Raw genomic sequence first — 72089 nt, forward strand, 5'->3', positions numbered from 1 at the left:
TGAGCCTGTGGAGAGTACAGCATGGTGTGTGCCTGTGGTGGAGCAAACTATAAAATTCAGGAAATAAAGAGTGAGAGAGAGCATGAGTAATTATCCCAATATATTTCAAGGATAGTCTTCAAATAAATTAACTTCCTTCCCTTAGATACTTTCTCCTAAATTTCCTGCCATGTCTTAATGTCATATGCTGGTAACTGAGCCATTTAGCACAGGGCCTTTGTGTTCCATCTAAGACCCAAACTGTAGTGTCCTGAGGTTATAAAAATGTGTGAAAACAAGACAACTTTTGATGAACAGACAAGATTAACAATAATGGGTCATATATACCCAAAACAAAGAAGAAGTCACAATTCCTCATAGAACCACTGGAGTATTTTATTCACACATAGAGTGAGCAATTAAAAGTTGTGTGGGACAGATATCATGATACCAGTATGGAGGGTGACCACTGTTTCTCACAGGAGGATGCAATTAGCTTATTTGAATACTGCTGCATGCTGGCAAGAAACTACATATTGCTGTTCATAGACCATGAGGCACACTGCCAAGTTCCCTCAGTAAGGGAGGCTGTCTAACAATTAGAGAAGGGACTTTCATTTAAGCCTTTGGATACTTTCTTTGTTTTACTAGATTCCAATTGAGTACTTAATCTTAAATCTTAACTTTAGGCCTTACACTGTAAGTGGTTGAATACATATTCTATAATTCAGGGTGCATTTATATTTCCCAATGAAATGGTGAAGTGAAGAGAAGAAGAATTACAGGATATGTGTTTTTGTTACTGCTCTATTGTTATCAAGATATACCATGACCAACTTTTAAAAGACAGCATTTAATTAGGGGCATGTTTATAATTTTAGAAGGTCAGTCCATGACCATCATGGCAGTGAACATTTTGGCAGCCAGGCAGGTATGGTGTTGAAGCAGTGGCTGAGAACTTACTTCCTGATCTGCAGGAAGTAAGCAATGAGAGGAGACTGTATGTCAAAGCCTACCCAAGTGACACACCTCCTTCAACAGCCCACAAGTCCAAATCTTTGCCAAATAGTTCCACTAGCTGGGAACCAATCATTCAAACACACAAACACATGAGCCCATGGGGTCCATTCTCATTCAAACCTCTACATATGTGTACAGAACTATATAGGGCTTTCCCCTCAATGTTGGCTTCATGGATAATAAGTGGAGATGTAAGTACCAGTTACTGATGACCACCTGTCAGAAATAGTGTAACATCTTAGACAGTAACAATAATGTTCAATTGATTTTTGACAAAAGAGACAAGACAACTCAATGGGGCAAAGAATAGTCATTGAAGTTATAATAATTTCCTATACAGAGTCATGTCCACAAGTAAAATAATGGAATTGGCTTTCACTTTTTTAAAGTTAGTCACTTCTCCCCATAATTTTTCTTCTGTATTTTCTGCCCACTCCTCCCTTTAATCCTTTCTATCCTACTTTTCACTTTCACTCTTTACATCACTGTATTCTATTTTCCCTATCTTTTTTTTTTAAAGGGTAAAGGAATTTATTAGGAAAGAAAACTCACTAAACAGGATAGGAGAATCATCACAGGGTCCTAGAAGGCTGAGGTACTGTCCTCCATTGCTCCAGCATCCTGAGTCAGTCTGCACCATCCAAGCCCATGAGGGAGAGCAGAGACTGGTGTATATGCATCTCAGGTCTTAATGGTAGCCCCCAAGCCATGCCCCAGGGGCACATACTTCAAGGTTATAGGTAGAACAGTTGTCCACTACATCTCCCCCTTTTGTGTAAATAAGAAAGTTCTAACCCAATCCAAAACTATATACAATAGGAACGATTATCAAGTATTGTGCAGGAGAGAGGAAAGGTAATAACATAAACAAAATACAAATACAACCAACAAGAACAACAAAAAAGCAAGAAACACACACTAAATGTTTGGAAATGTTCAGACCATAGGTATAGGACATATAGGATAGCTGTCCTATCCTGAAGATTCTAACCTTAGTATCTAAAATATTCTTAGTTAAGATATGAGAGAATAATAACTGTAACCATCTAGTCTTCAACCCCATCAAAGACCTGAGAAGGAAAACGATATTACCTAAGAAAACAGGAAGTGCAAGCAAGGAACATCCAAAACATTTTGAGAATTGACAGAGATAGCTGGCAGCCTGGACAGTCACCTAATGATTCTCAGCAGTGTTGGGGCATCCATTTTTGGCTACAGGCCTAGAATATCTGACAGATGATTTTCAGAAGTGAGAATTTTGAAAGACCATCTTACCCTGTCTTGGCAAGGTTTAGTAGTTGCTTTTCCCTTAGTCCTGCTCGGCCAGAAAGGACAGCATTCATATTCACTTTCTTGAAAGATCCCCTCATATCTATACTCCTTTATTTATTTTCTAACCTCTATGTATAATCCAAATGAAACACATATATTTAAGTTTAAAAGCTAAAACACACAAATGAGAAAAAAAAGTCATGTTTGAGTCTTGGTTACCTTACTCAAAATGTGTAGTTAGAGTTTTCCTGCCTGGTCCAGTCAGGACAAATCTCTCTTACCCGCCAGTCCCACGGTTGCTCAGACCCAACCAAGAAAGCACACAGAAACTTACATTGTTTACAAACTGTATGGCTGTGGCAGGCTTCTTGTTATCTGCTTCTTCTATCTTAAATTAACCCATTTCTGTTAGTCTATACTTTGCCACATGGCTTGTGGCTTACTAGTGTCTTTACACGTTGCTTTTCATGGCGGCGGCTGGCGGTGTCTCTCCAGCCTTCTACTTCCCAGGATTCTCTTCTCTCTTGTCCCGCGTATACTTCCTGCCTGGCCACTGGCCAATCAGAACTTTATTTACACAGAGCGAAGATATCCACAGCAAAAATGCCAGTTTCTAGCTCCATCCATGTATGGCAAATTTAATAATGATATTTGTCTTAAGAGCTGAACAATCATCCACTGTGTAAATATTTTCATTATCCATTTGTCAGTTCATGACATCTAGCCTGTTTTCATTCTCTTTTGTGAGTAGAACAGCAATGAACATGGAAGAGCAAGAAACAGAGACTTTGGGTACATGCCCAAGAGTAATGTAGTGGAATTGTGTGGTAGATATATTTCTAGCTCTTGTTGTAACCTCTACACTGATTTCCATAGTTGTTGCACCAGATTGCCCACCCACTAACAGTGAATAAGTGTTTTTCTTTCCCCACATTTTGTCAACATCTTCTGTCATGTGTTTTATTTCAAAGTAGTTGTAATTTGCATTTCCCCAGTGGCTAAGAATGCTGAACCTTTTACAAAGTGTTTCTTAGCTGCTTTTTTTTTTTCATTTTCTGAGAACTTTCTGTTTATATTCGGGCCCAATTTTTAATTTGGTAGTTTATTTTCTAGATGCTTAGCTTTTGGAGTTCTTTGTATATAGTGGATGTTAACATTCTGTCACATACATAGTTGGTAAAAGCTTTTCCCCATTCTGTAGGCTACTTCTTCACTCAAATGATGGTGTCCTTTATGTACAAAAGCCTTTTAGTTTCAGGAGATCCTATTAGTTAATTGCATTTAATGTCTGTCCCACTGAGTTCTTGTTCAGAAAGGCCTTTCCTGTGTCAAGGAGTTGAAATGTATTCCCTACGCTCTCCTCTATCAGATAAGGGTTTTAGGTCTTATGTTGAGGTCCTTGATTTATATGGAGTTGACTTTTGCGACAGATGGGAGATAAGGATCTAGTTTCATTCTTCTACATGTAGACATTGAGTTCATCCTTGTTGAAGATGCTATCTTTTCTTTGTGAATTGTTGGTCTCTTTGTAAAAAAATAATATTGCTATAGAAGTGTGGGCTTATATATGGGTTCTCATCTTTAGTCTACTGAGCAATGTGTCTTATTTTTTAGTAGTACCATGCTGTTTTTATTACTATAGCTTTACAGATGGAATGTTTTAATTCAAATGAAACAGCCTTAAGACAAAGATAAACATGCTGTACCTACATGTTAAAAATACTTTACCTAAGAGTACTTAAAAATATATATCTGGGTACTAGAGAGATAAATTTGGCTACCAGCATCTATGTCAGGCAGCTTACAATTGCCTCTAACTTCAATTTCAAGGCTTCTAATTCCTTTGGCCTCCTGGATCACATGTACATACTCACAGATAGACACAAGTAGACATAGATACATATCATCTATTTATCTATTTATCTAATCTATCTCAACACACACACACACACACACACACACACACACACACACACACACACGGACATGGAAGAGCAAGTATCTTTATAGTAAGATACTAAGAATTTGGGTATATGCTCAAGAGTAATGTAGTATTTTGTGGTAGATATATTTTGTGTGTGTGTGTGTTTTGTTTTTTTTCTATTCTCTGTTGTCCTCCATTATCTTCTTCCTGATAGCTGCCAAGATGTATATCTTGTCTGTGCCAGATGGTTCTCTCTCTCTCTCTCATTTATTTTATTGAAAATATTTCATTCTCCCTTCAATACATACAACCACAGTATTACCTCTCTTCACTCTTCTCTGCCTGTTTCTCTTCAAGTAAGAGTAGATAGGCACCCAACAGACAACAACCAAACAAGATACAATAAGACAAGGCAAAGCCCTTATATTGAGTCTGGACAAGGCAACCAAATAGGACGAAAAGAACCCAAGAGCAGGCAAGAGAGTCAGAGACACACCTACTCCCACTGTTATGAGTCCCATAAAAACACCAAGTTAAGAGCCATGACATAAATACAGAGGACCTGGTGCAGACCTTTGCAGGCCTCATGTTCGCTGCTTTGGTCTCTATGAGCCCATGTGAGACCTGCTAAGTTGATTTGTTGGGCCATGTTCTTTTTGTGTCCTTCATTCCCTCTGACACCTAAAACTTATAAAATTGTCATTGAGTTTTCTTTCTTAGTAGTTTTTTTTTTTACTACTTCCTGTTGAGGGGGGCGCTGTATCTTATGGGAAGACAAAGAAAACTTTAGGATGATGGAGTAGTCTATGAGGGTAAACCTCTGAGCCAGTTGCCTTGAAACCATTCTGGATGTCGGATCATCTGGGCCATGGTGTCATCAGAGACCTTTCAGGTGGTCTTGGCTGATCAAACCTGATGTATCTTAATCTGGAACAAATCCATAGCCTTTGACTTTCTGTGGAAACAAAAGCAGAGACTCTTTTTCAAAGCAACATATCCTTATATCCAAATTTTGAAGTCAAGGTACCTTTAAAATTTACATATTTGTTTAACTTAATAGCTTTTACGATCAAATCTTTTTCTGCAGTTAAAAATCCCAAAGACAAGACAAACCAGATTCTCTGTGTAATATCCATCTTTGTAAGACTGAAACACCACTGTGGCTGCTGGCTCCGCCCACCTCAGCTTCCCATCATGGCGGTGGTACAGTTTACAGCCAGCTCTGGGTCTGGAGCCATGTGTACCATCAACTATCAGAAGCAGTTCTATCACTCTGTATAAATAAAATGCTGATTGGCCAGTAGCCAGGCAGGAAGTATAAGCAGGACAAGCAGAAAGGAGAATTGTGGGAGGTAGAAGGCTGGGGAGGACAGACACCACCAGCCACCGCCATGGCAAGAAGGATGTAAGGTAATGGTAAGCCACGAGTCACATGGCAAAGTATAGATTTATAGAAATGGGTTAATTTAAGATAAAAGAAGTAGATAACACGAAGCCTGCCACGGCCATACAGTTTGTAAACAATATAAGTCTTTGTGTGCTTTCTTGGCTGGGTCTGAGTGACTGTGGGACTGGTGGGTGAGAGAGATTTGTCCTGACTGGGCCAGCAAGAAAACTCTAACTACAGACCCGGTGCAGAGCTTTGCAGGCCTCATGTTCGCTGCTTTGGTCTCTATGAGCCCATGTGAGACCTGCTAAGTTGATTTGGTGGGCCATGTTCTTTTTGTGTCCTTCATTCCCTCTGACACCTAAAACTTATAAAATTGCCATTGAGTATCTGAAAGGAAAAAAAAATAGTTATATTTTCAGTTTGACAGATTAAATCCATAGTCATGTCTGGAGCAATCTGAAATGATGCTGCCACATGGTCTAGTTAAATCATTAATGAAGATTTTTAAAAATGAAATATACAATTTATTTTTCACATTTATTCCAATATATTTCAGCTTCTTGGATTTGTAGCAGCCTACTTACCAATTTTGAATAGTTCTTGACTATCACTTTTAAAAATATTTATTCTGCCTTTTTTTTTCTTTTCTACTTGCAGATTTCAATTTTTAACATGTGAAATAATCAGTGTTTTCTTTCTTACTTGCCTTCCCAAAAGGTCTTAGATTTTCTGTTTTGCTGATTCTCTTTGTGTTTCAGTTTGGACAAAAATCTAGTGATCTACTTCAAGTTCATTCTAGCTGCATTTAATTGAGTGCTGAGCCTACCAAAAGCACAGAGTCCATTTTAGCACAGTTTTTTATCTAACATTTCTGTAAGATACTTTCTTATAATGTTTACCTTTTACACGCCATCTCTATTACTCTGTGTTGTCTATATTTTCACATGATCCTTTAATATACTACTCATAATTATGTGAAATTCTGCATATAAACCTTGTTATATTAGTCATGTCTTTTTTTTCTGTGGCAGTTGGGACTGAACCCAGATGAGGGCTTTATCACTGAGCTACATTCTTTGCCCCTCAGCGTCATGTCGTGATTGTGATTTTAGGCCCTTTCCTCTTGTGCCTTTGTAAAGTTTTCAATTGTTAGTTGAAAGACAGACATCCATTAAAGCACAAGAGATTGAGGTGAATAACGCATATTCTTAGAAATAAGGTTAGGCTTTTCTGTAGGTGAGTCAGCATACTCTGGAATGCGTTAGGTTTACATTTCCTGCAATGGACCACAGACTTCACACTCTTTTGGTATCACCTCTAGTTGAGTGCTTGCTTGGAGAAAGCTTCTGTTAGCATTTCTAATCCACTATCAGTTTTAGTCTTCCTTAGTGAGTCTGTGCTTCAAGGAGACTTTCTTTCTACATATTCTATGACAGAATAAGAGGCCCTTGCTATGACTTGGCATTCTCTGGTCTGCTGTTGGTGCTGGTGGTCTATATCACTTATTACCCTGGATCATTTTCAATCTAAGATAGGTAATTTGTCTTGAAATCTACGTGTTGGGTGCCTTTGCAATGAATTTGCCCCTCCCCAGTGATAGGCAGGGGTTATTTAAAAATACATAGCTGTGAATGTCTCCTTCCTCTTTCCAGGATCAGAACATTATGATTATAGTGATGGCCTTTTCCTCCCCTATGGAGCTAACGAGTCTTCTCCTGTTCCCTGAGGGCAGTGGGCTTTTGTGCCCTTGCCATGGTGTTTTTGCTCCACAGGAAAGTAAGTGAATAGAATTGGGTTAGGGATTACAGCTTTTATAACAGTGACTGGTCAGTTTTCTGGCATGCACCAGCATCTATGCTTTTTCTGGGATCTTGCCCTGTCCTAACCTTTCAGAACCACAGTCAAGCACACAGCAGCCACCTTGAGTGATTAACGATTTCCTTTGTCACTTTCACTCTGAGTCATTCTGTATTTTCATGCTGGACAGCACTTGGCTTTTAATAACTTGTTAACAACACAGTAGCATTTTTCTTACTTGTCTGTTACTTAAGTAAGTGATAAATTACATCTCTGCCTGTCCTTGGAAATATCTGTCTACCTAAATTTAAGTTAGTTGACTGCCCTACAACTTCATTTCTTTTATCAGTTCAAAAATGATAAATTATTCCAATAGCTGAAATTGTGTGTGTTAAGTTTGGAAATATTTGTTTTATCCTTATGTCTTCTTTTTCCATTAATAATGTGTTCTGTGATAATTTCACACATGTATACAGTGCCTTTTGATTACTCTCTCTGCCCACCCCATGACTTTTCTTATATCCATGTTCCCCATACCAGTGGCCTTTGGGGACAAATCTCTTTATCCTATTCATGACTTTATTTTTTTAATGGCATAGAGTTTAATAATACCATCTGTGTGACCATCAACTTGGAATTATGTATTAAAGACTGGTGGACTTACTGACAGTTATACAACTTGATTCTATGTCTCCTTGCCTCCATTAGTGGCCAATAGTTCAGCAGTAAGTGGTAGTACTGGTAAGTCCAATCTCTCTTCATGACTCACATGTTGGGTAGACTCTACTCAAATAAGCCTAGTGCCAGTCAATGCAACTTTGATGAATTCTTATTTCCGTGACCATGCATAGAAGATACTATTTCTCAACCCTTTTTCCTATCTCCTGGCTAATATATTTTTTCAACCCTCTTCCTCATGTCTTCTTAGTCTCAATGGGATGGTGTAAATGTGTTCTTTAGAGCTGAGACCCAAATGTGTTCTTTCTTCTTGACATAGTGTGCCATTCTGGCCTCTTCATTCACTTCCACTTACTACACACAAAGGTTTCTCTGAGGAAGGCCGGGAATGGCCCCTTTCTGCAGATATAAGCATAGGTATTTAGAAGGCAGCCTAATGCTCTATCAATTTAGTTGAATATCAGTAGTTTGTTCCCCTCCAGAGCATTAAACATCATAATCAAAGGTATTTGACTATATTTATAGATGTAGTTGTGGATTCCTTCCTTGTAAAATGGACCTCTAGTCCAATCAAGGAGCAATTGGTCACTTCCTTAACAATTGTACCATTATCACACTAGTGGGGATATCTTGTGTGGCGGACTCATTTTGAGGGGGCAAAGTACATTAAAATAAAAATGAAAATGTGATTAAGGAGGCCAAATATTCCATGCTGTTTTTCAGTATGGTAGTGACTTAAGATTTAATGTCTAAAACTTGATTTACAGAGTTCTTTCTTTATGATGGCATGCTCTGAATATCTTAATTCTAAAGTTACTATTTATTACTTTTGTAGAGAAAGAAAATATCTATCAGGACCATATCTCAATACTTTCAAAAAAAATTTCAACATGTAACATAAAATGTGCTGTATCTGTCTTGTGTTAAATTTCACTGCTATCTTTATAATCTGTTCTCATCACATTTTATGTAACTAATATCTAAGGTATACATATATTAAATATATCTCTTCTATTTTGAATTTTTCATGTATGTACAATTAACACATTACTCTGCCTTAATGATAGTCAAAAGAATATCATAATATTTTGATATCATATATAAATGAAAGCTTTACCTAATCTCTTACATTTTGCATATACATTGGTACCACATATTCATATACTATTTATAACTCAAAACATTTTCATTCTTAGGTTATTTAAATATTATGTATGTATATGACTGATCATTACATCCAAATTGGTAAGAAACATTATCATTTTCATTTTATAGCTATATTATCACAACACTAGAAAATTATTTATCTAATCTAGGTCCAAAAATTATATATGATCCTAAATAAAATAATTTGGTTCAACAATAAAGAGATGTTGGTAACTGAGGTTAAGAAGTAAAGTGGTATACGTTTTTCCCCCTAGATTCAGAGTATCAGGGTATGAGATTTGATCTAACATTTTAGTGATGGTAGGTTGGATAACAGAAAGAAAACCATACTATTGAGTCCAATAAACATAACTTTAAATTCTGCTTGACTAGGAGATAATTGTGGCTTTAGATAGTTATAGTAATACTTTAAGCTTTCATATCATTTTCTGAGAAACATACATTAATCAAAACTAACTTCTAGGATTGTCATGGTAATTAAATAAAAACATATACAAAACCAGGTGGTGGTGGTACATACCTTTGATCCCAGCACTTGGGAGGCAGAGGCAGGCGGAACTCTGTGAGTTCAGGTCAAGCCTGGTCTACAGAGTGAGTTCCAGGACAGGCTCCAAAGCTACACAGAGAAAAACCATGTCTCAAAAAACCAAAAAAACAAAAGAAAGAAAGAAAGAAAGAAAGAAAGAAAGAAAGAAAAATAAACAAACCGAATCAAACTAACACACATATGTGTATATATATCTTAGCTAGACACTAGACACTACATACACTAATGTAGTCAGAAGATTTTCTGTGTCCTGCAGGCCTGGCCGTATCCCCCGAGTAAACACACAGAAGCTGATATTAATTACAAACTTTATGGCCATGTCTCCGCCTCATTACTGACTAGCTCTTACACTTAAATTAACCCATAATTCTTATTTATGTTTAGCCATGTGGCTTGGTGCCTTTTCTCAGTTCTGCCTTCACATCTTGCTTCCTCTGTGTCTGGCTGGCAACTTCTGACTCAGTCTTCCTCTTCCCAGCATTCTCCTTGACTGCTTGCCCTTCCCATACTTCCTGTCTGGCTACTGGCCAAACAGCATTTTATTTATCAACCAATCAGAGCAACACATATTCACAGCATACAGAACATTTCACAGCACACTAAGACTAACTGATTTGAAGTTTAGATATGAATTATATTATGGAAGATCATGGTGAGAAGTACAGCCTCATTTATGGCCAACAATGAGGCAGGCACAATGATGAGAACTACGTGTGCACAATATTTTCCTATCCTTACAGTAATCCTCGAAAGGAAGCATCACAATTCTTACTCCGTAATTTCCTGAATAAAGAAGCAGGTGAATTAATGGGAAACTGAACCTACATTTTAAAGTCTCTTTCCTAAATTTGAATAGTTCAAGAGAGCAGAACTGATATTAAAACTAATACCTTAGAATAACACAGTGTTATTTCTACATCTATATTGTGCCAGCCTGTACCTGCCAAGAAGAGGGAGACATCTTTAAAACAGATGGTATCAGTTATTCTATGATACGTACAGTACATGAAGTATGAAAAGTGGACCTGATAAAATATTATCAAGTATATCATCCCTTACTTTCTCTGTATACCTTGCTGGAGTGTCCACTTTCTTCTGTCTGTTTCATTGTAAATGTCTTGTGTAGATTTCTGTAACTGTAAAAACTAAGCCTTAAAATGGGAAAGGTGTGATTTGGCCTATAGATTTCAAGGTTTCAGTCTATAGTTGCTTAGTTCTGTCACTTTACACCTGTGCTAATCATAAATACTCATGGCAGGAGGACATAGCAAACAATACCTTTCTCCTCATTACAAAGTGAGGAGGAGGAGGATGAGGATGAGGAGGAGGATGAGGAGGAGGAGGAGGAAAAGGAGGAGAGCTCTCTGGGATCCCAGTATCCTCTTCAGTCACCTGACTTCCTTCCAATAAGCTGTATATCTAGAAAAATCCATTACCCTCTAGTCACCACACAGGTTGGTGATTGAACTTTCACATAGCAATCTTTGGGGAATTGAAAATCCAAGTCATGGTAGGGCCTGAATCAAAGAACCTCTCTACTTCTTATTCACCTGGTTAATTTTCTATAGTATATTTTATGTCACTATAAATTTTCTGTACTTTGCACTTTGTTTACTTGTCTCCCTTGGGGACTGTGATCCTACCATCATTTGAAAGAAAGATAATTTGTCCTAATATTGAGAATGAAGCCAGTTAGACACCAAATAATAATAAAGGTATGATTTCCTTCATGGTGAACGGATGTGCCTTTCACATGTTCTCTGCTTACTCAAGTAAATTTTAGACATATAGTTTGCTTTGGCCTCATGATTAATTGCCATAGAATTATTAGATATAAATACATGTTTGTTTCTACAATTCCTAGGACAGATCTATCTTCTTTACTATAAAAACACGTATTCTATATTGGATTTATGAATGCTTACATTTATTTATCTTGGAAGTTGCTTATTTATATTTGTTTAATTTATTTTGTTTGACTAGGCCTCCTGACTATAAAGTACACTGCAGATAGACAAACGTTTTACATATATCTCAAGGTAACCTGTCACAGAGAAATTGCTTGGTTAATATTTTGATTTAATTCAAAGCTTGTAACCAATAAATCCTCTGTTACTGTATGTTTATGTTTCTAAGCTGTTATCTTTGGTTTATTGAAATGTTTCCCTATATCTTGACAGTAAATTTCATTGTCATTGTCATTTGTGTGTGTGTGGCAGTCTCTTTGTTACTATAGCAACTGATTGCCCCACTGTAATTGTGTAGATTACAGAAGATACTTGGATGCAATATAGTTCTGTTTGCATTTCTTCTAATATTTATTCTTTCTGTTTAAGGAGAATTGAAGTTTTCTAAAGGTTTACATAGTATGGTATTCACAAAATTTATGAGTTACTTTTCTACCTCAGAAAAATGAGTCATTATCTAATGATTTAAAGCATCTCTTAGTTTTCAAGGTTCTGATTATTTTACACAGTCTAAAACTGAGTATGAATTCTGGAGTAAGTTCATCTTTTTATTGCCCTAGTGTTAACCAAAATGAAAATTAGCCCAAAGTCTAAAAGAAGTGCTAAAGGCTTTCAGGACGCTCCCATGTTCAATTGTAAGAGTGGAGAGTGAGGCAATTCACTGGGAACATTAAATGACATGGTTGTAGGCAGCCTGGTTCCTTATGTCAAATACAAGTTCCATTTAACATGGAGGGTTATCTTGGTAGCCTTTTAAGATTTCCTGCGTCTTGATTTTGCTTTCTGCATCTATTTTCTTTTCCCTTTTTACCATCTCATTCCTCTTGTCTTTAAATCAAAAGGAGTATAAAAGAAAAGATTTGAAAATTAACCTTCCACAACTGATTATCAAGTTCCTTAACTGGTAGGCATAATTAATACAGTTGCATTATGCTGGATTATTCTGCCTATAAGAGCTATAGAGGTACTCTGTTTCAAAGATCTGGGCTCTCCTATTAAGGCTCTCTAATACATTTTTCTTGGTCTGTAGCTCCTACTGCGTACCAGTCATAGTTTGGGTGATCAAGTTTGTGGGCAGAGATGAAAGCTATGGCTCTAGAAATATTTACGAAAGAATAATTTAGGAAAAACTTCAATTAAATTTTAAAATTTGATTGCAACTCCTAAAATGTTCCTTTCAGACACACAGTGAACTAATGAGTGCTTGCTCTGTAAAAAAAAAAAAAAAAAAAAAAAAAAAAAGGAAGGTACTTATCTGTAAATTGTAGATAAATTAAATGACTATTCACATAGGTGAGATACATACTCTCTGAATCTCTGTATTTGATTCTTTATTTCTGGTTGAATGAAGGAACTTTCTGTTTAAGGCATGAACTATGAAGTAACTGACACTGTAAAGAAAAATGAGTAATTTGCAGACTCTTTGTAGCTATTGTGATTGAAACAGCAATTGGGAAATTTATGGAGAATCTTCACCCTGATACCACAGATACAGAGAATGTATTGGCATAGTCACAATAAATATAATACACTGTTCCACTTTCCCTCCTGGTATAAACATCTCTTGTTTGAATAATTGCATTACTCTGGTCCCATTGCCTAGGTTAAAATCCTCAGGAGGGTCATTGCTTTTGCCTCGTGTCTATTTTTTGACAGAGCTCATTCATCGCTTCCTCTTATTATTTCAGTTCCCACAAGACATCCATAATGAACTTCTGTTCTCTATACCAAATCAAGCTATTGTAGCTTAGATTCTGTATCAGGCTGCTAGAGAACCTGAGTCCCCTCCTCTGTTGCTACGTGCTCATCATATGTCTTTTCAGAGCTGGCTCTTCCATATGTCCAAGTTCCAGGCTGCAATGGGAAAAAAAAGGCCATATAGAATATTGCATCTGTTGACATATTTCAGGTAATTGGCCCTGAACCTGACTGAATACAGGAACTGACCTGTAGAAGATACATATGTGCTGCCATCTTTATTCTTTCTGTAGCGTTGTATTAAGCCCTACCCAGTGTCAAGGGTATACAAGATATTAGCGTTCTAACAATCAACAAAATAGACATGTTTTTTTTCTCTCATGACATTGACGTTCCAGTGTCAGAAAAACTGACAATATACAAATATAGCAAGTAAAGTTGGAAGCAATAGTTGGGAGCAGGATTTTTTTTTTTTATAGAAGTAAGCCATGACATCCTGTTATTCAAGTGTGTAAAGCTGTCATAAACAGCGGAATCAGAACGAGAATAAACAACAGAACCAAAAGTGGAATCAAAAGCGCGTTGACATTTACCATGAAAAATAAAGTTGTTTTGAATACATACATTTTGGCTTTTGACGTGAGATTTTCATAATTCTTTGAAAATATGAATTCATGTCATGCTACTATTGGGTGCGAAGAAGGAAGAGTCCTTTCAACTTGATGAGGTATAGGTAAGAGTTCACAGATCCAGAAAATACTCCACATGTTGCTAAAGCCATGAATACCATAATGGAAGGCTGGTTGATAAAATGGCATGTTTATTAATTTGGTGTTTATAGATGTTGCTTTAGATGTTTAAATCCATAAAAAGTGAAACAGATTTCTATATAAACTGTTTTGTTGGCTATATCCACCTTCCTGAACTGCCTAATTTTTCTCAACTTGACACAAATAAGAGCCACCTGGGGAGAGGGAAACTGAATGAGGCATTGCCGCCACCAAATTTGCCTGTGGCTATAACTATGTGGCATTTTTTGATTGATAGTAGGTATGGGAGGTAGAAGCACACTGTGCATGGTGCGACCCCTGGGTAGATCAACCTGGGTTGTATAAGAAAGCAAGTGAGCAGGCTATGGAGAGTGAACCCATAGCAGTATTCCCTGTGGGCTCTGCTTCAGTTCCTCCATCTAGGCTCCTGCTTACTGTGACCTTGGATGACATAATTCCTTTCTTTGCCAAATTGATTTTGGTCAGTGTTTTTATCACAGCAACAGAAAGCAAACTAGAACCCTGCCTCACTGAATGAGAAGTATTTTCCAAGAGCAGGGAACTTCAGTGTGGAAGCTTTAGGTCTGAACTTCACATTGGTTTCTTACATATAAATAAACAGATTCAGTAGAAGGAGCTACACAAAGCAAATGCACCAAAACGTAGTTTTTTCATCAGTAAATTGTACCCTTCTCTCTTTATTTGAAAATTAAATGAGCTCTGGTTTTGTGTCAAAGTCATATTTCATAGGATAACACACTAGTGTAATGTGTCTTTCAGCTTCAGCCTAAACCATTATTCTAACTAGTGTTCTTTAAGAGTTAGAATTCTTCAAGGCCTAGAATCCCAATGAAACTTTGCCAAAACAAAAAAGAAAACTAAATTCTAAAGTGTGCTACTTTCCAACAACTAGACCCATCAATAGACATCAAAATCAGAATCCTATTTTATTAATCATATTTCATTTTGTTTGTTTCATTTCCCAAATGGAGTATTTTTATCTATTATTTTTCAGAAGAGTACCTATCATTACAGTCATTTTTCTCAGAAGCATCTCTCCTTTACATAGAAACTTAGAGACTAAAGGTCATATGCAGAAAAGCTCTTCAAATGCATACATAATGTCTTAAATATCATTGAAAACAAAATAAAATGACTATTGAGTGCAACTTTTTCAAAGACTATCTTACAATCCATTTAAAAATGGTTCTCATTTCTGACTTATTCTCTTAAAATTCAATTAAAGATTTGGCCTTAGCAGACTGGGTAGAATATCCTAACTCCATTTACTCTTTCTTCTCAAAACAGATGAATCCAATGCTATTTGTTCTAACCACATTGAAAATGTACCTTGCCATATCTCTGTCCCTACTCCACATTGAGGAAAATGGCTGTACTTTTTTAAGTACTGACGATCCTTAACTCTTAAACTGAGAAGCATACTTTGCTTTTATCATTTAGGCTTTGGAACAGTCTTGGGAATCTGTGTTCACCAAGAAAATATGTAAATAATTCATAGTTTGTAAAGGTCCCCAAGAATTCATAAATTCAACATTTTTGAAATCTGTGAGGAAATCAGCTTTTCTGGCCTGATCCACCATCACCATTTTCAATTTCTCGGACAGTGTTTTCCCATGAGCCAGATACTTTCTCTAGACTCAGTGTCCTGGAATCTTTCCTCTCATTCTTATCTTTATCTGAAAGATTTTTAGAGATACTCAAAAAATATATGATGCTCAAAGGATAAAGCCTGTATTTTGCTGTGGGATCTTGTTCTGTATGCTGTGAATATGTGTTACTCTGATTGGTTGCTTGGCAGGACCACAGAAAAACTTCCATCTACATTTGGTGCCCAATGTGGGGCTCTTGAATTTCCATAAGGCCCCAAAGAGTTTAAAAAGGCCTTCTAAACATAGAATAATAGAGCCAAAAACAGCTGTCTACTTAATGTCTCATGTGGGTCGAGATATAGAGATGCCAAGGTACTGGTCCTAGCCAAACAGTTCAGCAGTTTAAAATATCTCCTGGTCAGAGAAGAATTATAGATTAACAATAAAACAGATTCAGATGAAATAAAACCCTAAACAGTTTACAATGTGTGTAAAAATGTACTTAGGCTTGTAAGAAAAAGAAAAAGGAGGATAGACAGTTATATAGAGAAATAGATAGCTTTAAAAATAAAGTCTCTAAAGAGACAGTAATAGTAATATAAAAAATAAGCCACATAAAGAAGGAAATCACACAGAGAGTCTCAATTATACTGTCTTTGGGATTTTTAACTGCAGAAAGACATTTGATTGCAAAAGCTGTTGAGTGAATCCAACATATATATGTTAAAGGTATCTGGACTTTAAATTTTATGTCTAAGGATATGTTACTTTGGAAAAGAAGTTCTGCTTTTGTTTCCACAGAAGATGAGAACCTATGGTTTGCTTCCAGGCTAATATGGTTTTATCAAGTAAGACACCCCTGAGAGGCACAGATAATCCAACATCTAAAAACAGCTTCAAGCCAACTGGCTCAGAGAATACAGTGTCATAGACTTCTCCAGTCAGGACTTGACCATAATTGTTAATTTTCTCAGGGTCCCCATTAGATTGCCAGCACCCTCATGCAGCAGGAAACAGTATGAGAAGCTATGGGCAAATTCCCAAAATATTGTTTATAAGTGTATATTTTTATTTAAAGAAGCTGTTTATAAATGCAATCTCTTTCTAAAGAAGAAAAAGGGATAGTATAGATATGACAGGATGAAAGGATAGATAGAGTTATGAACCTACTTTTAAAGAGCAACAACTTGTTACAAAGGAACTTTGGATAACTGTCCAGGCAGGCAGCTGTTTCTGTATTTATAGATTTTTGGAAGTTGCTTACAATGTTTTCCTGTTTACTTAGGTAATATTATATCCTTCTAAAGTCTTTGATGTAGTTGAATACTAGATAGTTATAATTTTCCTTGGTTATGATAAAAGATAAATTGGATATAAAACTTTAGACTCACAAATATTGAATAGATAGAATATTTTCTTTAATTTTGCCAAATACAAATAGACTAGATATTGTAACTGTAATTCTTGCTTGATAACTGTTCTATTATATGTAATTTTACTATGTTAAAGTTAAAACCTTCCTTTTTAATTAGACAGAAAAGGGGAGGTACTGTGGAATGTTGTTCTGTAAGCTGTGAATATGTGTTGCTCTGATTGGTTGATAAATAAAATGCTGATTGGCCAGTAGCCAGGCAGGAAGTATAGGCAGGGTAAACAGACAAGGAGAATTCTGGAAAGAGGAAGACTGAGTTAGGAGTTGCCAGCCACATGCAGTGGAAGCAAGATGTGAATGTTTAACTGAGAAAAGGTACCAAGCCACGTGGCTAAACACAGATAAGAATTATGGGTTAATTTAAGTGTAAGAGCTAGTCAGTAATAAGCCTGAGATAATGGCCAAGCAGTTATAATTAATGTAAGCTTCTGAGTGACCATTTTATAAGCAGGCTGTGGGACTACGGGGGGCTTGGTGGCACCACAGGAAAACTTCTAGCTACAATATATGTCTAAATATGTATTTTAAAAATTCAGTCATATATACATATTAACTTTGCCTATAAACATATAATTTATTTTCCAGGAATATTAAAAACTATGGCATGAAAATATTACCAAGAACCTGGGCTTGTGCAATGGGTTAGCACATTAAGGCACTTGCTGACAACCTGATAACTGAATTCTACCACTGGATCCCATGTGTGGACAGACAGGACAGTCTCCCTCCAATTGTCATCTGTCCCCCATCTGTGCATAGTGATGTGTACAGAAATAAATAAATGTAATTAAAGATTTGTTAAAACAAAAGCCAAAAGAAAATTTATAAAAGAATCACTACCAAGTTACACTAATCAGCATCAAAATTTTTATGAGACTACATTCAAGGAAAATTGGGTCACATTTGGATTACTTAAGGGTCATTAAAATCTACATATGTTAAGTTGTGTGAACCACTTCATTTACAAGATTTGGTTACAGAATAGTTTTTATATATAGGATTAGTACAAAGTTGGATAAGCTAGTGAACAAATATACCACTTATGCAAATCACTAAATATAATTTACTAGTAACAGAATTTAAGAAGAGAAAAGTTGAACAATATCTACAGAACACAATTAGTGAACATAATATATAAAACTAAACTTATATATAATTATCAAGCAGAAGAACACCCCCAAAAAAATCACATCAAAACTGAACAATAGTATAAATTGATACTTATTAATGCAAACATTAGACTGGCCAATGAGTACATGAAAAAAATGCTCAATGTCATTAATTCTCAGGAAAATGTAAATTAAAAACCACAATGATCTATCCCTTTCAGACATTACAATAATTATTATCCAAAAGACAAAAGAGAGAAAATTCTGTACAGTATGTAAAGAAAAAGTACCTTTGTATATGGTTGGTGAATATATAAATCAGAATAACAAATATGGAAAATTGTATTAAGGAATAGAAATAAAAATACCAAATGATCTAGCAATCCTACTGTTAGCTTTTTATCCAAAGAAAATGAAGTAGTATGTCAAAGACACACATTCTTGTGCTTATTGCAACATTACTCTTAATGACTAAGAAGTGGAAATAATCTAAAATACACCAAATAGTGTAATACTAAAAGAAATAATAAATACTAAAGAAAATACTAAAGGAAAATGTTTAAGTATGTAATGTAATACTATTTATCAAGAACATGAAATCTTATCATTAACAACCTGAATGGAACTATCTCTCACTAGATTAAATGAAAAGACTAGTACTTATTGATCTGATTCATACTTGGGAATCTGAAGAAGTTCAAAGTAGATTAGTGGTCAGCAGTAAAAGGGATGGTGAAAGGTTTGTCAGTTGCTACTCAACTATAGTTAGATAGTTGGTGCTCTACTTTAAGACAGGGTTATTTTGCCCTGATTATGTAATTTATGTTTTTAAAAAGTAGATAAAATGATTTCAAATATTTTACCACAAATATGAGTATTTAAAGTGATCAATATGCTTATACTGATTTGAGCATTAAGCAATGTAAATCTGTCAAGACATCACATATTGCCATTTATACATATTAGCATTTGCACATAGGTGTGAGATTCTGAGTTTACAAGGTGATTCACAGGCAAGGCATGAGATATTATACAAAAGTTCTTTTTATATGAAAATAAAGAACTTGAATATATTTCTAATATTTATAACCTACTGATAGAATAAATAAATAAATAAAATATAAATTAATTTTGAGTGAATGCATTAATGAATAGATCCTACAAAAATGAAACTACTGTCTCAGTTCATACAGAGGTATATAGGAACAAAGAAAAATCTCCTCTTTGCTCCCTGAAGAGTCCATGCAATGGATTGATATAGACAAATAAACAGGGAAACAGGCACAGAAATGTATTAATATCCAAAAGGAGGAAAAATCAGTCCATGGGAGAACACAACAACAGTGTGAACCCCAAATTATTCAGGAACTTATATATCTATTTTCCATAGGAGGGAGGAAAAATGGACAATGCAGGGTACAGCAAATGACTCCTGGAGTAATGCACTTGAGTAGGAGAGCAAGCAATGGCCTGTTCTAAGCTCTGACCTGCAGAACAATGATTTGAGAATTGTAATTTGAGGACCACAAAAGAGAATAATGGTGGTGACAAAAGTCTAAGACTGTTGATAGACTTCAGTCTCTTCCTTCATGTGAGTTTTATTTATGAAAGCTCTTAGAAGGTATCAGAAGCAACTGCTACTGCCGTAGCCACTTCAGTGGGATGCCAGGCATATAAGAGAACTTGAGAATGCCCCCCACCTGCACTGGAGGTAGAGCAGGGAAGCCAGGCAATACAGAGACTTTGAGGGTCTGGCATGTTCCTGAGCATATCTGCACGAATAGCAAAAAATCTATCTTGAGTATTCTCTCTGAACCTTAGTGTGTAGCAATATCCTCAGAATTGAAATAGTCCTAGGAGAGAGAAGAGAAGATTGTGAGACTGTGGAAGTGAACTAGCTTATCTGTAGGTCAGGGAGAGCTGTAGCTTAACCTATGCACAAGGCACTTCCCCAAGGTTATAGAAGTAGTAAGCACCCACTGGGTGCCTGCAAGTTTGTGCAGAGAGTTTCAGAATTGAGCTTTCATGAATCCACACCTAGGACTAACTCCTCTCCTGTGTATTGTACATAATGAATTCACTGGGTTTCTGGGTTATAGCACAGTCTTGGTTCCACTTAATCAGAGTTAACAAGACCCACATGATCACAGCTTTTCTGTACCTTTGTGTTTGTCTGCCCTCATTCCCTCATGTTCTCCAGAAAGGTCAAGGTGAAAAACCAGGAAGATCTCTACTTTGAGTTATTCATGTTCCTGTGACCTCTTGACCATAGTTCCTCTGAGTAACACCAGTAAACTCATTGTTTTGTTGAGTCAGAATTTGGTAGAATCATCGCTTTGGTCTGTTTTATAATGGGGGTGAGTAGATTTTTGCTCACATATTCTCATGAAAAATATCAAACCACAAACTACTACTGGAGAATGGGGACCTGAGTAAAATCCCACTGTATAATTCCATAAATGAATCTAGGCAGTGATTCTGAGAAAATACTGTTTACTTCATCAAGTTTCATACTTACTAACTAAATTCTATATAGGGCTGGACACAATTTTACCCATTATATTATGATTAAGTGCTCTTGTATTCTGATATTAATGTTCATATTTTTAGTAATTCAGATTTTCTAGCTTATAACATGCCTGATAACTTGCAAGGAAATGAGAATTATCCATTTCATTAATGTAACAAATTCATTATTTCTTTTTGAGATACTTTCCCAAGAATTGAAGTAGTATAAAGAACACAGATCAAGCCATATATATATATATATATATATAAAACAAAACAAAAATCTAACATAATTGGTACTTGTAATTTTCCAAAAGATGATATATTCTGTTTTCTTAAATTTACAATGTATGTAAAACAATCAAAGTCAAAGAGATTGATGACCTCCAGCAATAACTTAATATTCTGCTTATAAATTAAAATATTTCCATTTTCTCATTCATTAGCATCCTTAATACCTTTCTCCATCTACCTAGCCATTCACTGATAGGAAATTTATCTCTCTTGTATACAAAAATCTATAATTGTGAGACATTGTTTTTACACATTTAAAACATACACATTCTGTAACTACTCTGTTTACTTGAAGTTCACTTTAGTCATCAGCAAACATGTTTAAATAGATATGGATCAGAAGTCTAATAGATGAAAAGCTTTACATTTTGTATGTTACCCTCTCATGTAGATTATTTACATTTAGGTTATTTATATGAATATTTGTTATTTGAAACAATTCTGCAGTAAACCAGCTACATGATTCATTTTAATATACTTTCCTGGTAGTTAATAAATGTACTTCCTAGGCAAACAGTATAGAAGTTTAAATTTTGCTAATTCTTCAAACTGATTTTCAGTGGTAAAGTGAATTTATGCTCTCTGAAAGATTTATGAATTTCCATTACCCTGCTATTTCACAATTTCTAGGCATTATATTTATCCTACCAATATTATTAGTTGTAAAATATTTTCAGTTTCATTAGAAATACAGTTAAACATCTCTGGGCCTTATCATCAAATATGTGCAATATAAGACTATGCATGCATTTATATGTGTATCTTGAATATATGATATATAAGATAAAGGCCAAGTAATGTAAGTAGCATGTATAAACTCATATGTGTGTATATATGCACATGTATATATGTATGTGTGTTGACTCACAAACTATTGCAGCATGGTTCTTTTAACTTTGTCCTTGGTTAAACTTACACTGAGCACTATTCTCACTTTTTTTTTCTTTTCTGGGGTGTAGTTAAGAAACCTTGCTTATTTTTTGTATATCATTCACTGTATGTCTTGGAAATTACTCTCAGGGGCTGAGTTGTCAAAGGAATACTCCTCATGGTTGATTTTATGTTAGAACAAGTGTCCTGAGCCATCTTTCTGACATATGCACCTTGAAACTGTATCTCTTTTGTGTGAACATTCCTTTAGGCATGGCAGATGAGCTCAGGAGAGCCCTAAAGATAGCTTGCTTTAATGGCACACTTCATTGCCATAGTCCATTTCTGGTCTTGCATTGGTCAGGAGTATATTCCCGCTAGGTGCTTCTAGGCTAGTCATAACTTGTTAAATTAAAATTATTATTCTTAAATACATGCATGATATGTAAATGTATTATATATCCCAATACATGTTACTTCGCAGTGAAGCCCTTGTTACACAGTAGACTGAATTTTTCCCTCAGTACTATGTGATAGTAACAAATACTTTGGAGATAACAAATTCAAATATGAATTAAAAATTTATGTATGTGTAGTTAAAAACATCTATTTCCTAAGTACATGTGAGAACATACAGCAAATTCTAAACTAAAATAATTTAAAAATGATGGATTTCTGAAAGATTGTTAGCAATTCATGAAGTACTATTCTACAAGGAAACCAGTGCCTCTGGAATGATGAGAATAAACTGTCCAACTGAGATCTGAAATCTAACACACAGAGAAACATCTGCTCTTGCAGGCATATGTTGTTTCCTATGAAGAGCTCATCTAAAAGTTTAGACATGATCTCCAAATTGTTTGCAGTTAAAGTTAACTCACCCAAATATTTCTGCATACACTTGAATATCAGACTGAAGAGACATTTACATTGTTAGTGTATCTTTTAGGGGTAGGCACAGAAGTCAGAAATAACATATAGACATATTGTGAATAATATTCTCTTTTCTCCTTAAGAAGAAAGAATTTAGTGATTGCATGGCCCAGTTTTTCTGTAAATGTACTGAAACATCTGAGTAAAACAACATAAAGGGCAGAGACTTATTTGGGTTCAGTGGTCTCTGTCTGCACTCACTCAGCCCGATTGCTGTGGGCTTATGCCAAGACTGGTCATGTTGTGGGAAAACGCGTGGTAGAACAAAACCGCTCACCTTATGGTGACCAGAATACAAACAGAAGACGGCTAAAAGGGCAAAATATACCTTTCAAAAACATGTCCCAGTGACCTACCTCTCAGCAAACTCCTGATCCAGCCATGAATTTGTCACTGGGTTAATCCACTGAGATCAGAGGAGATTGGGCATATTCAGGGTGGTATGGCGTTAGACTGGGTTTCCACTAAAGAGTTCTATCACAATGAAGTCCCATCTCAGTAGCACCAGCAGCTGATGACAAAACCTTAACTTGTGAACACTTTGTGGGGACACTGCATACGCACACCAAAACAGTGGTTTGCATCCTATACTGTGAAAATATATATGTAAAAAATTTCTTTAATGATTTCCTTTGAAAACTATCTCAGTGATTAACATTTAATGTTCCTGAGAATCATTTCAATAATTTTAAACAATGAGAATCTCTATCTATCTATCTATCTATCTATGTATCTATATATCATCTATGTATGTATGTATGTATGTATGTATGTATGTATCTATCTATCTATCTATCTATCTATCTACCTACCTACCTATTTATCTATGTATCTATCATCTATGTATCTATGTGTGTATGGATATATATATATATATATATATATATATATATATATACCCACCTGCCTACCTACCTATGTATCTATCTATGTATCTATGTATCTATCTATCTATCTGCACATACATACATTATGTAGGTATATTAAAGGACCCCCTTCTAAGAGACTACTTGTCCTACAATTTTCGTTAAAGAGACTCCCCAGATGTCATAGGCTATTGCTATTGCATTTGGTTGCTTCTTCTGCAGGAATGGAATATAAGTCTCTATTGCTGAAGACTTCAGACACAGGACCAAGAGGACACAAAATGGCTCTGTCTTGAAAGCCTCCTCCTTATGGTCTCACTACCATGGTACCAGAAGATGTCATGCAAGCTTCCAAAGAGGTGAATCAACCAATACTCATATGATGTCTATGAACCACAATGACCAGCATGACACCATAACTCTGGGGTGCTGCAGTGGCACACATACCTTGCTGGTCACCAACAGTGCTCTGATTGGACTTTAGGCCCACTCAAAAAGAGAGAATTCATATTGGAACTAGAAATAGAGACAAAAACCAAGAATAGAGAAGTCATGGATCCTAAAGAACCCACAACTACTATTTCACTAATTAACAGAATCCCCAACTTCATTCTAAATATTTATCCTTATACCCACATCTAAGGGTAGCCCCAATAGACCATCAAAGGAATGCCTATTCACAAAAGACAGAGACCATTACAGAAAACCACAAAGAAAATGAAGAGTTGTGGAGCCCAATCCCAACTGACATATCTACAAGACTAGTTCTGTACCTAAGGCTCAGGGAACATTGCAAAAGAGTGCAGAAAGACTGTAAGATCCAGAGGAAGAGAGAATTTGCTGTATCTCCTACAAATGACAGAAGGTACACATAAAGTGAGAAGATGTGGCAGCATAAACATGACCTGAACAAAGATGATACCAATAATCATGCATGCATGAACGATTAAACACTTGTGGGGCCTCAACCCCACACAAGTAACTGCAGGCAACTGAGGAATTCTGGGAGCAGAAGAAATAATCTTTCTCAGTGGAGAACATATCAAATAATCAGCACTTAAAATATATAGACACAAAAAACATTATATTGACTGATCAGGTACATGTATCAACAATTATAGAAAAAAGGGCCATGAATTTGAATGAGAGCAGGTGGGACAGTGTATGGGAGGGTTTGAAAGGAGGAAAAGAAAGGGATAAATGAAATAATTATAATATCAAAAATAAAATTATAACAAAAAATTAATGGACCTTTTTTTAAGATATAGTCCTCAAAATGATGTTTATTATAGTGATACCTGGTTAAACTATTACTAAATTATTCATACAAATACTACACTCTCAAAATCATGAGCAAAATAAATTTAAAAATATTGAGAAACAGAAAAATACAAAATTCCTCTTAGAGGTCCCACATTCTTATCTTGTACTGAACCTCCAAGTGAGTTTGAATATTATAATAAAACTGACAACTTATTAACTTCTAATATGTCCCTTGCATATATAGAGTACTTCTTTATTATTTGTGGAAATGGCAGCACATCTTTGAAGTATTTATATTGTAGGAACATGTATATCTATGTTTCACTATTCTCTGATTTCCATGACTGTCAATTTTTGCCATAATTAAAAATATTCCTAATGAAAAATATTTTTCTATAACCTAGATACTCTGTCTTTTCTGATAAAGATGATTTTTTTGAAGAAAGTTCTTACATACTTCCTCTTAACAGGGAAGGATGTCGTTATTAGTGTATAGACAAGATCTTTTCTGCTTAATTAAATAAGTGGAGCTGTGATAAAACATTTAGTACATTGTGTTTTTGTAATAGATAGTCTAAAAGTATAGTTTTGATGAAATACACAAAAGAGACTATTTGTGGACAACTTGAGGTTCACAGACAAACCTCTCAGAGCCCACACTGTAACTCACTTGCCAGCCAATCAATGCTAGCCACATCCACTAACAACTCTGCTCTGGCATACCATAATACATAGTACATGAGAAAAGTACATTAATACATCACTACCACTTAAAGTTTAAGGTTTGTGCTTGGGTTTTCTTTGGGTGTTGTATAGTCTGTGCTCTCTGGGAAATGCATTTTGATAATTATCTAACATCACACTATCTTACAGTATAATTCCAGGGACCTCTAAACATCTTTTGTTCTTTACTTGTCAGCCTATCTCTACTACTAATCCTGGCTGCTACTGGTACCTCTACTGCATGTACACATTGTTTAGTTTCTAGGATATCATGCAGTTTGAGTTGTACAGTATGTAGACTTTTGCAATTGAATTCTTTCACATAGTAATTTGCACTTTATACTTTTCTTTTCATGGCTTGAAAACTCATTTCCTTTTAGTGTTAAGTAATATTCTGAGTACATCACAAATCATTCACCTACAGAAGGCACCTTGGTTGTTTCAATGATTTAAGAGATATGAATAAATCTGCTATAAACCATTTATGTTCACATTATATTGATATATATTTCCAACTCATTGGAATAAAAAACAGAGCACATCTAATAGATAACATGGTATCAGTAAGAAACTGCTACGCTGTCTTCAAAATGTTGCACTAGAGCCAGATATGACAGAACAAGTCTTTTTTCCTGAACCCCAGAGGAAAAGGCAAGAAGACGTCACAAGTTTGAAATGAATAATGACTACATTGCAAATTCTTGGCTAGTTAGGGCTTTAGAGTGAAATTGTCATTATTTAAAATATTTTCTCTGTATTTTTGAGATTATATGTAATTAAATCATTCCTTCTTCCATTTCTTCCCATGTCACCCCCCCATACTCCTCATTCTCTGTTTTAAATTAATGGCCTCTCTTTTCCTTAATTATTATCTCATATATATCATATGAGATAGATAATTGTACACCATAAATCATAAATAGAAACAAAACCATAAATCAAGAAATAAATTCCCAAATGACAATGTGATTTGACTGCTCAGAAGCAAAGAATGAGCATTTCTGCTGCTTCATATCTTCATCAGCACTTAGTGTTGTCCACTCTCTTTACTTAAAAAATATCACAAGCCAGTGCAGCACCAGAGACCAGGCAGCAGTCTTCTATCCCCGCATCTTGCCAACCATTCCCTGCAGCACCAGTGACAACCTGAGCCATATGTCACCCCCTCCACACCAATTGGGGAAGAGGTCAGGCCCAGATCTCCAGAACTGGTCAGCCCAGTCCTCTTGCCCCTAGGACCCAGGGACACATTCCATACCCCTTTCCCCCAGCCAATACAGTCTCAGAAACCAGGCAGCAGCCTTCTGCCCTACCCTCTCACCAAGCCTACCATCCCTTGTGGCACTAGGCTCCACCAAAGCCATACACCTCCCCCCACCCCTGCACAGATTGGAAACAGCAACCGCCAGAGCCATACTCCCCTTCTGCACCCATTGGGAAAAAGAGCAACCACAGGAGCCACAGGCTCCACCTGCACCAATTGAAAGAGGAGTGACCTGGAGCTCCATCTGTAAGGATTAAAGGAAGAAATGGGTAGAAGACAGTGTAAGGACACATTAGACAACATAAAGAGCCACACAACACCATCAGTTCCTAATGCTCCTTCAACAGCAAAACCTGAATACCACAAAGAAAATGATCCAGAAGAAAACACTCTTGAAACAACTTTACGAAGATGATAGAGGCGCTAAAGGATGAAAAAACAAACAAAAAATAGGAGGCAATCAAGAAATCTCTTAAAGAGAGTCAAAAAACCCAAGGAAAAACAAACAAACAGGTGAAGGAAACAGTTCAAGACTTGAAAATTGAAATAGAGGCAATATAGAAAACATAAACTGAAGGAATTCAGGAAAAGGAAAACCTGAGTAAATTAACAGAAACTACAGATGCAAGAATGACCAACAGAACACAAGAAATGGAAAAGGAAATATCAGGCTTTGAGGATATGATATAGGAAATATATTCATTGGTTAAAGACAACGTTAGATCCAGCAAATTTTTTAACACAAAACATTCAGGAAATCTGGCACCCCATGAAAAGAACAAACCTAAGAATAATGGGGGCAGAAGAAGGAGAATTCCAGCTCAAAGGTACAGAAAATATATTCAACAAAATCATAAAGAAAACTTTCCCAACCTAAAGAAAGACATGCCTATGAAAGTACAAGAAGCTTACAGAACACCAAATAGACTGGGCCACAGAAAAAGTTCCCTTGCCACGTAATAGTGAAAACACTAAACATACAGAATAAAGAATGAATATTAAGATCAGCAAAGGAAAAAGGTCAAGTAACATTTAAAGGCACACCTATCAGAATTATACTCAACTTCTCAATGGAAATTCTGAAATCCAGAAGGTCCCAGACAAATGTTCCGCAGATACTAAGAGACCACAGATGTCAGCCCAGACTACTATACCCAGCGAGCTTTCAATCACCATAGATGGAGAAAACAAGATATTCCATGACAGAACCAGATTTAAACATTACATCTCCACAAATCCAGCCCTACAGAAAGTACTAGAAAGAAAACTCCAACCCTAAGAAGTTAACTGTACCCATGAAAACACAGGCAATAGATAACCTGACACCAGCAAATCCCAAAGAAGGGAAGCAGAGCACTACCATCAAAAGATAACAGGAATTGACAATCACTGGTCATTAATATTCATTAATTCAATGGATTCAATTTGCCTATAAAAAGACACAGGCTAATCCATTCTTCTGCATCATACAGTAAACATGCCTCAACCTCAAAGACAGATATTAACTAAGAGTAATGGGTTCGGAAAAGATTTTTCCAATCAAATGAACCTAAGAAACAAGCTGGTATACCTATCCTAATATCTAACAAAATAGACTTCAAATTATGATCAATCAAAAGAGATGGAGAAGGACATTTCATATTCATCACAGGAAAAATCCAAGTTGAAGTCTCAATTTTGAACATTTATGCCCCAAATACAAAAGCATCTACATTTGTAAAAAAAAAAAAAATTACTAAAGCTTAAGCCCCATATACTAATAGTGGGAGACTTCAACACCCCATTCTTACCACTGGACAGGTCATCCAGACAGAAACTTAACAGAGAAATAAGGGAAATAACAGATATTAAGATGCAAATGGACCTAACAGACATCTTTAGAACATTTTACCCAAACACAAAAGAATATACATTCTTCTTAGCACCCCATGGAACCTTCTCCAAAATTGACAACATACTTGGTAACAAAACAAATCTCAACATATACAAAAAAACTGGGGATAACCCCCTGTATTTTATCAGACCACCATGGCTTAAAGCTAGAACTCAACAACAACACAAAATGCAGAAGCCTACAAACTCATGGAAACTGAACAATGCTCAGCTGAATCACCAGTAGGTCAAGGAAGAAATAAATTAAAGACTTCCTAGAATTCAATGAAAATGAATTCAGAACATATCCAAACTTATAGGACACTATGAAAGCAATGCTAAGAGGAAAGTTCATAGCATTAAATACCTACACAATGAAGATGGAGAAATCTCATACTAGTGACTTAACAGCACACCTGAAAGCTCTAGAACAAAAAGAAGCAAACTCACCTAGGAGGAGTAGATGACAGGAAATAATCAAATTGAGGGCTGAAATCAATAAAGCAGAAACAAAGAAAACAATACAAAAAATTAATGCAACAAAGAGTTGGTTTTTTGAGAAAATCAATAAGATAGACAAACCCTTATCCAAACTAACCAAAAAGCAGGGAGAGAGAGAGTGAGAGAGTGAGAGTGAGAGAGAGAGAGAGAGAGAGAGAGAGAGAGAGAGAGAGAGAGAATGAATCCAAATTAACAAAATCAGAAATGAAAAGGGGAAATTATAACAGACATTGAGGAAATCCAGAGAATCATTAGGACATACTTCAAAACTTTTATTCCACAAAATTGGAAAATCTTAAAGAAATGGACAATTTTTTAGATAGGTACTACATACCAGAATTAAATCAAGATCAGATAACAATTTAAATAGATCTATAACCCCTAAAGAAATAGAAGCAGTCATCAAAAGTCTCCCAACCAAAAAAAGCCCAGGGCCAGATAGTTTCAGTGCAGAATTCTACCAGAACTTCAAAGAAGAGCTAATACCTATACTTCTGAAATTGTTTCACACAATAGAAACATAAGGAACATTTCCAAACTCATAAAAGCAAAAGATAACCAGGCTACAATCCACAATCCAGGAGAAGCTAGGTAAAGAGGAGGACCCTAAGAGGGACATACATTCATTTCCCCAGGGAAGGGAAAGGGTTAAGATCACCTGGGCAAACCAGGAATAAAGTGGAGGGGATGGGAGGTGTGAACATGAGGGCTTGAGATGGCAGATCTGGAGGAGAGAGAGGGAGAGAGAACAAAGAAAGAGATATCTTGACAAAGTATACCATTAAGGGGATAGACAAAAATCTGCAGCTAGGGAAAACCCCAGGGACTCACAAGATGTCCCCAGCTACGAATCATAGCAATGATGCGGAGAGAGGATGCTTGAACTAGCCTTCACCTGCACTCAGATTGGTGTCTACCCTGATTGTCATCATGGAACCTACATCCAGTGACTGATGGAAGCAGCTGCAGGGACCCAAAGCCAAGCACTTGGCCAGGATCCTGGAGTTCATTTTAAGAGAGAGAGGAGGGATTATAGGAGCAAGGAAGTTTAGGGTCATGATGGGAGAAACCACAGAGACAGCTGACCCAAGTTAGTGGCAGATCATGAATTCTGGACCAAGAGCTGGGGAGCCTGCTTGGGACCGACTAGGCCTTCTGAATGAGGGTGACAGTTGCGTGGCTTGATATGTTTGTGAGTCCCCTAGCAATGAGGAAAGTACTTATCCTGGGTACACATACTGGCTTTTTAGAGCCCATCCCCTATGGTGCCATGCCTTACTGAGCCTTGATGCAAGGGGAAGGGGCTAGGTTTGTCCCCAACTTGGCCTGTGTTGACTACCCAAGGGAGGCCTTACCCCCTATTAAGAGCGGATAGGTTTGGGATGGGGGAGGTGCAGGGGAAGAGGAGAAGGGAAGGGAAGGGTTGGTATGTAAAAGGAAAAGGAAAGAAAATTTTTTAAATATAAAAATAAAAGAAAAGAACTCTTTGTTTTAATTTGCATTTCCACAAACACAGACAAAGCTTAAACATGTTTCCATTGTTGATTTGCTAGGTGTATGTCTCTTTGATGAGGAAATCTCTTCATAAGTTTTGCCCATGAAGATATTTTCTTTAACTCAAGATTTGCAGACATAAAATTGATAAATGTATTTCCACATATATTAAAGCCCAATATGATGATATTATACAAGTACACATCGTGCAGTGAGGACCACCATTGTTTTTCATCTCATGGGTTTACTCATTTTATGTGCGGGTTGAACCCTGCAGATCCACTTTCAGAGCAAATCTCATTTATATAGTGTTTTTCATTTAAATTTTTTAAATTCATTTTACATACCAACCACAGATTCCCCTCTCATCCTTCCTCCCGCTCCTCTCCAGGCTCCTCCCCCCCACCCACCCCCTATCCCCTCCTCCGAAAGGGTAAGTCAGCAAAGCCTGGTACATTCAGTTGAGGCAGGATGAAGCCCCTCCCCCCTGCATCAAGGGTGAGCAAGGTGTTCGTTCCATCACAGGTAATGGGCTCTAGAAAGGCAGCTCATGAACCAGGGATAGATTCTGATCCCACTGCCAGGGTCCCTTCAAACAGATCAAGCTACACAACTGTCTCCCATATGCAGAGGGCCTAGTCTGGTCCCATGCAGGTTCCACAGCTGTTGGTCTGAAGCTCGTGAGTTCCCAAGATCTTGGTTCAACTGTTTCTGTAGATTTCCTCATTATAATGTTGACCTTTCTTGTTCATATAATCTCTCTTCCTTCTCTTCGACTATATTCCAAGAGCTCAGCCTGGTACTTGGTTGGGGATCTCTGTATCTGCTTCCATCAGTTACTGGATGAAGGCTCTATTATGACAGGGTATTCTCTGATCTGATTACCAGGGTAGGCCAGTCACCCTCACCATTACTGCTAGTCGTCTAATCTGGAGTCCTTGCTGTGGATTCCTGAAAATTTCCCTAGCACCAGGTTTCTCCCTCACTGCATAATGTCTTCCCTCTATCAAGATATCTTTTCATTGCTCTTCCACCCCGTCCCTCCCCAAGCTTGACCATCCTGTTCCTTCATGTTTTCATCCCCTATCCCCTCCTCTTTATTACCCTTCCTTGTCCTCAGTTCATTCATGGAGAGAGCTCATCTATTTCCCCTTCCCAAGGCGATTTATGCATCCCTCTTAGGTTCCTCCTTGTTTCCTAGCTTCTCTGGAGCTGTGGTTTAGTCTGTACTCACTCATAAGTGGATACTAGATGTAAAGCAAAGGATAATCAGACTACAACTTATTTATATAATGTTACTAACTATACTCAGTATTGGAATTGATTTACAATAGAAAGTTGGTAAACTTTTACCAAAATGCATGTATTTTCTCCACATTATACTCCTTAGAAACCATCATTCTATCTTCTGTAAGAATACATCTGCCAGACATGTCTTAACTGCTGCCAAGATGCCACATGCAGCCAAGGGTAGCCATGGATTCTAAACTTACTTTTACTGTGAGAATTTTTATTATCCTTTAATGTAACTCAGTTGTGTGATTTGCAAATATGAATGTTGTAGATGACAATATCAATTGACAGTGTCAGAAGGTCAGATGTACCTGCTTGCCCCATCATGCAAATGAGACCATGGGATATTTATCTTCTTGTGTCTGGATAATTTCACCTAACATCTTAGCATCCTCCAGATTCATCATCTTTTAGAAAAGAATCTCATCTACTTAGGCTCATTTTTCTTAGGCTAGTGTCTGTCTTTTGCTTTGCATATTTGGGATGACAGCACTTTGTCAGGCATATCCTCCACAAACACATGCTCCCATTCTGTGCCTTATCTGTTATTCCTGACAATGTTTTACATAGAGTAGACACTTTCAATTTTAATAAAGTCTATTCTATTAATTATTTCTTTCATGAACCATGCCTTCTAAATTCTAAAAGTCATCATTTTTCCCAAAGCCAGTTTCTCCTTCATTTGCTTCTGTGCAATTTTTGTATCATAATTGTACATTTCATGATCAGCTCTGAGTTGTTATCTGAAGGTATAAGATCTTTGTCATTTCTTTGAGCAACTGGCTGCCCATTCATTTCTAAATTTATCAGAAGGACTTTTCCCGTTTTACTCTGTCTTTGCTTCTTTGTTGAAGTCCATTTTGCTTTATGTGGGTCTTCTTAAAGTTCTCTATATTTGTCAACTGACCTCCTTTTTTTTTTTGCTGACTGGGGGGCCAGCCTCCAGCAGTGCATGGATCAAAGGGAATCTATGGAGACCATTGGGGGAGCCCATTTTCAGGTTTCTCGTGGCTTTACCCAGCAGGTCTGCATAGAGAGGATGATTGGATCATGGGCCTGAGTGCAGGTGTTTGAGATGGCCTGCCCTTGGCTGTGCTAGGAGGGAAGTCTTTTTGCTCCACCCCTTGGTATTTCTATAAATGTCTTAGGGCAGAGACAGTCAGGGCCTGTTGGAATAGGTTCCAGGCCCTCTCTAGGCTATCCTTTATTTTCTGTCTGTTCACCTCCACAATCTAAATCCTTCCATCTAATATTTCCTGCTGTTCTCACCCAAGAAAACTCCGGGGAACTGTGGGGTTGGTGGGTAAATGCCCCTCAGCCTGCTATGACTTTTTTATCTGAAGGGGTAGAGGGAAAAGACACTCACATACTCTCTTGATTGTTTCCTTCAGACCTTTTCCTTATTGTTCTTTTGCATTCTTTCTCTGTATTCTTCCTGGTGGCTTCCTTCTGTCATGTTTTTCTTCTAATTCTATCTTTATTCTTGATGCTTTCCTCCTAACTCTTTGTTCTTCCTTATTCCCTCTCTTTATTTTTCCTCTACAGATTATATATCCCAGCAAAATCTTTCAAGCAATATAAAAATTACAACGTGGCTATATTCTATTTTTCAAGTATATGATATAATGAGTACAAGTAAGAAACAGCATGTTTTCTGTATTCCTTACATGATTAAACATTTTACATATTACAAGTGAAAATCAAATTACCCAAGAACCCACGAACATTCATACCCAAGCAACTTGTTATAAATTAACAATGTAAGCAAGCAAGGTATTCTTCTCAGTCAGTTCTTTTACTGGCAGGCTGAGTTTTGTGGTTACAAAGAAAGGACCAATCACTTTATTAGTTATCTTAAAGGGAATCTTATAGTAAATCTTAAAAGAATCACAAATCTAAACTTTTATATTTGAAAAAGAATGTCAGCTCTACTTTAAATCTTTAGGGTACATACCCACTCATCAATAGTTTATTTGTTTGTTTGTTTGTTCCAGGAGGTTGAGGTAAAAAATGAGTACAATGAATTAATCATCATTTTGGTCATTAACCAATCCTAGCAAGAAAGGCACATCAGCTAATGATAATTGGGCTTCTTTGTATTTGTTCCCTGACCTATGTGCCTCTCTAAAAACTTTAGATTGTCTTCTTGTGTTTCTTTTTAACCTCAAAGTTCTTTGAAAAAAACATCGAGTCTCTAACCTTAAGTTATTTTTAAGGCTTTTTCTCGCCTATCATGCACTCTGAAACCTATGAACACATCTCGCAACATTAAGATTAAAGAAATTTAAACTAGCTGGGCTACTGGGACTCAATTGTTTTTCTTAGTCATTAACCTAAGCCACAGTCTATACAGCTCCTTAATAGAAACTCATGTGTTCTAGCTGGGTGATGCTTCTTTGTTTTATTTTTTATTCTATGCAGCCTCTGCTTTATCAGAGGCAGGGACAACATTTTATCTTGTCTTTACCCATATTAATTTTTCCACTAAACTAACTTCTATCATAATCCCTTACTGTTATTAAAAACTGTCAGTCATCAAAATCCTATTTAAACTAGTACTATTATTGTATAAAATCATTGCTTCAGTTAAACAGGACAGTTTAGGAAGAAATCATCTTCATAATAGTCCACAGGTAAAAATGCCCAGGAGGATGGGATATTTCCATGAGATAAACACACTGCATTACAGGCAGTGGGGCTCTTCTCACACCCATTTACATCATGCCAAATAACAAAGAAAGATGGCGGCAGCAGCAAACACACGTAAAGGCACAGCAGAAGCAAAAGACATTCTGGAGTCTGCGTTCTCTAGGCCTTGCTATTGGATTTATCCATCAGGGATTCCTCTCCGGTGGGCTGACACCGTGATCTTCAGTTGTCACTGGCTGCTCCTCTGACAGGACCACCGGCACTCCTTGTCTTCCATTTATCAGTATAATACACTGACTACTGTAGCATTACATGATGTAGCATGTATGATATAAGTCATATATGTAATCATGAAATCAGATAGTTTTGTTCAATTATGTTCTCTTTAACCATCTGTCTTGATTATTTTGCATTTCCAAGTGAAACTTGTGGCCTTCATAAAATAAATTAGAGGGATTTTGCTAGACTTGCATTGAACATGCAGATTAACTGGGAAGAACTGATATCTTGGTGATAGGCTTTCTAACCATGAATGTGGACAATCTGTCACTTATGCTGTTCATTTTTTCTTTTATCAGAATTTTGTAGTTACTCTCCTATAAATTTTACATATTATTTATTCAATTTCTACTTATATACTTAATAATTTGGACACTAACATTAGTATTATTGTGTTTTAAATTCCACTTTTTCATGGTTGGCACATAGGAAAAAAATGAATTTTATCCTTAAAAAAGTTCACTAGTTTTAGGAATATTGTTATCCTTAATGATTGGGATATTACATGTAGTCAATCATATTATCTGCAAAGATTCATTCCTTCTTTTCTTTTGCAATGTGATTTTCCTTTTTTGCCTTACTGATTTAGCTGAGACTTGCAGTTGATGCTGAAATGAGGTCCAAGTGGGAATATGCTTGCCTTGTTCCTAATCTTAGTGAAAAAACTTTGGTGTTTCTAACTTTTGTATCTAATGTTTGTGGGAGCCTGTTTTCAGGTTCCTCATGGCTTTGCCCAGCAGGTCTGCATAGAGAGGATGATTAGACAGACAATGGGCCTGAGTGCAGGTGTTTGAGATGGTCTGCACTTGGCTGTGCTGGCAGGGAGGTCTTTTGCTCCAACCCCTTGGCATTTCTATAAATACCTTAGGGCAGAGACAGTCAGCGCCTGTTGGAATAGGTTCCAAGTCCTCTTCAGGCTATCCTATATTTTCTATCTATTTATCTCCATACTCTAAATCTTTCTATCTAATATTTCCTGCTGTTATCACTCAAGAAAACTCTGGGGAACTGTGGGGTTGGTGGGTGAACACCCCGCAAATGTTAGCTGAAGGTAATTTTTAAAATCATATATTCTATTAAATGGATTTGCCTCTACTCTTTTTACTGAGTGTTTGAGTCAGGGATATACATTTTATTTATTTAATATTCCTTCCATGTCTAGTAATCTGATCTTACAATTAATAATTGTAAGATTATTCTTCTAATCTTGAATACATCTTTTATAGTTAATTAAGTTTTCATTTGAACATTGTGCATGTCCTAGTTAGGGTAACTATTGTTGTAATGAAACATCATGACCAATAACAACTTGGGGAGGAAAGGGTTTATTTGACTTACACTTCCATATCATAGTTCATCACTGGAGGAAGGCAGGACAGGAACTCAAACAGAGCAGGAACCTGGAGGCAGGAGCTGATATGGAGGCCATGGAGGAATGCTGCTTAATGGTTTGCTCAGTCTGCCTTTTTTATAGAATCCAGGACCACCAGCCCAGAGGATGGTACCACCCACAATGGGCTGGGCCCTCCAATGTCAATCACTGATTAAGAAAATACCTTATACTCAGATCTTACAGAGACATTTTCTCAGTTGAGATTCCTGCCTTTCAAATAATTCTAGCTTGTATCAAGTAAGCATGAAACCAACCAGCACAGTGCATACTTCTTTTTGGGAGATGTTTAATTTTATTTACCATTATTCCTTGTGGATTGTTTCCCATGATGATGGGACTGAATTGTGAGCTCCCTGGATCCTTCAAGTATCCTGTTACATGACCTTTTTATGTTTTTAAAGTCTAAGTTTATAACTAATATATATCTACTTTGCTTGCATTATTTAAGGTGTTAGGGTAATCCTAACCTCACAGAAGGATTTAGAAAGTATTCCCCTTAATTTGCTGGAAGACGCTGTAGAGCTCATATAATCCAATAAAGATTTAGTGGCGTTCTCCCATGAACTTAGTTGAATCGTGTACTTTCTGCTTTCTAAGATCATTTACTTACTCATTTCACTGAGAAATGTAGCAGCAGTCTGCTCCTCTCTGCTTGTGTGACTGAGTGAGCTATGACTTTCAAGGAATTAGTCCATTGACTCTAAGTCATCACATTTCTAGTCACAGAAATCTTCACAGTATTTCACTGCAGTCCTTTACTGTCCAAGCAATCGAGTAGTATGGCCCCTTTCCTTTCTGATATTAGTGATTTGTGTCTTGTCTTTTATTTTCATTTAATTTCAGTTAATTTGTTTTATTAATATTTTAAAAGGTCAGATTTTGTTTTTAAATTTTCTTCTTAAATTGTTATTTTAGTTTCACTGATATTTGTCTTAATTTAATTATTTTCTATTTATTTGGCATTAGCTTGTTCTTTTCCAAATTTTTTTTAAAGTGATAGCCTTAGTGATTGATTTTAGATATGCTTTCTAGTATATACTTTCAGGAATTTTACCAAGAACTTTGCCAAGAACATCTTTATGAATAGAATTTGAAATGCAGAAATGTATTTTCATTTCAATTTAGTTGAAGTGTATTCCATTAATAAAATTTGACCTTTCACAATTACATGAGCTCATGTAATGATTTCTGGTTACTTCCCCCAACTCTTTCCTAAGATTTCTTCTGTAAGTTTTCATTTTATATAGAAAATGTAGTTTAATTCTAGGTATTTTAAATTTTTTCCAATCTAATGGTGTGAGTTAATTATAGTTTAAGGTTATTGTAGACTATGAACATGTAATAATTTAATCATGATATGTTCTGAACATACATTATATGGTTTCTATTCATTTACATTTGTTAAATATGCTTTATGACCCAGACATGGTCTATTATGGTATGTGTTTAGGACTATATTATTGGAAATAATACTTGATAGTTCTCTTCATAGTGGTGTACTATAACAGAGTGACAATTCTGAAATACCTTCATGAAAGTGAATATTTATATATTAACTATTTAATTTTTGAAATATGGTTAACAAATTCTTGCCAATATAATTTCTAAATATCAATAAACATATGTGTAATAAAAATGATCCTGTGTTGTGACCAGAATTTTAATTTTAAAAGAAAGCAAATTGTAACAGTGTGTTTATCAATATGCTAATTACCTTGATTTTCTTTATTATTTCACAATATATGTATGTCAAAACATCAGGCTGTCTGCTGTAAATATAGACATGTTATCTGTCAATTATATTTCCATGATGGTAGGCAAAAGTAATTAGGCTTTATTTTAACAAATTTAGTACCTCCAACTATACTGAATTATCCATAGAGCCACACATATATGTAAAACAAAAACTCATGTGTTATTTACGAGTGAGATAACTCTAAAGGACATATGTGGGGACAAGCGGAAGGAGGTATGGAAGCAGGGATACTGAATTCTATGATGTATCATTAAACTGGCTTCTCCTTTTCATTAAGCAGGAGAGTGAATGCAATCAAGATGAACATGGATCAAATTGTTGTGGTTCAGTAGTTTACCTCAGAGGAGAATGAGAAACAACCCACCGAATTCAGGGGTTTGCAGGTACAGTACAATCTGCCACTGTGGAAACAAATCCACACTAGCTTCAGAAACACTGAGAAAGCTCCAGAAATGGATCATCACATACACTTAAGTAGCATGGCTTGTTAATTATGACAAATACTATAGTTTCTATCTTCCTTTTAATAGAATCAAGACATAGTTGTTATAGATGTTCAGTTATTTTCATTCCTTTTTATAGGAAAATTTAAAATTTCATAAGCCCAAATTCAAATCAATTAATTCATTTCACCTTTGATCTAATATGATAGTTTTGTTTGTATAATTATTATATCCTGTATGTTGTTTGTGGCTAGTCAGACTATGAAGAGGGAATAATGAGCTTGATTTGGTTGCTGTAGACATGGACACCCAGCCTCTCACCTTAGGTCAGTTCTAGCATCTGAGATATAACCAAGAAGCTTATGAGAAGATTTTCTTATTTATTTATGTATTTCAACCTTAAAGGAAGAATGTGTAAAAATCATCTTTAGGGAAATGTCCGTCTTTACTTAGCATATAGACTAATTTAAGTGTGAAAATGTCTACAAAGTGGCTTCTTAAATCTATTCAGTTTATAAATCTAACATAATGACTCATCTAAATAACATTCAGTGCATTAAATTAATTAACATTCTGCACCCTTAACATTGCATAATTAAAAAGAATTGCTGATTTGCTGCTTTAATTCTTGAGAGGGGAATGTGATGTCCAGGGTGATCTGAATTTCATGTCCGTGCTTCACCTGACCTGTGCAGGCTAGTTGCTGAATAATTAAGAATGATATACACCACTCCAGACTCCAGGATGCCAGCTCCCAGTAACCATCTGCTAATGACGCCCCTGAGACCTCCCCAGAAGCAGATAAAATAAGTGTTATACAATTATGCCCGTCATTTCTTATGTCCTTTGTAGTAATACACCATCTAGTAAACAATCTTGCAGGCCTAGAAATTAAAAAAAAATTGAATAGAATCTTTAAGTTTTTTTTTTCAAATCAAATGCTGAAATCAAATACAAAATGTAACAGATCACAAGATGAAAACATAAGTATAAATATTTAATTCTTGGCATGCAATAAGATACTAAGTGTCAGTTCTTGGAGTTCCAACAAAGGTTGGAAGGATGTTCAGAGGTCGTTGTGTCCAGGCCTCTACCTCTGGGAATAACTATGTCCTGTACATGCTGGTTAATAGCTAGATCTCATTTCTCTAAAATCAATAGGAGGGGATAGACATCACTACTCCTAGATGATGAAGATCTATGGATAAGCCTTCCTTCATAATCTCACTCAGAATTGATGTTAAATCTCATAGAAAGTCCTTCTTCCTTTGCCCAATGCAGAAAAACATCTTCTTTGTAGGCTCAAGTATCATGAGCTTCAAAAAGAAAAGTTTTATTCAGATTCAGTATTTCATGCCCTGCCCACAAGTACAATAGGCCACAGTGATGGTTAATATTGATTGCCAGCTTTTTTGGATTTAGAACTACCTAGAAGAAAGACCTCTTTGAATGTCTGTGATGGAGCTGCTAGATTGGGTTAACTGAGATGTAAAACCCCATGCTAACTGTGGGCAGCATCATCCCATGGGCTAAGATATTGGATTGAAAACAAAAGGAGAAATTTAAGTAAGCCCTAGCATCTATCATCTTTCTTTCAGAGTCTGGATGCAGTATGAAAGCTGCCTCAAGCTCCTGCTGCCAGTGACCTCTCTCTCTAGCATGATGTACTATAGCCTATTGAACTGTACGCCAATGTAAACAAACCCTTCTACTCTGTTTTGTTTTGTCAGGTATATTGGTCACAGCAAGAAGGAAAGTAACCAGCACAGACATTATTTAATTATATAGTTTGAGAGGCAGTGTATCCTGAAAGTGTTTTTTGTCTGTTTGTTGTGTTTGTTTTTAATAACATTCCACTGGATTCTTTCATTAAGAGTCAATATATTCATGAAAGTTTCTTTCACCTCATACATACTGCAAAGTAGCTTAGGGAGTCTTAAGATAATCTTCACTAGTATATAAAATTCTTTACCCATTTTACAATGAAAATATTGGCAGTGAAACACATACTTTTCTGTTAACTCTCCTTCTATTCCTTAAGATGTAGATTTGTACAAAGTAGATTCACAAGCAGTGTTAAACTGGAGGAATTAGGGCCAGATGAAATACAAATGCATGAAAAACATAGGCAAACCATTCTGTGTCTGTGATAACTTATTAGAAAGTTTTGAAATTGAATTATTTACCTTTAGAAATGTCTATTTTCCCATCTTCACTGCTTTAATTTCTAGTCCTATTTTTTGTAGAAACTATAAAAGAGTTGGCACTTTACCTTCTGATTATTTATACTGACAAATCATATATAGTAGCTATCCAAGTTTGCTTTCTTTTGCTATGATTAAACACTGTGATCAAAAATGACTTCTGGAGAAAATTTTCATTTTTTAATTTAAAGCCCATCAGGAAGAGAAGTCAAGGTAGAAGATCAAGCAGGAACCTGGGGGAAGGAACTGAAGCATGGACCATGGAGGGATGCTGCTTATTGTCTGATCCTGCCTTCCAAGTCTTTTGTTTCTCTTGTTAGCTTTACTTCCCTATTAGCCAGTAAGATCTACTCAGGATGCTGTGATGGGAGGCGGGGGGATGTTAATGGAAGATATTTCTCTCTACATCAATTTATTGTGAAATTCATAACAAATTTGATTTGGTAAATTGTTGAGGAATGCTTAAACCATTTTTAAATACTTTTAAAATGTATTTAGAAGGCATTCTCACTTTCATTGTCATTGAAAAGCAACCAGTAAAAACATCCGATAAGGAATCAGTAAATTTAGAAATTTATATGGCCTTATATGTGTAGAAGTAAGAAATGTAAAATACCACTAAATTACAAGAGGTTGGAATTTTAGGAACATTTGTAATATTTAGCACCAAGAAAAAGGGCAAATTATAAAGTGATTAGGCACTATATTGGTATTATAATATTTCAACTCATTTATAAAACTGCATGCACATGATTAAAATTATTCAAAGGTGAAGTTTTAATAAGTTCAACTCTTTCCAAACAAATTCAACACCGTTTTTAAATTAAATTCTGTCAGTTCACACAATACCATGTGATTTTTCAACATCTAAGGAACCATCTCAGAGTTGAGTTGAAGTGTTAATTATCTTTGTAGGAATGCCGTGTCCTAACTTGTTAATATTCCTAAAAGGTTTTCCTCCAATAAAGTTTTGACTTTCTACTGAGATGCTACCTGCTGAGGATACACAATAGCAGAGATATATTTATATATATGCCTTCCTTATGAAATATATGTGTTCATAGTATAAATTATCAACCAGATTTTTGCAATTGAATTGTGTTAAAGTAATAGAGAAGCTTCATTATGTCTACCTACCTTTCATCCAGACTATATGTATCTGTCTCTGTGTGTATCATGTACCCATCCCCTTCACTATTTATAAATTCTGTTTATAAATTTATTGACACTCGTCTGCTTAACCCTTAGCATAAATTTCTCAAGGGAATACAATTAATTTTAGATAAACATATATTTTGAATAAATTATTTTATACTGAGTTATCTTACATGACTCATGTTTACAGTCTTTTGTATGCTGAACAACAGTATCTATCAGACACCCTTCTCCTGAGAGGTAAGCAAGCCTTTCACAGTGAGTCACATGAACAAATAAAAAACAACAACAAGAATTCTACAGATGGAGCTCCATCACAAACCTTTAGGCAGGATACATTAGAAAATGGCAGGAACTTGGTGCAATTTTATCAAAGAGCTTATCACAAGTCAATCCAAGAGCTGTTTGTTATCTGTAAGATATTAAAAGTTTAAAGATTATGCAAATTTATTTCACTAAAATGAAGGGGAATCAACACAGCAGGAAGATGCTTATTAAAATCACCCAGAAGGAATTGTGTAGAATGTACATAGCCAGATACAGACTATTATTTTCATTTTGACGGCCATTCCTTCCCCCTGTTTATGTAAAATTCAAAGCAATCAGTGGAGCCAGGGGTTCAGGGAGATTTCCTCAGAGAAAGGGTCAGGTTACATTTGACAGATGGGCACTTTATTTTCCCCTCGGCACTCAGGAATACAACTTTCATCTCATGAAGCGATGCAGCTGTCATCAAAGGGACCTGAAGCTGACCTCTTGTATTTGAAGAGATCCGGAACATGAGAGCAGGGAGACATGATTTCCCTGATGCTGTCACTTCTGTGAACCAGTTCCCTAATGATGGGTGTGTTCCAAACACTGCTGCTGCCAAGGATATCTACAGGCATGGCCTCTGGTAGACTTGGGCAGCCGAGAGGTACAGGGAAGTTTTCAGAACACACATTTTTTTCTCACAATGGAACTCACCTGTCACTCTGCCTTTCCAACAAGCTGACCTTTACCTCTATCTCAGGGAATTCTTCTGTGAAATCACCATAGTGATTTCTTGGGAGTTGAATATAACTATATGCTTAGCTTTGCTTCTCTTAGATTTTATTGGTGATATTCAAAAGCTTGAGAAAAATGTAGGACTCCAAAATATTTGCTTACTTGCTTTTCAAAGTTGATAACTGTAAGCCTTTAAATATCCACTCTAGTTGTTTTATTTCTCTAAAAATAGATCATTATAGTTGAAAAAGCCCCCTGGACTTCTTTCTCTGGTCTCATGCCCTTTCCCAACATAGACATTTTTTCCACAGCTATGGTTTATAAAACAAAAAAATAATGGTTTTATAAAAGTTGCATCCCTCAAAATTTGAGGCAAATTGAATTTAAGTCTCTTCATCACCTCTGTCAACCTTACACTAGAGTCATTATCTTAAATTATCTGTTATCTCTACTTCCAGATGCCTGGACATTGTTCTCAAATTTTAAGGATTCTCACCCACAGAAAATACAGCTTAGTTACCGTGCTAAAGGATAAGCCCCACTTGATTTAAAATGGGAGCTCATATAATGTTATTGGTCATAATAACATTAAATGATAATGTTCTAGTTTGAATCTAAAGTATCTCCTGTGGGCTCGTATGTCAAAGCTTTGGTCTCCAGTGGTGACATTCTTTTGGGAAATGGTAAAGACTTTCCAAGCGGGCAGAGCTGCAGAAAGTACCTCACGAGGGTCAGGCATCTCTTAGAAAGCCAGAACCGACTCCCATTCTCTTCTTCCTCTTATGATTTCTGCCTGTAATGTGCTGAACAGCCTCTTCTACATACTGCTCCACAATGACATGTTGCCCCTCACCAAGGGTCAAGAAACAGTGCAGTCAGGCGCGATGACTTAAAAACCTCTGCAGCTATAAGATGAATCATTTCTTTCTTAGTTGTTTAAGTTGGCATTTTTGTCACAGTGACAAAAACTAATTGATATAAATAACAACGATTTATTGAGTATATACTCATTACTAGTCATTGTCATAAATGTTTTAAGCCCATTATCTCATCAAAGTTTATTGATTTCTGATACTGTTCATAACCATTTGATGAAAAAAATCTTTCATCTAAGTCACATACTCTTTTGCTAGGCAAAATATGATTTTATAAATGTCTATTTTGCAAGAGGCTTATTTCCTGTTCATAGAATAAAATTGTTACCACTTACATTTATTTGTGGGAGTCAGATATGTACTTTAATTCTTGTCTCCACAGCAGCACTGCAAAGTAGTTATAATTGGAGCTATTTATAGAAGAAGAAAATCGACTCAGAAAGGGAAACCTAACTTGTTCAAGGTGACACAGGTAATAATGGGGAGAGGTGAGTTAATAAGCCAAGGTGTATTGTCTCCAAAATCCATTTGTTATTCTACTGCACAGTAAAATATCCAGAAATGATGCTATTCAAATAGGAAAATGAATAGAGGAAGATAAGTATGTTTTATAATTTGCCTTTCCTCTGGAGTAGTCACAAACATCTTAGCAGATGCTGTTAATGTTGATACATAAATATTCTTGTGTGCAAAGCAATTTCCACTTAAGATAGTTTTCAAACATATTTAATAAGGGGGGAATACAGTAGGGTTCAGTCAGCAGTAGCCTTTTAATTTATTGGTATTAACTGGTGAAGAAAGACACCTAGATTAACATTTATATGGGAAACAAAATTACCAATGATAATTGTGTTACTATGTAATCTAAAACTGAGAAAAAATTAAAAATACTATCATTAAAGAAATGATACGCAATTAAAACTAATGCAATTGTTTTAAAGATTTTTAAGACACACATTTTACCTTTCTTATATTTTCTATTCTTTCCTATAGTTTCTAAATATTCATGGAAGAATACATATTAAGGCAACAGAATTTTAAGCTTTTAGGATAATATTATGCTTAGACATATTTTGAGTGTCTGGTCATTATAAATCCTAACTACAGGGGCCTGAGGTCATATTAGTGGTAGACTTTTCTAGACCATTTTGTGCTAGAATCAAATGTTAGCACTCTACTAAGAGTGAATCTTGAGAAAATGAAATATATTTATTTATAGTTACTGTTCTAGTGCAGTGAGGAAACATCATTTCCAAGGCAACTTGCAAAAGAACCATTTAAGTGGGGGCTTGCTTACAATTTCAGAGTTAGTCCACAGCTGTCACAGTAGCAAGGCTGACAGCAGACAGGTAGGTAGGCGCTGGAGCAACACACCCTGATCTGCAGGCAGCATTCAAAGTGAGAAAGACGGGGGCCGGGTGGGGCCAGATAAATAACTCAAATCAAGAAAGACAAATGATTCGAGTTCTCTCTCACATGTGGATCCTAGTGTGGAATCGTCAGATCCGTGTGCTTAACCTGGAGCACTTGTGGAAACCAGGGAATTAGAAAGGGGGTTGTGGGGGCAGGGGGTTGTAACCTTAAGGGACAGAAGAAGTCATCAGTATCTCACTTTAATTGAACTTAATGGATTATGTGGGAAATTCTTTTCGGTGTAAAAAAAAATGGTCTCTCTATTGTGTCAAGTTTAATTATAATGCTACTAAAACACCACTCAATAAAAATTATTTTTATATATATTTATAAATTTAACAAAAAGAAATTTCCTGTTATAGACAAGCAAGGAAATATAGCACAAGTTTCATCTCACTTTTAAAATTTCCCATGGGAAGCCATACCTTTTTGGAGGAGGGGATGAGGCATGGACTGGGGCGGGGGAGTGGGAGGAAGGATGAGGGGGGATCTGTGGTTAGTATGTGAAATAAATAAAAAATAAATAAAATTCCATTTACTGAAAAGTGTTTGCATCATAAAATCTGCTCAAACTTATTTCATTGTTAATCCTTGATATGCTACAGTGCAAATTTATAACAGCAAACCATTACAAAAATCAGAACCTGCAATCCAAGTATTAATATAATACTATGATATGACCTAAATTGTAAAAAAAAAAGGCTGTAAAAATTGACTCTAAGAATTTCATCACAACATTGCTTTTATTAAAGTCTGCACTAATATGTTGCCTGTAAAATTATTTTATGTGAAGCTCCACATGTTTAAAGCAGATACAAGTTATATCTTTAAATATTACAAAACACAACTATCAAACTAAATCCTTGTCTGTATGCACATATTTCAGAGTATAAAGCCATTAGAATCAAAACAGCATCAGCATTATAGCCTCCACATGGAAAATCTGTGATGTACTGTTCTCTTACATGTGGTCTCCTGCTCCCATGACAAAATCCAGGATGGAGACTATAGAGAGTCAGAGAACATTAGATCTCCATGCAGCCTTAAAGTTATCTAACTCAACTCTTTACTGCCAAAATAATGCAACACATATAAAGATAAACTGACTTTCCCTCTGCACATAAAAGAAACCCAGGTCTTTCTAATGATTGTCCAAACATCTGCCTCTTAATTACAGTATTTAGATTCATTTGTTATTTAGGTTTTGTCACAAGTCTTTCCTCCAAGATTCTCAACTTCTTATACATGACATAGATACTCACCTTGCTATTCACGCAACACCCGGAAATCTGCCTAATTTATATGTCTTCTCTGGCCACATCCAACAGAAATTTCTATAACTGCTCCTTCTGCAATGAATGTAAGTGCTTAAGTCTGGAAAAATAGCTGAAAACAGTACAAACTAACATTATTTGCTATTCTTGGTGAACTAGAATGTTTCTGGTTTAACATTTATAGTATAAGATTTGATTTTTTTCAATTTTATGAAGGCCAACTATATCCTTGGCAAGCCAGTTCCAATGAGAAATTCAATTTAAACTGATTTTGATTTTATATATTTCTACAAAAAAGATTTTATTCTTTACTTCCCACCTCTTGATTGAGTTCAGGCAAGGTTTGCCAACCCTGCTGCATTTCATGCATCAATTCTAATCTTGTACGTTGACTGTGCTCTTAATGGACTCTTTATTTTCTATTTACATTTTCACAAAATTCAAGGATTCTGAATGATTCTACCTATTCTTCAGTGTCTGCACATTTCTTCTTTTAATGTTAAAATCACCTTTCTAAGACTAAAAAGAAGATACCTGAAAGATGAGGACTATACAGTAATAAAACATAAATAGTAAATACAAAGTTAAATATAAAAACTGGGTAATTGCCATCATTGCCTCTTCCTCACATGTTCTTCCCTCTTCCTGCCCCCTTCTGTTTCTTCTGTTTCCTGTTCTTCTCTTTCTCATACAAAATACTACTGTTATTTCCAAGTTCACTAATAAGAATAATGTAACACGAATCTTAAAAGGTCTTACAATAAAAAACGAAGAGCCAGATATTGGGGTGAACGCTGAAAGATTAGAGAAGCAGAGCAGGCCAGCCACAAGTTCTTACCTGTACAAAATCCTCAGTCTAACGAGAGTGAGTTCTTGTTTCCTCATGCATTATATACCTTTCTGTGTCCTGCCATATTACTTCCTGGGATTAAAGGTGTGTGCCCCCACTGCCTGGCTCTGCTTCTCTCATGTAGTACAGGGTGGCCTTGAACTCACAGATCCAGATGAATCTCTGCCTCCCGAGTGATAAGATGAAAGGTGTGTGCCACCACTGCCTGACCTCTATGTCTAATTTAGTGGCTGTTCTGTCCTCTGATCCCCAGGTAAGCTTTATTGGGATACACAATATATCACCACAGAATAAGTACAGGAAGCTGAGCTCTCATCAAAACCAGAGTAAATTGCTTGATTGTGATGTTCATTGTTCGTTTGCATTTTTCTTTTAGTTACTGAGATAGCTACTAAGCAACAATAAGAAAAAAAGTTACAATGGCTGTTCTCATTTCAGTGCTAGTTGTAACTGCTCACATCAAAATGGTGACCAGTTTTGATAATTTTTAACTGAAAAAAAAAATACTAGTTAAGCCTTAAAGCAACCTTGACCTTCTTGTACTGAAGTTTGTATCAGAGGGAAAAACAAAATGAAACTTAAGCTCAATCAACCAGAAGCTGATTTGAGCTATACACTTTGCATTCAATGTCCAACCCAACAGACAAGTGGGGCATTGCCAGTCCAATGGTGGGGTCTTTGAGTATTTTGCACACATTCTACAAAATTCTCTCTTTTGTTTTATTCCATGGAGTTTTAAACCATCTGTAAGCTTCTTGTTTGGAATTGTAAGTCACTTGTCACATAAACACATAAAAACCATTGTTCTTCTTTCAGCACAATAGGTACACAAAAATAGGATGAACTATCCCAGACAGACTGTTAAGATGGAATGGGCATCCATGGTAAGGAGCAAGAAAGTGTGATGGATAAGTACATAGATTGTCATTAAACAAGGAGTTTAGATTTTAGGTAAAGCTGGTCAGGTGACTCCTACAGAAGTTCCTTGGGAGAAGAGTTTGAGAGTCAGCTGTGGAGCTCGAGAATGCAGAATTGTAAACCTGAACTTCATTTGGTCCAGAAGACAGGCTTTGGGGATGGGGTAACAAGCTGTGTACATGGTTTATCCAGACTGATTGATTTCTAAAGCACTGTATTCTCATCTATAGAAGACAGGGGCTCTCCTTACTCACAAAATCTACCTGCTTTGAGTCAACAAGCCACACATTAAAATTATATGTATATGTGTGTAGTTTTTCTCCTTCCATTATTTTCTAGACAATACAGAATGACAACTACCTATATATAACATCTATAGTGCACTATATGTTATAAGGAGAGTTGATTTAAAGTGTATGGGGGAGCGTGTAGAGTTTTTATAGAATACTGAAGTATATTCTAGAGCCAATCTCCCATGGATATCAAGGCAAACTCATACATGGCCTGTAGTCTTATATTGCATCTTTGTTTAAAGGATTAAATGAGATAATATGTGAAGGTAACTGAAAACATCTTGTGTGCAGTGAGCTATGTATGTAGTCTATCTTGCTTTGTTGCCAAATGCTGCTGTAATTGATACTATTCCTCAGACAATTGGAACTCCACTGTTGGTATTACTGCTTTTCTTGCAATCATTATTAGTAATTTATGAAATAGTGTGAAGGTGTTATACTAAACTACTACATCAGGAAGACTATGTGGTCACTAAATGCTCATAATAACATACTGAAAAAGCCAGTACAATTTTCTTCAGTTCTCAAACCTGAAGAAAGCATACCAAATTATACAAGTGCATGGAAGAAGGGCTGTAAGGATTGCACTAGAAATTTAGCCCAGCTTTTCTCTGCAGTTGAGAATAATGTGTGAACCACCCTTTCTTCTTTGGCCCTTGCTGTATCTCCAACATTTTCCTCCTTTGCCACACTAGGTTTGAGATGGAATCGCACACGTATCCTGCATCTTTTCTACGAAAAGCTCTCTGTCAGGACATGGATAAGAAGAGCACTCTAGATCCTTATCACACAGTGCCACTAACACTTGCCTTTCTGGAAGTCCATTCAGTCTCAAACACAGAAGTTTCTAAATGCACACTTCATGTCTGTGTTGCGAAGCATGTTTGAATCCTTTAGAAAACAACCTGCGCTGGACTTGAAATCACATGTGTCTACGTCATGGTTTCAACATGTGTGGAACTTTCCCAAGGCTCTCTGCTCCTCTGGCTCAGACCTAGCATCCACCACTGATTGCTTCTCCCTTTCCAGAAAGATTCCCTGAGTAGCAAGCTTCCACATTTCCCTTACTCAAAATGGACTCTGAAAATATCCTTCACTGGTCTCATCCACTCGGCCATAGGCTGGAATTCCTTTGCTTCAAGTTACAATTTCTTCTACCCAAGTTCTCATCATTGAGCAAACATGTGACTGCTCCTTGCAGCCTATTTCTACTCTTTCACACTCCTTACTATCATCTCAAAGAAAACTGTGTCAGGACTCACCATTTATCTCTTGCATGGGAAGGAGTGGATGGAACAGATGTGGATGTGCTATATATATATATATATATATATAGATATATAGATATATATATATATAGATAGATAGATAGATAGATAGATATAGATAGATAGATAGATAGATAGATATAAATTTCAACTTCTTCACAGAAACTAAACAAATAAAAATAAATTTGAGCCAGCCTACTTAAAGACATAATATACATAACCCCAGATGTGATAGTTCACTTTCACTGTTTTTATTAAACAGAGGTATACATGGATTATACTGCCTTATAAAACTGATCTATATGAAGTCTAACATGGATTGACTGGGCAATTGCCATTTCTCATAAAAGGTGGAATAGCAAAGGTCTTCTTTTTTTCAGTGTGAAAAATGAACCAATGATGCAAGCCAAACAATATCCCCAAGTTGATGAATTACCAGAGTATGACAGAGAAAATATACATGTGCAATGAAGTACCTGAATATAACTGTAAAACAGAGATATGCTTTCTTGTAATAGAACAGCCAGCATTAGATTGTTAAAGAAAACTATTTTATATGAAAAGCCCTATATGAAGTAACAAAACATATTTGCAAAGACTTTTATGGTTTCTTCCCTGGCTACAGATACCAGGAGCAGATGCTGTTAGCTGCCTGTGTTCAGTGCCTTTGCTCACATCCCAGTGTTCATTCTGAATTTTGATCTGAAGATCAAGCCACTTGAGTGGAAAAGATGATTTAAAAATATCTGAGATGCTCCTTATTTTGTCTTTCAACATGTTACACATCCTCTGTGGACAGGGGATTCCTCTTCTTGCCTTTCCAAACTCAAGGAAAAGAATACTATTATCCTGTTTTTGCCTTTTTTCTTCTCACAATGTTTGTATTATTCTAGAGTCTGTATTTTGAGAAACTATGCAGGACATCTGTGCATCTCCTGTGTTCATCCCAGCTTATGTGTCTTTTCATCTATTTTTTTTCTACTTACTCTCATTAAATTTGGACATTTGAAAGATCTTTCTGAGTGATGTTCATAGTATCCTCTCAATTCCCTTTCTCCAATTAACCAACACTTAGGTTTTTTTTTTTTTTTTTTTTTTTTTTTTTGGTTTTTCGAGACAGGGTTTCTCTGTGTAGCTGTGCACTTTTCCTGGGACTTGCTCTGTGGACCAGGCTGGCCTTGAACTCACAGAGATCCACCTGCCTCTGCTTCCCAAGTGCTGGGATTAAAGGCGTGCACAATCACCGCCTGGCCATGAACCAAAACTTAATCAGACTTATGGTTTTGAATACTTTTGGACTTTCTTTACTTTTAAATCTGGCTATAAATATATGCCCACCTTTGACTGGAACATTTTGAAAAGTTTTATTCTAAAGGTTCAGTAGGCAAAACTAACTTTTCCTTTCCCAGATACTTTACTCCTATTCTTCTTGAATAATGTTTTACATGATTCTTCAGTATTCCAAAATGTAGTCAATGGGAGCTAGTTATGGTAGGATTTTAAAAAGAGAAAGCAAAAGGAAATAAATAAAATACAAGCCATTAATGATATATATATATACAAACATAACTTTTGTCACTGTACAGAAATATATTTTTGAATCCCGAGTTTTAATTTTTCTATTTCTTTTTCTTTTAGAGAATTTCTTTTCTTTCTAAGACTCTACTATTAAACTAAAAGATTAAAAAATAAGGTTCAGGGTTTCTTACTAGATGGAAACTACTCCCAAAACAGGCTAAGAAAATTAACATTTATGGTAATATATAGTTTTAATCCGAGTACCTTTGAAAGGACAGACTAGTTACAAACTCACAGATTCCTTTCTTCACTGCTGTCCTGGACAAATCATGAGACTTGCCATCTAACACACTGAATGATGAAACCCATAAAAGAAAAAATCTTCAGATAAATTCTGACAGAATTGAAAATGACTAAGCCAGCAGTTTCATCAAACAATGAGTTGTTGTGTTTGCCTTTAATTATCTGTGTGCCTTAGAATAGTCAGATTAATTTATATTCAGCTCAATATTAATTAAAAGTAGTTGCCTTCCGCATTATATGTGCTTTGTTGTGACAACTTTCATTTCTTTTGTATGACTGAAGGCTTAGAGAAAACTAACTTCAGATATGATATTTGGTTCAATAGAACTTGTGTGTGTGCGTGTGTGTGTGTGCGTGTGTGTGTGTGTGTGTGTGTGTGTGTGTGTGTGTGTAAGTGTGGAGGCTAGAGGTCAATGTTGGGTATCTTTCTCAATCATCTCTATCTTACTTTTCAAGACAGGGTGTCTCACTGCACCTGGAAATCTTCCATTCGCCTTGACTGGCTGACCAATGATCAATAGCACCTCTTTAGCACTGAGATTACAGATATGCCAATATTTAATATGGATTCTGGGATCAAACTTAGATCTTTGGAGCAAACATATTGCTCTCAGTCCTTAAAGTGTAGTGTTTTACATTTAAAGGTGTTCTAGAAACAAAAAGGAGGTAGCATACTACTGCAAGTGTTGAACCCTTTGGCAAGAGCAGAGTTAAGGCAAGAGAACATTCCTTCATCCTCTCACTTTGACAATTGGAGTCATTATGTGCCAATCATAAAATTATCCCAATTTGTTGACAACAAGCAACCCAGTATAAAGCCCAAACTTGTGCCTTCAAAGCACCCAAATCAAGTCAAACTTAGTTAAAATCTTTTTATCCAGACAACACTAACCACGCAGTGCACAGCCATCGTGAAGAGGGATGTGGGAGAAAATTGATCAAATAGTCAGTGACAGAGAAGCTTCTGCTGACTTCTTAGAGAAGTGCACACTGCATCATGTGAGTGTGTAAACATGGTGCTCAGTGTAAACACTCTGCACAGGAAGAATTTAAGGAGCAATAATGAGTGAAGTTAGGTTCCACCGTTTGAATACTGCATCGGCTTAGTGGCTGCTCAGAATCAAATAGCTGATGAATAAAAACTTGATGAATCACTAAAGAAAGTGAAATAGAATTTGCCATCATTATTTTCTTCTCATAAATCAGGCTAGGGAAAACATAGTGAGACAAACAAGTTATTTATAAATGGAAGTAAATCATTTTGAAATGGTGTAGGATGCTTAATTTAAATCAACTTTAAATGATAAGATGAATACTGAGAGTCAACAACACCCTCTCAAGCTAAAGACCACTACAGGCACCCTGAGTCCAAGGGAGTTTATTTATTGATTTGCTGATATACAAGTGAAAGATGTGGGAAGTCATATCCATTAAATCCTGATAGAAAGGACATTATCAGTATTTGGGCTTGATTTCAGTGTTCTGGTGGAGATGTAAGGAAGTGATCCTTTGTACTGAGTTTTTTAGTTTTTGGTTTTTTTTTTTTCCTCAGAAAATTCAGGTAATTCAAAGACTGGGCATCACAATAATTTGGATGATGAAACAATGAGGGAAAGCTCAAGCTGTTGTTGACAAAGGAGCAACGGGTGCCCGCAGCAACCCAATATGGAGAACTAGTTGCATTTTGCAATTTGAGCAGTGGAATTTTTATCCTGTTGCATTAGCATGATAGAGTGTCCTCCTATGTTGAAGCCTTGGAAATTGTCATTGGTTATAGGAGGACATTAGAGGCTCATTTAGAATCTGCTACCATCTCCTAGCAACACCAAGCCTGATGTGATGTCAGTCTACCTCTCAGAGGACGGGTTTTTTTTTTCCCTCTTGTTTCAAACATGTTAGAGAATTTAACAATTTTTTTTAGATACAGCACATTTATATACTAAAATAAAGAATCCTTAATTCAATCTACCTAAAGGTCTATTCTTACACAAGGAACAGTAGTTTTTATATCCAAAAATAAATAAATTAAAAGAAGAAGGAAGAGAAGGCAGGAAAGAGAAAGGAGGGACCTTAGTATTAACAAGGGGTAGCTGTGTGAGAAATGTCAGGTGACGAGGAGCCCTCTGAGAAGATCCTCAGCTATTGCTTCAGAGTTGGCTAAACTTAGGCTTGCTTCTGATGAATAGAGTGTATGAGATGTCACTGCTCACAGTGAGCTATGAAAAGCCATGACTTCCATCTTTCTTGCATTCACTCTTTCTAGTCCTGTTTGCTTTCTCCAGTGAAGCACACTTCTGTACACAGAAGCAGGAAGAAGCAGAGGGCACCAGCAAGGAATAGAAGTAAACAGGTCATTACTTCAGAAGTAACTGAATCCTGCTGGCAATCATGTGAATATACTTGGAATCACACTGCCCCAGCTAAGCCCTGAGATAGCTGTAGTACCTGACCATTCCCTCAATGACCGCTTTATAAGCACCGTAAAATGGGGACTCAGCTGAGTAGTAAACTGATTCCTGATTTACAGAAACTTAGCCAAGAATTCAGATTACTAATATCTGATATAATCTGTTATACAGCCGCAGATGACTAGGGCAGGAATGCGGGGCCAGAATAAGGATACAGAGAATGAGGAGACAGAGGACATAGATTTAAAGGAGACACTTGTTCTCAAGATGTTTGAGTTCTTTGCCATCTAATGCTGATCAAACTATCAAGGGGTAAGTCAAAAGTGAACTATCAACATCAGATTTCAGGAGGGGATAAAGGGGGTTGACTGTGGATGTGGACCTACTTGAGATGTGCAAGAATATGGAGTAGCTTAGCACCCAGGGCCTCTACATGACTTGGCTTATAAAACCACTTCATTCCAAACAACGTACCTAGCAACCTAGGATCCCTGCATGCATCAAGCTGCACTGAACACCTGTTATAAACAATGGAAATGCTTTACACCCCTTAGCTATTATTGATAACTCTATTTTTATTCAAACTTACTGGGACACAGTACAGGAAATATGAGCTATGTATGGACTGATCTGGCAAGAATGAGTTTGGGTTGCATCTTATGAGTGTGCATAATTGATAATGCAAATGCAGATGCATTGTGGGTAAGGATATGTTCAGTACAGAAAGGGTAATGCAATTTAATCAATCTATCATTTAAAGTAGAGAACCACCCAAATTGTGACCCTTAACAACCAATCTTTTTCTTCTTTTGAATCCTATAAAAATCAACCTAGGTTCTGAGTATCTTCACTCACATGGTTGGCTGTTGGCCTTGACCATGTATTCCTTGCTATTCTGTACTATTGCTACACTTTGAATAATATTTCACAGATACTTTATAATTTGAGAGCTTTTATCTTATTGTTGAGTAGGAGTTTAAGAACCTAGAAACCCAGCTGAGGCCTTATCTAAGAGTAACATACATATTTTATCATAGCTCAATTCCATTGAAATCTAGTGCCAAAATTATAATCAGTATTCTATGAATTAAATACCAGGGTTTATATAATATTCTAGATATCCAATTTAGGGAAATTTAGAAAAATGTATTCTTTGGGTAGGAGGCAGAAAACATGAAAGAGAATTCATTTTGGCTTAAATGTTTTGAAATATTTATTAAAGGAAGTTCTGATAATACCTTTTACATATCAGTGTTGTGAACTAATCTCCTTAAGCACCTCAGCAGGAAGTAGACAGACCAAAGATAACAGCCACAATATTAAAAATAAACGACCCAGCAGGAACAAACCTAGTGAATGACTCATTTCAATGGTGCCCCATGTGTGCCAAAACCAAACTGTAAATGAAGCAGTTTACAAGAACTTCAAGATAAAATCAAATTGCATCTAAATATTAGATCAGAAAATGTCAGTGGTCCAAACCTTAAGCAACTGATAGTTCTTTGTGATACTTCAATTCTAATTTTAAGCACTCTAATGTACAAAAGCCAATCATTGCTTTAGCTATATGTTTTCAAACTTTGCCATGACCAAGAAAGCCAAAAAGTTTATCGCAGAAATTTAAATCATAGGAAATCCAAGAAACATCTGTCTAGTTCTTCTATAACTTTAAAGGGTCCAGTGGAAAAAGGAATTCAAATTTTAGTAGGTGGGATGTATTTTGAAACTCTACAATTTAAAGTTTTAGAAAATTCATTTTGAACAACGTGACATTCATTTAGAGCTATGAGCTGTTGCTATAACGGTTTAATAAGGGCTCCAAGGAAGCAGCTTCATTACCATATGAGATATGCTATATGAAAATTCCCACACCTCAGGTCACTCTACTGAGTCAAAGTCTGGGGATGGGACTCAGCAATGGACAGTGTTCTATTCCCTCCATCTTCATCTGAGAGTTGAAAGTTTGATTGCTGGTCTCTCAAAATATGATTTCTTCTCTAACCCAGGAAACAAATCAGATTTCCTGGGATTTCAAAGGACTTGACCACTTGACCAACCCAGGTCATAGTTCTGAAGAAGACTCCTTAGAAGGGAAGAGAGTAATAATGAACATATATTGAGAAATACTGATTGAAATGGAGAAATGTAACTGCAGAGACTTTAAGAGACAGAAGTAAAAGTCCAACCTGAAATTTATTCTTGCTTTCCTGGTTCCTCAAGTTGATACCATGAGGATTGAGAATCAGGCCAGATAATTCTCTTTGGGACAGAATGTGATCCCAGTATACCGCTACTCTTCTTGTGATAAAGAAGCAGCTACTTATTTAGAACCATCATCTCTTACAAAGCTCACACAAAAGCATGCATCTGTTGGCTTTGTATATGCCCATGTAAATCCTTTACATAACAATTGAGTATGTTATATTATATGAATGCTCAGATACTACAAATAATACTTTATTATTATTACTAGCATTATTATTATTATGTGTTTACACACAGTGTAGGTGAGAGGACAATCTTCAAGAACAGGTTCTCTTTCCTCTCTGGGGTCCAGTAGGGACTCAGATACTTTTGCTTGTATCTTTACAACACAATGATTTTCTCTCTCTTTTTCCTTTTTTCTTTATAAAATAATTTATCTTTTGAGATTATAATATAATTATATCACTTTGACTTCCTACTTCCAAACCCTACCATACATTTTCCCCTTGCTCTCTTTCAAATTCATAACTACTTTATCCTTAACTGGTTATCTATCTATCTATCTATCTATGTATCTATCTATCTGTCTATCTATTTATCTATCTATCTTCCTAAATATAAAAACACAACCTTCTCTGCTAATATAATGTTACTTGTTTATATGTTTTCTTAAACTCAGTTAACTTGTTTATAGCTCTTAATGTCTGTAAATTAGGTTGTTCCTAGAATTTGTTTTACTTCCTTTGAATGTGTGTGTTTATAACTTAATTGTTTCTTCAGCCTATATACTATTTTATTTTGCAATAAATGTTTATGCCTAAAGTAAAATCTCTTTAAAAGTCTCCTTAGCATATAGGAAGCATATAGACCAGTGTTTGCCACTTGCGCGTAGTGTCTGCTCCTAGGAAACTAAAGCATACAAAAAAATGATACCATGCATCTTGTGGGTACCACAAGACTTCAGTTGTTTTCTCTAGATACTTTGGAAGAGGATATTATGGAATCAGTTAGATATGTGCACAATGGCTCTGAATTTTAGTGACACCACCTCCTTAAATGGTTGGGAAAATAGATGGAGAGAATTGGATTTTATGCTAAGTAACATTTAGCAGATAAAGACAGGAAGATTCACTGTTCTGGAATGAATAATGAAGTTTGATACAATGAAAAATTCTACCCAGTGAATCACTGCTCTAAGACACATATATAGATGGAATCCTGTATTCTGTTTGGGATTAGAAAAGGGGAAATGCTGGGATGGCATGGGAAATTCACTGTGAATGACAGAGGTTATATCATCACAGGGGACATCAGCAGGTGGAGCCAGCTAGGAGCATCTTGATAGTAAACACTGGAAATAGTCACTTAGAGATCTGTTGGTCAAAATCAAACAAACAAACGAACAACAAATAAAAGTACTCTTACGATGATAGTCAGCAGGAAAGACAATATGCTCTCTCAAATTGACCTTCTGATAGTATCTATAACTGGACAACAGGCAATGAATGCTTGGAGTTAAATAAAACAGCAATGTGCATAAATAATTAATTCAGTGAGAAATCCCCCTACTGAAACCAGAGGTATGATTTTTAATCAAAGATTATGGAGATGAAACACAGCTAGGCTAAGTATAGCCAAGTACTTGTCTTTGATGATCTGGCCTTAATCTATGGTCTCTTTCATGCTTTATAGAAGAGGAGATTCCATTTAGAAGTGTGTGTGTGTGTGTGTGTGTGTGTGTGTGTGTGTGTGTGTGTGTGTGTGTCTGTGTGTGTTAGTCTCACAGGACATGTTTTCCAAACTAGACATAACTTTGTTCTGATTTCCTGTTTACATAAACATATTTTCAGAAATTGTGCCTGGGATGGCTTGAATTGTGCTTTAGTATTTCCCAAACAAAACTAAAACAATCCCTGGTTAAGTATCATAATGCTGAAGAAATGAAGGGGATGTTATTTTGGTTTTGGTTTTTTGTTTGTTTGTTTGGTTGGTTGGTTGGTTTTTGTTGTTTGTTTGTTTTGTCTTGTTTTACAAAGCCTTCATAAAATATTTAGTCTTCTCTGTTCAAATTGTGATAGTATGTATGGTGTGTGTAATTCCTGGTTGTGTCTCTCAAAAAGAATCTGGGGTATAGGTATGCCATCACACAGGTGTTTGTAGTGTTTGGTTCGGTTAACCATTCCTAGCTCCCACATGGCAGGTGTCCTCTGTAAGTCCTGTCCCAGGGGATCTTCTGCCCTCTTCTGGCTGCCATGAGCACTGCACAGATGTGCACGCAGAGGAAACATACAGAAACCTAGCAAACACACAAAAAAATATCTTGCCTTAGCACACCCTGGCAAACGTTCCACTACTGTGCTACATTCCTACCCTAAAGAAGTTTAATATAAGAAGCACCAAATCTAATCTTTCTGCTATTTTACCCATGGAAGAAAAAGAAAAACAAAGCTCTCCCTCTGAAACCTTGTGAAAGTTTCCTATGAACCAAAAAAAAAAAAAAAAAAAAAAACTTTAATGTTATGAATTAAATTAAACCAATCTTGAATTTAAAATTCAGAGAGGGGTGTAACTGGGGGCAAAGAGGTTTGGGGACAGACAAAGGAGAAGTTTAATTACAACAACAACAACAAAAACTTCAAGATACCCAACGCTATCACTCTAACACAGCAAGCCCACTCACATCTCTTCAGCCATTTTCACCCATTGTCCATGATTTGCTACTCAGTGAATGAGAATTATGACAAGATGCTTAAGAAATGGACATCTTTGCTTTGACCTTTAAAATGAGCTTTCATGTGGAGTCTGTTAGATATGCAGCTATGTTGTGTTATGACACACAGTAGAATATTTATCTCTCCTAATGGTGGCTCATATAGACATTTATTTGTCAAGTGGACTGATTGTTGGCTAATATGACATAAAAATATTCATTTGAACGCTGGGTGGTAGTGGCGCATGCCTTTAATCCCAGCACTCGGGAGGCAGAGGCAGGCAGATCTCTGTGAGTTTGAGGCCAGCCTTGTCTACAAAGTGAGTTCCAGGAAAGGTTCAAAGCTACACAGAGAAACTCTGTCTCAAAAAACCAAAAAAAAAAAAAAATCATTTGAATTGAGTCCTGGGATCCCACCGAAAGTCAAATGTAGACTTTATAATATACTTTATATATTACTTTATAATATAATAGGCTTCCTAGTTTCTAGTGCGGGCTGTTTCTAGTGCTGATTGAAGTCTGTAAATCACTAAGCATGTGAAAAGTATCATAACTGAAACAATTTACACTAGCTTTGAATAACTCCAGAATGGATTTGATATTCAGCAAATGGAAATTTGAAAGCCCTGGAACATAGGCTTTCAGTGTTCATGTATTTATTTCCATACAGATATTTTACTTAGGACTTTTAATATTTGATAATAATAGCTTTAAATAGCAATATTGGGTTTGATACATACAATCACTTATGAATCATTTTAGGTCTGGATCATTACTTGATGCATGTAAAGATCAGCTACCTAGTTATCTTGAAGGAAAGAGACAGATTTGCAGACATACGCATAATGGAGCTATAGATATATGGATTTATTAATGTATATTATATATACTCAAATTATATTATATCTATTGTTCATATATATATATATTTATGACAAAGTTATCCCTGTATAGAAAATACAATAACTTTTCTGATGTAGAGCCTGTGATAACAAATATTTCATCTTTCCCCCAAAATGTGTTCTAGAAGAGTTCCTGTTCATATTATAAATAACAAGTAAAAAAAGTCATCATGAGTAGGAAGTAATAAGTACTGCTTTGTTCTTTCATATCAGTTCTGTAAATCAACCTTCTTTGGTGTGTTTGTGTGTGTGTGTGTGTGTGTGTGTGTGTGTGTGTGCGCGCGCAGGTGTATTCTTAACAACTGTAGACTGAATAAATAATATATTGAATGAAATGTTTAGGATAGAAAGTCTACTTTCCAACTCTGGTTGAATCAGTTGTGTACATCAGGTTCACTGAAAATGAAGCTTATATTTTAAACCTATTCTTAATTTATTTTTAGTTTCATCAATTCTTGCATGACTCATGCTTCCCTAAACAACATCATCCAAGTGAACTTGAATCCTCACACAGTTCACTAGGTATGTATCCTTTAAGCCGTATCTGGAATCACATGCCCCCCCTCGGCTTGCTTCTGACAGACAGCTACCTCAGAATCCAGAGAAGAATCTAGGAGGGGAAGAAGACCAGTAGGTCATTACGATGCATTTCTTAGAAATGGATGATCATTGAGTTTCAAAGAATTAACATTGCTGACACTATTAAGTCTGATAGGTTTTTTGTTTGTTTGTTTGTTCAGTACTCCACGCTGGAAATACAAACGAAAGGGACAGTTAAAGGTTCTGGTCATGTGTGATTTTCCCATTTGTAAACTAACTTAATGTTAGCCTAAGGCTGCCTCTGTGTCTTTAGTCTCTTTGTTATAAACAACAAACGTAGCTTAGTCTCTAAAATAAAACAGATGTCTAACAGTGGCATTGAGGTTTCTGCTATTGCTTTTTGTTTTGCTTTTTGCTTTTGTTTGGGTTACTGCTCCTTTGTGGGAGCAGTGCTGACAAGATGGTGACAGAGCTGAGGAAAGAATTTCTCAAGACAGAAAGGCAGAAGTAAAACTTTATTTGATATGCTGTGATGAGCGGCCGTGAAAAAGCCAGCGGAGGGAAGCTGGCTGTACAGAGATCTCCCAAGGAGCACTTTTATGGGTAGAGGGGTTTCACAGAGGCAGTCAGAGTGGGCTTTTTCTATTATAATGCAACTATATAGTTCCCTCCTTCTCTTTCCTCTTACCAAGCCCTCATGTGTATGCCCTGCCCCTTGCTCTTTCTCAAGCTTATGATCTGTTTTCCTTAATTGCTGTTGCATGATTCCTAAGCCTATAAATAAATGCGCCCTTCTAGGTCCCTATAAAGTCACTTGCATGTATATTATTTGCAGCTGACCACAGAGTATTGGATAAGCGTTCGGTGTCTTCTTCTCTGGGGAAGACTATATTTTCGGCTCTCAGCATTTCTTAGTGGCCTACACTTCTCTGTCTATGGTCAAAGTCTCCTGAGCTTCCTTCTTTCCATATTAGCATGTCTGTTGGTGTTTTCATGGTTTAGGCTGCCATGCTGATGGGACTTCATGGGTATAGCTTCTTTGACAATCACAGGAGACACGGGCTCACAGCAAACTCCCCGTTCCTCTGGCTAATCCAATATTTTTCCCCCTCTTCTGCAATAATCTCTGAGCACAGGTATATGATCTCCTGTTCTCTGTGTTTAATTGGTTGCAGCTTTTTTAAAACAGTCTCTCTGTTACAAAGAGAAAATTCTTCGACCAGAGGTGAATATTACACTTATCTTTGGTATAAAGACAAATATTTAGACAGTAGGTAGGGATTATGCTGGTTTAGCAATGTGGTGACTATAAATTCTCCTCCAAGATCCCATGGCTTTTCTATCCCTGGTGGATGGCTAGCTTTCCAGTACTGGGCACAATCTCCCTCTTGTTAAGTGTGCCTCAAATCCAATTAGAGACTTGATTTTAGCCAAGGCATGTATTCCACTATTGCCCCCTGAAGGTGATCGTGCCATTCAGGTTGTTACCGTAGTTCATAGCTGTCACAGATGAGTAGAATTATTAATTTCTTCTTTCCCTTAGAAGCTTCAGTGGCACCTCTGGTACCATGAATTCTAGTCCTCCAGGAGAGTGATTTTAGGCTAGCTTAAGCTTGGGTTCTCTGGGTCCTGTGTCTGAAGGATGTGGTGTCTTCAGCAATAGGGAATTACCTTCTACCTCTGGGAGGCAACCAAGGACAATTAGTAATAGCCTATAATATTTGGGGAGTCGCCTGTATAATCATGATAAACAACTCAAAAGGGGGATTCTGGTGCCTAGTGTTGGAAGTTTTGTTAGATGGTTCATTGGGAGCAATGCCAGGCCAGGTGGGGCATTCATTCAAGCTATATACTTACTTATATACATACCTTATACATATCATGTGTAATTTTAGGTAGATAGATAATAATATGATTCCCTACAACTTTTTCAGACATCCTTGCCATAACTTTGCACACCGATTTGTGTATTTATCTCCCTCTCCCTGTAATTAACACCCCCACCCCTGTTTGCTCTGGCCAGAGAGGTCTTCAACGGGGACCTAAAGGGAGGGCCAGCAATTGAGAGGGACAAGAGACACAAAGAATGAGAGCAAGACAGGACGTTCTGATCAAGCTCCAAAATTTTATTTTTCTCTCAAGGTAAATATAGGTAGGCAAAGGGGGTTGCAAGCAGGAAGGAACTTAATTATGTGCTGTTCTTAATTATGGAAATGTTGCTCTGAAGGTTATCTATCTACCCTTGTCTAACTCCCTAATTGCTTAATTAACTGCAGCTCATTCACCTGATTTCTGAGAAGAGGGTCTGGTATCTGTGGGAAGAGGTTCTGGTGCTATGGAGACTTAAGCAAGGCCTAGATCTAAGAAAAGAGGAGAGAAGCCTAAATATGACAGCATGTATATCAAGAGTCACTTAAGCATATGGCTCCCGTCACCTGTTCATTATTCCCACTTCTCCATTCAAATAACAGTTCCCTGCTATTTCCCTCTGTACTGCCCGCCCAGTCCTTTTTTACTTTTATGTTTTCTGTAGTTACTCCAGGTTATGGAGCTCTTAAGCTCTCAATGTGAACTAATCCATCTACCTCACTTCTCTGAGATCTAAAATCAGAGTAATAATGTGTACTGCTCAAGGTCATCACAAAACTAAGTTGAAATCACTAATTTCTTTCTCCCATAACCTATATGTATTTCTATTCTATATGAAACATATTTAAGATTTGATAGCTTACTTGTTTAGTATTTCTTGGGTTTGTTATTTCAATTACACCATTTTTCTTTTCTCAGAAGAAAGCTTTATGCCATAAGAATTAACCTTCAAATACCACATCCCATTTCTGTACCGTGACTTGAAACTTATTCTTCTAGAAACACATCTAAGGTAATTACTTCCTTTCCTTGGGGAGCTGACATGGTAAATTTTCGTTTGTTTATCTGTATATTTTGAGATTGGGTCTCATGCAGCCCAGAGTGGCCTCATACTGTCAGTGTAGCTGAGGATGACCTTGAACCCTGATCTTTTTCCTTCCTTTCCTAGTGCTGAGATAGATGTCAAGTATGTGCCACTACATTAAGTTTGATTTGAGAGTTATAAAGTCAACCATATGAGTGGCAAATGACAGGGCCTCAGAAACAGCTGCAACTGTTTTCATAGACATTCTTCTTGCAACCTAGACATGCATGCACAGATCATGAAATCTAGAATTCAATGTGGTAGCTAGGGTAAGAGTAGAGGGCCAGGACTCAGACTAGCTAGGCCTACTTCCCAGGTCTGTCACTAATTTACATATATATATATATATATATATATATATACACACACACACATATATATATATATAATAATTCTCTGCTACTGTTAGTGCTCATGAGATAACTAAATAAAATAATTATATAAAAATTTTAAATGCTGTGAATGACCTTCTAGACACCTTCCAGTGACAACGGTCAAGGAACTCCAAAATATTCTTGTCATGCAATGATCAGCTTCTACTTACTTGTCTTTATTCTTAAGTGAATCATGCACTTTTTGTTGCCTATATCACAGCTAATAAACTATGCAGGCTTCTTTGGTAGCTGTTTTCCAAACTTGTTCAGTATAATCTCTTTATACTGTTTATTGCTAAAATGGAAAGCTCACCTTGTGAAGGTGAGAGAGGAAAAGGACATTTACTCAGAGCTAAGTTGACTAGAAATGAATAGCTTTAAAAGGATAGTAGACAGTGATGCCTAGGGACCATTACAGTAAGAGTGAATAGTTAGCTGAAGCAAGCTAAGGTAGACCAGTAAGCCTCATTTGATAAATAGAAGAGCTATATTTTACCTTGGGTTACACTGTTAGTAAATGCAGGGCTCAGGACCTGAGCTCCGACAGTCCTGGAGTTGTCATTGACTTTGCAGGTTTTAATGTAAAAAGAACATGTCATTAAAGTCATTATATCACCTCCTTTTTCTGGTCTTCTGCCTCCAATTTCCCATTCCAAAGCCTTTTGTAACTATATAGACTGTGAAAAAAAATGCCAGTTTTCAATTGAACTTGCTAGTTTGGTTAGCAATTAAGCCATTTAATCTGTGTTCTTTTTTCTTTTAATACACTATAAATAACTTAACAGCATGGTCAAAGAGAAGATTCACAAACGACCAAACAATCTTGCACACTTGCTGAGTACCACATGATACATTCTTTGCCTTCAGAAGTTTTTAATGTATAATAAATTAAACAAGCCAAGATTAAAAACAGTCACCAATTAAATAGTCCTTTAAGTCAGCAAGGAATATCCTTGACCTTTCCAAACTCACACTTTCGAAGAGAAACAAAAATAAATAAATATATCAACTCATCAAAAAGTTACCTGTTTATTTTTATAGGGAAACAAATCAATAGAAATATGGACTATAATAATTTTTGTAAAATGTATTTTGTGAAAATTTTCCCTCAGCATCATTATAATGACGGTGAAAGCAGTGTATGGGACTGAGTTGAATGACTATGTTGCTTGCTGATGTTTCCTGGTTATTAAGGACCACTGAGTCTGTTTATTAAGAGCTTGTGTTGCTTTCTGCCATTAATGCATATGAAATGAGAAATTCCTTGGAGTTCACACGAAAGCATTCCATCTGGTTCTGTTGTATTAAGTCTCTCATCACATCTAAGTTCCTTGATATATTCTTGCACTAGACATTAAAATCATTCACTTTGGCCTTGACTACCACCTACTATTGTGTTCCTAATAATAGAAAGAAATTATAGCTTTCTCTACTTGAGCGTCTATTGCAAGGTCAGTGATTATTCACTAGGACACATTAATAGCTAATAACACCAGGAACTATTTAGATGAATAAAGGTTATAAAGGAATGACAAACTGCAGAGAATTAGAAAAAATTTCTTCAGTGTTTAAGTAGAAATTATTTATTACTAATTATACCTGTTTTTATGTATGCATAGATTTCCTTTCATGCTTATGCTTCCTACATATGCTACTAAGAAAGTTTAGATATAGTGACTCCCCAGCACACACAAGCACCATGGTGGTCAGATTTCAAATTCTAAAGCCATCATTAAATAAAAAATATTCAGGTCTTGTTATACAAGTAATTGATAACAAGCCTGGGGCACAAAAAATTTAAGACAAACTAAGTGGAATACTTAGTAACATGAGTAAATATAATATGAAGAATATATTTGCATATCCATAATATAAATTTATATTTTATTTATATCTATGATATAAATACACATATACATACAGTGAAAAGGTTTTTTTTCCCTTATACAATAATTATAATATGTAAAGGAAGATACAGGAAATAAGACTTTCAAGGAATGTGAAGCAATTGTGTACTGGAAAATTTGCTAAAAGGGCACTTTCTGTAGGAATTGAAGTCAAGGTTTACCAGGGAAGGGATATAAGCCCTTCTTTTTATAAGATACATTTAAAGACCAAACACTACACTTATGGAATTCTTTTCAATACACATGACTCTAGTGTAATTTTGAGAAATGTTCTGGACAAACCCAGGTTAAAGGATGATCTACAAACCAAATTCTCTCCATGTAGTTTTCAATTTCAAGATCAACAAAGATAATGAAAAACAGAGAGCCATAGCAGTTTGGGAAGATTAAGGCACCATGGCAAACAAACGTATGTGGGATATGGGAAAGAACAACTTGTAAAAGATGAGGAGGGCATGCAGTTTTCCTGGTTGATGGTGTTGTATAACATTCTCTTAGTTTTCTTAACTCCATGATATCATTTGAGACATTAATGCTAGAGGAATCAGAACAGTGAACGAACAGGGGTGCCTTATCCTCCCCTATGTTAAGCTTGAAATCTCAAAATAAAGCTTTAGCAGGCAAGAATTATGAAGTAAGTGGAGATAGTTTCAAATTCTTAATTCCATTGCTAGAAATAAACTTGGCCACCTGTCACTGTATGTAGAACAGACATTGTATTCACTCTCACAATAATAAGTCAATAAAATAGTTTTTAAATGTCTTATGGTTTTTAAATATCTTACAATTACTCTTTATAACGTACTATAAGAAACTGTTACAGAATATCATTTAAGGGCAAAATTTTCAACAATAACAATAACAATAGCAAAGAACCCCAGGAAGACAGAAGTAGATTTAATATCATCTAAAGGTCATTTTATTTTCAGTACTTTGATTGGCAGCTGGCAGAGGCCACCAGATTGTCCCACTCCTCCTCCAGCATAATCTTGCTTAGCTCTCTTATTTCAATATTACAGTTGGCCTCTAGACCCTTACTGAGCTCCTTGCAAAGCGAAGATAAATTGCTTGAACTAATTTACTTGAAATCCTTCTGGAATAAATGATGAAATGCTTATTAGGAATATTTTATGTTCAGAAATTTCATTATATAAATTACTTAAATTAATTAAAGTGTAGAAACCTAATGACTAATGTTCAAAATCCATTAACTAATTAAAAGAGACAAATGAATTCCCACGCCATTCCCTTCTTCATACCTTACTAAACGCTTCTGGAAGTTAGTAAATTTGTTTATGTTGTAAGTGTTCACTCTACTGCATGAGAGTAAAAATTACCTTTCATTTTTCAGTCCAGAAGATCTCACTTTGATTACCCTCTTTAGCACCTTCTACTTTAACTGATTCATAATTTGAAAATTTGTTACCTGTTGAAAGTGTAACAATGTTCTTCCAATGAAGGAGGTGGCTATGCTTATGGTAATTTCATAGGATAAAGAACTAAGAAAATATCTGAATAGAAATTGGAGAACAGACTCTAAAGGGGAGAGCCTGTATGGAACAAGTAAGCATGAACAAACTCTGCATTTTGCCAAAGAATTATGGACAAAAGCTAGTAGGAAGGGTGCTTCCAGCCCAACTCCACATTGATGTCTCCATTTTGCCTTAATCAAAGGAATGGTGTCTTCAGTATTAGGGCTTTACTGAATCTTGGTGGTCAGCCAAGAGTTATGTCATAGTCTATACTGTTTGAGAGCCAGGGGGGCCTCCCTGACTAGCAGCTTATGGGGAGGTGGCCTACATCTAGCACTGAGGCTTTTACTTAATTACTTATGCTTTCTGGGAGAAGTATTATTCACCCTTATGTGAGACAACTCCACTCACTTATTTTTTTAATCTACTCTTTTTTAAAAGGTCATGAAATACTAGGTTTCCACATAGCTTTAGAAATCATCATCCCTCTTTCCATTCCATATATAAATGAATATAACCGTATTCAATTAAATATTAATTTAATTTTAACAAAACTATGTTTGTGTGTGTGTGCAAAATTCTGTGTTAATTCCTAAATATATACAGAAATGTGTTGTTGGCTTGGCTCAGATTTTACAGGGAATTTGATTTCTTTTCCTAGAAGCTTTGATATTTTAAAATCATGTGTGCATATCTGTGTATGATATATACACACACACACACACATACATACATACAAACACACATATGTATGTATGTATGTATGTGTATGTGTGTGTGTGTGTGTGTGTGTGTGTGTGTGTGTGTGTGTCACAGTGCACATGTCAAAGTCAAAGAAAAACCTTGCCACTATTGCGCTGATAGACATATTGTTCAGTTAGGCCATTACTATAGCTCACAGCATTTACAGCCAAGTAAAGCTACTGGTAACTTGTTACCTTAGGAGCCTGCATTTTGTCTTCCAACACTAGAAAAGCTAGCCAGTAGGAAGCATGCTTCCGGCTCAGTTCTAGCTTGAGTTCTCTGTGTGCTGTGATCCTAGTGAGTCATGTCTTCAGCATCAGGGTTTTATTATCAAGTTCCGGTGATTTAGCCTTTCTTGTCATCTCTACTTGATGCAGGTCTTTTTGTGGATCCAGGATGAGTACACCAGACTAGCTATCCCAAGAGCCTCTAGATAGTTTCCTCTTTCTGCTCTCATTTGTCTGGGATTACAGGAACATGTCACCATTATGACAATGTGTATTCTAGGGATCTAGTCTCAGGTTCTCATGGTGGCATGGCATCACATAACCCACTGATACATCTCAGTCACAAGACCAGGCCAGATTTGAGAACTGTATTCTTGTCTTTGATGTTCTCTGACAAATACTGAGAGCATTACTACACCAGCTGGTGCTGAGAAATAGCATCATTGCCTATCTTGCTTGACACTATGATTCTTTCTATATGAGAATTTATGGCTGGCGTTAAATCTAGAGATGTGGCTGATTATTGCTGCCGTTACAGTCTTGTTATTTCCTGTTTCATTATCTCTCCATCTTGAACACCAATCACATGCTTTTGACAACTTTACTTTGTATTCCATGCCCCTAAGCTTTGAAAATATAGCATTTACTATATTTCTTTTCCTACTCTCTCCAGGGAGTTTCTCAAAGTGTTCTGTCCCATAAATTCATTCTAAAACTGTCTCTCTCATGTTTCACATACAATCAAATTGTTCTTTATTGTCTTTTTCAAATGAAATATTTCCTCTTTGTTCATCTTTATTGGATGCTACACCAGTTAGACCCACGTGAAGCATGGCAATGTCTTTGTTTTATAGGCCTCACATTTCCCGGGTGTTTTAGCTTTATTTTTGCCCATGGGTTTGTGCTCTTGTGCATTTCAGGTTTTCTGTAGATAATGTAAGTGGGACAAAGAATGACAGCTGGGTAAGTTCTGCCCCCACTGGGAAATTGTAAAGAGGATGTAAGAATCCCTAAGCAAGAAGTGTTGAACATCAGTGAAACTCTGCAGGCCAATGTCATTTTTTTTTCACCAGGTAAATTTCTGATTTACATTACTGAGCATTTCTAGAAAAAAAAAATATTTGGAGGGTGCTCCTTTCTTTGAGATTATGGAGATCAAGAACAGTGAGGAATATGTGCCTGTGACTGTTTCTCTGCCCATTCATGCCAAGTCCCACCCTGTGGAAACAGGCCGTGGACCAACACTGCAGGCCTCTATTATGCAGAAGTAATCTCTACAGCAGCTCGGTGGACTGTACATGGATAGGGAATGCAGAGAGTGAGAAAAATAGTCTTTCCCAGGAAAAGGCACACCAATGGGTTATCCAATGCCAAATGATCAGCCCTGAAAAGAAAGACACATCAAGTAACATTATGCAGACTAATCATGTTGTATTTGTGTATGTAGAAATCTATATGTATATACATATACTTATATGCATGTAACAACAAATAATGCAAAAATTGACCAAAACAATTTTTTTCTTTTTTTCGAGACAGGGTTTTCCTGTGTAGCTTTGTGCCTTTCCTGGAACTCGCTTCATAGACCAGGCTGGCCTCAAACTCATAGAGATCCACCTGCCTCTGCCTCCTGAGTGCTGGGATGAAAGGCATGAGCCACCACTGATTGGACAAGAGATCAAAATTTAAAAGAGAGCGAGGATGGGATTTATAGGAGAATTTGAAGAAATTGGAAAGTGAAATGATGAAAGTATATTATAATCTCGAAAAAAGAAAGAATTTTTAAAGGGAGTAGATCATAAACACTTCCTTCCAGACTGTCCCTTCACTTCTGCTTCTATTTTGGACTTGGTGTCTACACATAAGGGACATGGGATGCTTCATTACATTTAATTTAGCACTGTTGAAATTTATCCTACAACATATACCATCGCTGAAGCTGCTAAGTTAGTTTACTGAATTTGTCTTTATCTTTCAAATTTATGAAAACATGGAATGAGTCCACTGATACCTTCTAATTACATTTTTTTAATTCAGCGGAAAGAGACTATGGGTAGCTAAATTGAGCCAAGAAGAGTTATTCAGTTGGGGGAGACATCAAGATGTACATGGTAACAAGGTTATAAATCTCAGAAGGACTGAGATGAGGTTGCCAACTGGTATATCTGACACAAGAAGAAGCATTGATAATTAGTGGTGTTTCTCCATCTGGTGAGCAGCTACATGCATGGGGCTATGAACAAGTCATACAATCAAAGTCAAAATCAGATTTACTCCCTATTGATAGCAAGTATTCTCAATGATTAGGAGTCTTATTTCTAGGTAGTGGAACTGTGTCTGTTTCTCCCACTTCCCTATAAAACTATATAGTGTTTCAAATGTCCAGAGTGAACTTTTCTCATGGGTATAGTATAAGATTCTTTTAATATGGAGCACATGTAAGTTTCCCGTAAGACTCTTTATTAACTGAATAAAAAAAAAAATTCTCTTTCGATCCATGCAATTGCAAGTGATGCTTAACTATGAGATGCAAAGAATAAAATTAGCCCTTAAGAGAATGTGAGACTGAATGTTTGCTGAGGAGGAATATTAGAAAGTTAAGGAGAGGGAACGAGCCTTGAAAAAAAGCATTCAGAAATGGTTTCAGTTCTCATCAGGTTCAAATAATGCACAGCTGACTTAGCGGGATGGCTCCCTGGATCAATTATTCTGAATGCTTTTGGATGTATGTGGATGTATGTCGATAGGGGAACAGATTGTATGATGCTCTCAGCACATTAGGCAGAAGCTGCTTTTAGTGAAGTTTCAAATTATCTGGGCACTTGATGAACTTAACTAGAGTATAAATTCCCCCGTCTCTACTTAAGCCCCTGTCTTTTGGTGCTAATGAAAAACTCTCTGATTGCATTTTATACTCTATGAGGTGTAAATTGCTTCAGTAAAATTAAGATGTGCCAGTATTCAATGTACTAACAGCTTTTCTACTTTTTTCTAAATAGCAGGAGTCGGAAATCGAAAGGAAAATATACTCAAAGTCTAGCTTTTAATAATAAAGTAATGTAATAATGTTATGCTTTTGAACAGATTTATTTTATTTTTAAATACATGTATGGGGGACCATGTGCCTATCTGTGCAGGTGCACAAGGAGCCTCTGGAGATGGAATTAAAAACATTTGTGAGCTGCCCATAAAGGTACTGGAAACCAAACCCTGGTCTTCTGCAAGAGCAGCACATCTTAAAAGCTGAGACATCTCTCTAGTCCCATAGTGTTATGTTTTTAAGCACATTTTGTTGGTTAGTGTTATTATTTCACTATTTTTTATCATTTTTTGTGTATATCATCTCTGGCTATATGATTATTTATATTGAAGAAAGTGTATTAACTATGATCAGAGATGACAGTTAATATCCAACAAAATAAGGAGTGTATTAAGACTTGTCTTCATCAGGATTTTCTGCCATCCTGGCCTCCTCCAGTCCTTGTGTTTCTATAGCAGAACTCAGGAACTTACCCCTGTTATCCTTTGTAGAATGAGGCTGTGTATTTATTTGCTGGGAAATTGAAAATGAGGCAAAATTTAACCTCAATAGCTCTCATGGCAGGAATATTCCTTGGTGATCAAACTCGTTCCCCATGGCATCCTGTTCAAAAAAGCAATTCAGCCCTGAGGACATGTACATACAGATAACATTATACAGACTGAGAAAGTTGTATTTATGCATTTAAGGATATGTAACAACTAAAGAGAAAGGGGCTATATTTTGAGAGAGAGCAAAGGGATTGGATAGGAGGGTTTGGAAGGGGAAAAAAAGGTAGAATGATGTAG

Source organism: Onychomys torridus, chromosome 10, assembly GCF_903995425.1.
Source record: "Onychomys torridus chromosome 10, mOncTor1.1, whole genome shotgun sequence".
NCBI classification, from domain to species: Eukaryota; Metazoa; Chordata; class Mammalia; order Rodentia; family Cricetidae; genus Onychomys; species Onychomys torridus.